The sequence below is a fragment of the Mustela nivalis genome (genome assembly GCF_964662115.1).
Source record: "Mustela nivalis genome assembly, chromosome: 5".
In the NCBI taxonomy this organism is placed as follows: Eukaryota; Metazoa; Chordata; class Mammalia; order Carnivora; family Mustelidae; genus Mustela; species Mustela nivalis.
The window spans coordinates 101204977-101277065 of record NC_139024.1 but is presented as its reverse complement, the minus strand read 5'-3'; the positions used below and the strand labels follow the sequence as shown (position 1 = coordinate 101277065).

Below are 72089 nucleotides of genomic sequence, written 5' to 3'. Positions count from 1 at the left end.
TCAGAGGAACTGAGGGTTTTGGAGGAGGAACAGATGGAAATGGAAATGGTGATGAGAAGCAGAGGGGTGACCCCTCTTTCCTCCAGGTTCTTTGGTGTGTGGGGTGTGGGAGACAAAGAGCCACTACTTGCACGGGACACAAAGGGAGCTATGGCTTTAAAAGATTTTTCTTTTAGGGGACCAGAAAGTGATGGGAATTTTCAGAAAAGAATTTGAGAGTGGAGGAGTTTTGCTTTTGATTGAGTTTGTATTTGATTCTATATTCTAGAGGTCACAGTAGACAGGGTGTGGGAAGAGAGCAGTTGGGTTAGGTTAAGAGAATACAGAACCATTGGGTGGAGATTGTGGTCTTGTTTTTCTCAGTCACAAAGTGACACAGGTTCAGGCCTAATGGTGGAATGTGGGAGCGTAGCAGTTTCTGCCATGAGCACACAGAACTTTGTGGAAACCACCTATGGCAGTATGAAAAGTGGTATTAATGGGGCATGTGGAATCTCTTGAAATGAGATTGAGATGTTATTACAAGGAACACAAGGAACTCTGAGGGAGCCCTGTTTACTCAAGCCAATGGTGATATGTACATCAGGAGAGAAGAAGAGTTACTGGGAGGAGATGAGCTCTGTTAGATCTCTTGGCAATATCTCCTCCTATCTCTTTCTCCTCAAAGAATATTATTTACAGTGTGGCTTTTGTTCTTTGTTTTTTAACTGTTCCCTATACTGTCTGTGTTCCTCAAGATTAAATTTTTCCTGTTTGTTTTAAATTCTGTTTGTTGGACCTGAGGCAAGAATACAAATGGAGATCCACATAATGTATCTCTGTAAACGTAAAAATTATAAGTAAAGCTAACAAAATGTCAATAAAATATGTTCAGTTATTTTACTTCAACAACTACACCTTCATAATAAACTGGAAATCCAGGATTAAATTTTTGGTGGTAATCATATTATAATATATAAATGTAGCAAATCAACATCTTGTACAATTTAAAGCTCACACAATGTTATATATCAACTATATCTGTTACATATCAACTATATATAAACTAAAGTTTAGAAATCTATGGGGAAAGGTAGCCAGGAAATCACCTTGAATACAGATCTCTACTAAGGCCCACTTTTTTCCAGAACTGTATGCCTATACTCAGGCATGTCTGGGGTCCCCATATTCAGGCTCCCTCCTTCTATCTCTTCAGTGACTATACCTCTAGTCTTCTACCTGAATGCTGTAAGGTTAGTCTCCAGATTACTCTAGCTTGGCAGGCAGGTCTGGACATCTATGTACTCCTCTGCCTAACTTTTATCATATTCTTCTGCTTTCAGCCCCACGTGAATTCCTCTGGGCACCGCTAACCTCTCATCTATTCTGCTTTGATCTGATTTGCTTCTGGGTCCCACAATCACTGCTGGCCCCGTTTTCACCTTTCAAAAATCTTGTCCATCTGCTTTCCAACTTCCAAATCTTTTCCCCGTCATCTCTTCTATGATTCTCTTTGTGCTAGCAAGTTTATGCTTAAAAAATATTTTCAATGTAATTCTAGTAGACTTTGGAAGATGATAAAAGAAGACTAATTTTAAATGAAATTATTAACCCTTGTGTTTCATTGGTGCTGGTCTTGTCATGGTGATGACTATAGTGAGCTCCTGCATTGGTGTGTATGATGACAATGATGACAGCATACTGTTTGGACAGAGAAATGTTTGGAGTCTATATTTCAACACAAGGCAAGTTTTCAAATGTTTTTCACCGACCTGGTTTGCTGACCAAATCATTTGGTTTATTTGAGTGCAGTAGACGAGTAAGAAGATGAAGAGGCAGATCTGGTTTGGGAGGATGTTTTATTCTCCAAACTACCTAGAGAGTGTAATGGATATTTATTTTGTGTATTGGCCCATTATATACCACCATTTTATGGCAATTAATTTGATTTTTCTGCTGGGAACTAGCCCTCCCCAACTCTCCATCTAAGTGTTTGGGAGGCCTGGCTCTGGGAGATACACATAGCCTGGCTTGTTCAGTGAGTACCTCTCTGGCCGTAGTGGGTGGTTCCGAGAGATCACCTGATTCAAATCAGTCTACTGAGATACAATCTAGAAATTTCATCGAAACTCTTCAGGAAGAAATGGTCTTTCTCATTGTGGTCATTTAGATGGCAGGATTTATGGTCAATGGTGTTACTGGCCATCCTGACCTCCTGACTATCCTGACCTAGGCAAATGCTTGTGCAAGAATCAAGGACAGGAGAGGAGAGATTGAGACTGAAGCCTAATGATGTTGCTTATTGCTAGAGCTCCTAGGTTTAAACTAGATTGTGTTGCGTTTCTGCTTTGTATAATCACAGAGGCCATAACCATAGAATAATATTTATAATGCTATAGATGTGGTATATGTGTGTGTGTGTGAGAGAGAGGGAGAGGGAAAAGAAAGAGAGAGAGAGAGAGAAATAAAAAGAAATCATGGACCCTTCTTACTTTCATAAATAGAAGTATGATGCCATTGCGCTTATAGAAATAAGTAAAGTTAAGTTGCTCATGTGAGTATGGACATTTTATGTGTGAAGAAAACAAGAAAGCAAGATACTAGAGGTATAACTCCTTGAAAAAGTTCTTTTCAAAGCCTTTGAGGATGATTTCATCTAATGCTAACAGCTCATAGGGGCACTTCAGAGGTTAAGACAAAGTGAACATTACATGATTCTACCAGATGTGGGATAAAAGAATAATTTTAGAATTTAAATAACTAAAAAGTGCCTCTGGTGTGCCTCTAATGTTTCAGTATATGCAAATTAGATTTTATATAATGTATCTCATAATATGGCCAACAATGGAATGAAATTGAACTTTAATTGAAAGCAGAGCTCGAGGAAAGCTGGGGTTGGGAAGCACAATTTTCAGTTCCAACAAAAGCCATTTACACTGCATATGAAAAATAGGCCATAATTTTAAATAAAATCAGAAATAAATCAATAGGAAGGAATCCATTCCAGAGAATGGAAGCAGATTGAGAGACACAGGATAAAATGCTATATATTTGGTAATTATTCAAATGTTAGTAAGAAAAATTATTATATACAATTTTTAAAATTGTCCATAGCAAAGTAGTTAATGGGGAAAGGAATGAAATAATGCTAGACTGAGAAGTACAACTAATATAAAATACTATTACAACACACATCATTTTGATGTGACTCTGTGTTCTTGTTACTTTTTAATTACATTTTTTAAGCTTTTGCATTAAATATCCGCCTAGAATCATAATCCTAGCAAACATAACACGGAGACCTAATTGTAGGACTCTAGAAAACTTCCGCTTCCCCCATACAATACCAAAGGCTGATTTAACAACAGTTTCTTTTATCCTGTAAGTCATGCTAGGCTTGCAGAAAATATTTTAAGACTTCCAAAAGGCAAAAAACAGTTTAAGGAGACATCCAAAGCAGACTCATATATGGCAATAGATGTTGGAATGATCACACTGAGAATTAAAAAAAAAAAGTATGATTAATATGCTGAGAGATCTAATGGGTAAAGTAGACAGCATGTAAGATCAGAGGGCAATGTAAGCTGAGATGTGGAAATTCTTTTTTTTATTATTAAAGATTTTATTTATTTATTTGAGAGAGAGCAAGAGAGCACATGTGTATGCATGCACAGGGGCAGAAGAAAGAATCTCAAGCGGACTGTGTCCTGAGCGGGGAGCTCGATGCTAGGCTCAGTCTCACAACTCTGAGATCATTATATGAACTGAAATCAAGAGTCAGATGCTGAAGCAACTGAGCCATCCAAGCACCTTGAGATATGTAAAGTCTAAGAATGACCAAAAAGAAATAACAGTGATAAAAGAACACTATAATAGGAGCAAAGGATATATTTAACAGCCTTATTACTAGACAGGACATAGCTGAGTAAAGAATCTCAGAGCTTGAGGCTATATCAACAGAATGCCTAAAAACCCAAAAGCAAAGAGAACAAGGACTGAGAAAAACAGAACAGCATATCCAAGTACTGTGGAACAACTTTACAAGGTATAACATGTGCGTGAAGGGAATGCCAGAAGGAGCAGAGAGAAAGAAACAGAATATTTGAAATAGTCATGACTGAGAATTTTCCCAAAAGGTCAGACACCAAACTATAGATACAGGAAACTCAAGGAATGTCAATCAGGATAAATACAAAATAAACAAACAAAAAGCCACAAGTAAATAACCCCCAAACTATAGCTAGACAGATTATTTTCAAGTTAAAGAAAATCAAAGATTAAGGAAAAATCCTGAAAAAAGCCAGGGGTAAGGGAATATTTTATCTATAGAGCAGCAAAGATAAAAATCACATCTAACTTCTCAGAAATGTTACAAACAAGAAGAGACTGGAGTGAAATATGTAAATTACTGAGAGAAAAAAACCCACCGATTTAAAATTATGTACCCTGTGGAATTATCCTTTAAGAATGAAAGAGAAATAAAGATTTCCTTGGACAAACAAAAATTGAGGGAATTTATTGCCATGGGCTTGCCTTGCAAGAAATGTTAAAAGTTCTTCAGAGAGAAGAAAAATAATATACATCAAAAACTTGGATCTACATAAAATAAGGAAGAGATTCAAAGAAGGAATAAGTGAATATAAACTAAAACCTTATTTTTCTTACTCTTAAGTAATCTAGCAGATAATAGATTTTTGTTTGTTTTGTTGTTGTTTTATTTCTAAATAATAGTGACAATGAAATCAGAAACTTGTTCTTTGAAAAGATCAATAAAATTGATATACCTCTAGTCAGCCTAACCAAGAAAAAAAGAGAGAGACAATACAAATTACTAATATCAGAAATGAAAGAGGGGACATAACTATAGATCCTATGCACATTAAAAGATAATAAAGGGAGGGTGTGTGCTTTGGTGAGTGCTGTGAAGTGTGTAAACCTGGTGATTCACAGACCTGTACCCCTGGGGATAAAAATATATGTTTATAAAATATAAAAAATTAAAAAAAAGATAATAAAGGAATACTATGAACAACTCTATGTCCACATTTTTGATAACCTAAATGAACCAAATCTTTAAACACAAGCTGCCAAAAGTCATACAAGTAGAAATAGACTATCTGAATAAAACTATATCTACTAAAGGAATTGAATCAATAGTTAATAATCTTCTAAAACAGAAAGCACTAGTCTTAGGTGGATTAACTGGTGAATTCTACCTAACACTGAAGGAAGAAATTATACCAATTCTCTACAATTTCTTTCAGAAGATATAAGCAGAGGAGATACTTCTTAACTCATTCCATGAGGCCAACATTACTCTCATATCAAAACCAGACAAAGGAATTACAAGAAAAGAAGACGATGGGCCAATATCTCTCATGAACATAGAAGCAAATATTCTCAGAAAATATTAGTAAATCAAACCCAGCAACATATATAAAGACTTGTATTCCAAAACCAAGTGGGGTTTATCCCAGGTATTAAAGGCTGGTTGAACATTCAAAAATCAGTTAATGTACTCCATCACATCAACAGACTAAAAAAAATCACGTTTATATCAATAGATTTAGGAAAGACATATGACAAAATTCAACACCCATTCATGATAAAAATACTCAGTTAACTGGGAATAGAAGGGAATTTTATCAACTTGATAAAGATTGTCAATAAAATACCTACAGTGACTATCACACTTAAGGTGAAAAACTCAAAGCTTTCTGTGCAAGACAGAGAATAAATCAAGGATGTCTGCTTTTACCATTGCTTTTCAATAGCACACTGAAATATTAGCTAATATAATAAGACAAGGAAAGGAAATAAAAGGTATACAGACTAGGAAAGAGGAAATGAACCTGTTTGTGATGACATGATTGTGGAGAAAATCTGACAGAATTGACAACAAAAATCCTGAAACTAAAAGTGATTATGGCAAGTTATACGGCTAGTATACAAAAGTTAATTACTTTCCTGTATACCAGCAATGAATAAGTAAAATTTAAAATTAAAAATACAGTACCATTTACACTAACAATCCAAAATGTAAGATACTTTGGTGTCTAACAAAATATGTACAAGATTTATATGAGAAAAACCATAAAAATTTGAATGAAGAAATCAGAGAACTAAATAAATGGGGAAATATATTGCACGTTCATGGATAGGAATTCTCAATATTAACAAGGTCTCCAATCTTTCCAACTTGATCTGTAGAATCAATATGTTGCCAATCAAAATTCTGTCAAATTATTATGTAGAGATCAATAAATTTATTCTAAAGTTCATATGGATGACAAAAAATTCAAAATAACCAACACAATATTGAGGGATAGGAACCAACCAAGTTGGAGGGCTGACACTACTGATTTCAAAACTTTGTAAAAAGCTATAGTGATCTAGATAGTATAGTATTGGTGAAAGAATAAAAAGGTAGATTAATGAAATAGGATAGAAAGCTCAGTGGGGTACTTGGGTGGCTCAGTCAGTTAAGTGTCTAACTCTTGATCTCAGGGTCATGAAATCAAGTCCCACATTGGGCTCCGTGCTCAGCTGCCAACACCAAATGCTTAAAAAAAAGTAGGAAAAAGAATAGAAAGCTCAGAAATAGACCCACATAAACATAGCCAACTGATCTTTTGCGAAGGAGCAATTGAAATACGATGGAGGAAAAAAATTGTCTTCTCAGAAGTTGGAGCTAGAACAACTGGAAGTCACATTAATCTAGACACTGAAGAGATACACTTCACCAACATTAACTCAAAATGGGCTGCAGACCTAAATATAAAATGCAAAACTATAAAACATTTAGAAGGTAACAGAAAATCCGGATGACCTTGGGTTTGGCAAAGACTATTTAGATACAATACCAAAGGTACAATCCATGAAAGAAATAATCAATAAACTGGATTTCATTAAAATTGCATATTTCTGATTTGCAAAAGACACTGTCAAATGAATGAAAAGACAAGTCACAGACTGGAAAAAAATATTCGCAAAAGACCCATTTGACAAAGGATTGTTATCCAAAATGTGAAAAGAACTCCTCAAACTCAACCATAAAAAAAAAAAAACCAAAAACTTATTTAACATGGGTCAAAGAAGATATGCAGATGGCAGAAAAGCACATAAAAAGATGACCTCACATTATATATCACCAGAGATGTGCAATTTAAAACAAGGAGATGCTATAACATATGTATTAGAATGTCCCAAATCCAGAACACTGCCAACACCAAATGCTTAGGAGGAGGTAGAGCAACAGGAACTCTTCTTATTCATTGCTAAAGCGCAAAATTATACAAACAGTTTGAAAGACAGTTTGATGGTTTTTTACAAACTTAAACATAGGCTTATTATACAGCAATCATGCTTTTTGGGATCTAGCCAAAGAAGATGAGAATTTATGTTCACACAAAAACCTGCACACAGATATTTATAGCAGCTTTATTCATTGCCAAAACTTGGTAGCAACCAAGATGTTTTTCAGTAGGTGATGGATAAATGAACTGTGGCACATCTAGACAATGGAATGTTATTCAGTGCTAGAAAGAAATGAGCTATCAGACCATAAAAAGACATGGAGGAAACTTCAGTATATATTACTAAGTGAAAGAAACCCATCTGAAAATTCTACATACTTTGTGATTACAACTATGGGACATTCTGGAAAAGGCAAACCTATGGAGACAGTAAAAAGATCAGTGTTTCCCAAGGGCTACTAGGGAGGAAAGGAGAACAGGCAGAGTACAGATAACTATTAGGGCAGAAAAACTACTGTTTTTGATACTATAATGGTGAATATATGTCATTTCACTCTGAAAATACTCTGTATGTTATTATAATGATATATATTATTATACATTCGTCCAAACCCTTAGGTTGTACAACAGCAAGAGTGAACTGTAGATCTGATAATGATGGGTTAATGTAGGTACACGGATTGTAAAAGGATACAATTCTTGTAGGGGATGCTGATCATACTGGAGGCTATCATATGTGGGGACTGGGAGTATATCTTTGTATCTTCTGCTGAATTTTGTTACGAACCTAAAACCCTTCTCAAAATGAAAGCCTCCTAAACAAATAAACAAACCTAGGACATTTGTGTAGTAACTACTCAAAACCTTAAAAATATATATCCTTTTCACCCAGAAATTCTATGTTCATGAATTTATCAAAAGCAAGTAGAGACTTCTGTCCTAGAATGTTAAATTTATTTATACAACAAAGTAAAAAGTCTACTATTTATCAATTGGTAACTGGAAATTGGTTGCATAAATTATGATATGTCCACAGTGCAACCTTTAAAATTATACTGTAAAAATGTCCACTGGTATAAAAAATACTTACGCCTTGCTTAATTTATTTAGCCAACAAATGTTTATTGCCACAGAAAGTAAGCATTTTCTTTAATAGGCATATTTCACGAATGAGATGAGCTATAATGTCACACAGAGGAAACAGATGATTAGTGTTAAAAGATTTTTACAACCTTTCTCAGAAGTGATTCAGCCTTCCCTATTTATTTAGTTAACTATCCATTTAATTGCTAAGTTCCCCAGGGGGTTTAAAACATGTTCGGAAACTCTTGGATACTTCCTCCAAGAAGGTGGATTCGTTTGTGTTCCCCATGAGTCTGGGCTGGTTCTAGTGACTTGTTTTAAAGCAATAGAATATGGTGGAAGCGAGGCTGCATGCTTCCAAGCTGCATGCTTCAAAATCATAAAAGATGGTATTATCCCCCTTGTCTCCTCTGCTCCCAGCTGTGCATAAGCACTGGGAACCCTAAGTTGACATATACGAAGTCCAGCTCACCCAAGGCTACTATGCGGAGAGGCACTATGAGGAGAGGACAGAGATCACAGAAAACAAAAGGTGCTCAAGGACACCCATCTGTCCGCTCAGTTCCTCCAGGTGAGGCCCAAGGCACACAGATGAGAGAACCTTCAGGTGGTGCCAGCCGCAGCCTTTGAGCTTTCTGGTGGACACAGAGTGGAGCAAAGACAGGCGGTCCCCATCAAATGCTGCCCAAATTGTGAGCTCCTAGATTTGTGAGCAAAATCAATGCTGCTGTTTTTAAAGCCACTAAGTTGGGAGGTGTTTGGTTTTGCAGACTTAGATAACTGAATGTATCCCCACCTGCCAGCCAGGTTAAAAACACGAGTACAACCAAAAACATACTGATAGGATAATATTTAGGTGGTGGAATTACACAGAGCTTTCGGCTCTTCCTTTGTTCTTTTCTATTATAGGCAGATTATCCAAAATTGGGAATAGAGTTATTCCTTCTATGGTTAGAGAGTAAATCAGTACATGAATAGCTGAATAAATAAGTAGGGAAGAACGAATCACTTCTGGAAGGGCCATGACAATTTTTTGGAACACTGATCATTGGCTCTGGGATGACACATTGTATCCCATCTCATTCCCATTATGTGCTTATTAAAATGCACATGTTCCGTGACCTTCTCAGTGCGCTGAGCCATCTGGCTTCACAGAGGCTGCGTTCATTCACAACTTAGGAAATATGACCCGGGAAAAGACAGACACAACTCCAGGTGGCTGCCCAGTGATTTGTATCCAGATTGTCTCTGGGTTCTAGGTATATCCTTCATATAACGACTCAGGAAGAAGACTCCACAAAGCTCAGAGGCATGGCTTGACACCAGCGTAGGCTGATCATTGGTGGAAAGTGAGCTCCCAGCATACCAATGGCAGGAGAAGATTGCTGGGAAGATAATAATTAGTGTTCCCTAGACACATTTCAGGTGCTCCTTGTATGGAGGGGAAACTGTGGGAATCGCTCGTCAGGCTTTGACTGTGTGCAGTGTTTGGTGGGTGATGACATTAGCTTTCTATTTTCACATCGAATGTGGCTGTCAAACATGCTGAGGAAGCTGTGCTTAGTAAAAAATAATTAACATTTTCATGCCCAGGGTAAGATGTCATGGACACCTAGGCCTCCATTTGGTCTAAAAACGTCAGGCAGTTAATGTGGTAACCTGGGAAAGTGTGTTGTGCCTTATTACTGTATTAGGATGAGAGCAAAGACCAGACAAACAAGAGTATAAAACTTATCTTTACTTTCAGAACCCGGGAATGTGTTCATTTTAATAATATTTGAGGCAAGGATGAGCTGGTTTCCCAGTCCAGCTATAAATAACTTGCTTTTTGGTCTTTGGACATCCTTAGGCCAGCTGTGCCCACCCTTTGGACATCACAGCAGTGGTTTTTCCCCCTTTTATTTCCTTATATTGTGAAAATGTTGGCTATAGTGTGACATCAAATGCCTTGGGGAATGAAAGCATTCACTTTCACTTATTTAGTGATTAGTATGTGCCAGGCATGAAGAGTTTTGCATGTATTAAATCTCTACTTGTCCTCATGATAGCCCTGTGAGGTATCATCCTCATTCTGTAGTTGAGAAAACTAAAGGAAAGAGAGAACCCTGCCCAAGATCAGCCAGCTAGTATATAGCAGAGCTGGGATTATACAGAGAAAATAATAAATACACTATCAGATTTTCAGCACTAATTACATAGCAGGCTCTGTGCTAAACGCTTTATGTGTATTAAGAAAAATTATCCCAAACTTGGAAATAAGGCAAAATGATGACCGCATGTCTTACTATGCTGGAATATTGTCTGACAGGACAATTCAAGCATTATCTAATTGTCTAGGAATACATCTTTGACTTTCTATTTACTCCTGATTCAGGCCCAGATGGCATTAGATGAAAATTTCTAGCAGATTGCAAATTACATTACAAATAATTTGTAAATGGTGGGGATGCAAATAATTTCTGTGGAAAAGATCCCTTAAGATCCTACAAGATAGTAACCAGTATTAGAAATAATGTAACCACCCTTTTCCAACACTTTTTCATTTCATTATGTATACCAACTTCTCCTGTTCTCCTTTGTGATTCTGCTGGCTTACTCGTGAATGAGAGAAATAGCTCTTTGTCTCAAGTTCACTGTAAGTTTGGAGGATAGTCATGTCTTTAACATCTTGAGAATTACACTGTTTAACACTCACAAAATCCAATGAAGTAGACGATGTTGTTTTCTCTGTTATACAAAGAGCCTGAGAATAGAAGAAGTCAAATAATCAGTCCAAGATTTTACCTTAATAAGGAAAGTTGCTGGGACATAGACCGAGGGTTGCCTGAATCCACAGACTGTGTTTGAATCAACGAATTGATCTTTCTGTCTGAGTCATTGAGGGCAGGACCTTGCTCTATATACTTATATAAAAGAGCCTATCGTAATAGACACTTGGCATATTTACATATCAAAATAAATTACAGAAATAATATCACACCTTATTGGAATAAGACAGGGTGTAATATTTCACAAAGCTAATAATCTGGGAAATCATCCCATTCCAGATACAGTATTTGTAAATACTGCTTTGAAACTCTCTTTTCTTCTAAAGGCTTAAAATATTGGAAATGTTAGAATTTTCTTTAAAATTATTTGGCATTGGGTAAGTTAGTCATATTCAGGATAATGTTTTTACTAAGATAATGTTCTTACTTAGTTCTTATTAATGGTAAGAACTATTTGGCCACTAACTCCCAGCTTGGAGTCCTTGCTCTTGATTTTGGATTAGCAACAATGTCTCTGTTAGAATATGAAGATACTTTCTCTTCTTTTTATTTCCCATGCTTGAATCTGCCCGGCTAGGTTGTTGTTCTTTCCTTACTGCTTTTGAGGGTGTAATTGGTTTTTAATTGTATTACTGTTCTCAGATTCCCTCTCCTAGAATCAGCTACAGTACTGATAAAAATTCAGTTTCTGAGTTTTACCTCAATTGTTTTGAATCAGAATGATTGGAGTCAGGAATCTGAATTTTTAAGAAATTTCTAGGTGACTCTGATAGAGACTCTGTAATTGGTTTGGTTAAAATTCAGAAGCTATGCCTTCTAGTCCTTTATTTTCTAGACAAATTACTGCTGAATTCTGGCTTTAAATTTTTTTGTTTATTTAAAACAGGAATAATGGCATTTGTCTTAAAGATAATAGTTGTAGTATGAATCTAAAGATGCTGACTGACCTTCCGTGAACGTTGGTAGAGACAAGGTCCAGAAATCTCTCAGGATTCTCAGGAAATCTCATTGGGGTTCAGGCTTGGGGCACCTCTGAAAGGCAGAACAGAATTGCTGGGTTTAGGACAAGAACCTGGCAGGAAGTGATGTAAGAACTATTATATAAACCCACTAGAGGGATTCAACAGAGTATTTTTGCTGGTTGGAGGAAAAAAATCAGCAGACTTAAATCTAGATCAATAAAGACAGTGCAATCTGAAGGATGGGAGAAAATGATGAAAAAGGAAAAGTCTCAGAAAAATGTGAGATAGCATTAGTTGCAAAATAATGTTAAATTATGGGATTGATGTAATGGGGATACTAAAAGGAAAGAAGAGAGAAGAGGCAGATAAAACGTGCATTGCTAGCAGACTTAGCTTACAAGAAATACTAAAGGAAATTCTTGATGCTAAAAAGAAGTTAAACCAGAAAGGAATTTGAATTCATATATTAAAAAAACACAGTGTGCTAGTAAAGGTAATTATGCAGGTAACTATAAAAGAAAGTAAAATTACATATTTCTTAACTGATTTAAAAATTGCATTGAATAATATCTATGAAATTATACTGGTGGACCTATAACACATAGGTGTAATATATTTGACAAGAACAGTACAAAGGAGCAGGGGAGGAAATGAAACTGTATTAGAGTAAGAAAATGAAATCAGATGGTAACTCAAATCCCTAGGAAGATACAAAAAAATCAGAAATGGTAAATAAGACAATTGATACAGAAAAACATCTGTATATAGGTTTTTTTCCTTTTATCTCTTAGATATGATTATATAAAATAATAACTATAGCACTATATTCTAAATCTTTATATCTTATAGAAAATGAGTTAATATAAATCTGAAGTAGATTCTAATAAGTTATTATGAACTTAGAGCAAACATGAGTAAAATCACTCAAAAATAATCCAAAAATTGTTAAAGGCTAAAATCATACACAAGAAAATGTCTATTTAATACACAGAAACACAGAACACAAATGAAAGATGCAAATAATGAAAAAACAGAAAAACACAATGACAGACATATAGAAACTATAAAGTAAAATGAGGGCACCTGGTTGGCTCAATCAGTTAAATATCTGCCTTTGACTCAGGTCATGATCTCAGGGTCCTGAGATTGTACCCCACGTCAGGCTCCCCTTTCCCTCTCTTCCCCATTCGTGCTCTCTCTCACTCTCTCTCTCAAATAAATAAATAAAATCTTTTAAAAAAAGAACTATAAAGTAAAATGAGACATCAATCCAGCAATATCAATAATAATATTAAGTGTGAAGGAATAAAATAATCCATTTAAAAGTGGTGACTGTCAGACTGATAGAAAACAAGATCCAAATATCTACCATCTATAAGATTCATGCTGTAGTTTCAAAGATGTAGCCAGGTTGAAATGAAAAGATGGTGTGCATTTTTTGGACCCCAAATCTGTGTTTTCCCACACCAGTTCAGTTCTCTCACATCAACTGGATGTACCACCCAGTCCTATTCTGAAACTATCTACCCGGTATTAACATCAGACTTCACAACTTAAAGGACTTAGTCCCACAAGCCTATCAGATGAAGAGATACATAGAGAGGGTCTAGAAAGGTCCTAAGCCTCTGTCCCCCATGGAGACAGAGTGCCACCCTCCTGGCACACGGATGTGCACACCAGCTCAGGCGCTCTCCATGCCCCATCAGTTAGGGTTTTTTAATGGAGGTTTCATTATGTAGATATGCCTGATTAAATCATTGGTCATCAGATAACTGAACTCAATCTCCAGCTCCTCTCCGCTCCCCAGAGGTTGGAGGTTAAGGTTTGAAAGTTCTAACACTCTCATCAATGGTTGTTTTCCTGCCAACTAGGCCTCATTCTGAAGCTATTTATGCCCCCCTCCCCACCTGAATCATTAACTACCTAAAGACAGTAAATTCCAAGGGTTTTAGGAGCTCTGTGCCAGGGACCTGGGATGAAGACCAAATATTTATTTTTTATTACACCACAGATGGAAAAACATATTCAATGTAAACAGCAACCATAAGAGAAATGGCGTATTTATAGTAAGATGAGAAAAAATAGACTTGAAGATGAAAAATATTGCTGGAGACAAAGAGCAACATTGTATAATCCCCTAATATCATCCAATGGGGAACTGGTGGATGGGAAGAAAAGGAGGATCAGAAGTTATAAGGCTTGCTTCCTCCTATAGGATAGGTTTGGGAGCTGTGGTGGGCCTTAATATGAGCAGGGCCCATTAGGGTAAAAAAGTTCCAGGTATATGAGCTGTGCCAGAAGAGATCAGGACAAGAAGACATTGTCTCTAATTCCTTTCTCACGGACCTCACAGTTTAACCTTTAACTTTGGTCATGGCCTCTCTACGAACCCTCAGTGGAAATGATTTTATGATCAGGTTGAGTCCTAGAAAAATGTACATTTTATATCTTATTAGGAGTAAGACTGAGAGAATATAAATTACTTGGCAGGATGGTGATTCAATTTAATGGTTGAATGGAATGTGTGCCTTGAAGGGGACTCAGTTAAGGGAAAGAAGTGATGAATAATTGTGAACAAATGGGAGAAAAGCACTTGGGAAAATGAAAGATGTTTTAATATAGCTTAGGAAGGGCAAAATTCTCCCATTCTTTTGCTATTTTAATGACCTAGTGATAATAAAAGCCAAGGATTCATCCATCTTTTCAAAAAGACAGTTTAATAGTGATCGGGCAGGTTTTGCGTAAAATCTCAGGTGGCCATCATAGCCCAAGGTGTTTTTGTTTAGCACTAACACATATGATAAAATTATCACTTTTATCTTTTACAAGTGAGTACAGTTCTTGCTTATTGGGATTATACCACTTACATTTATTTATGAATTAGATTCATTCCTGAATTTTTAAGAGAAGGCTTGTATAATGAACAATTTTCTTTTGATCTATTCCTAAATTTTTAAGAGAGGACTTATATAATGAAGAATTTTCTTTTGATCCATTTATAGCTTTGAAGAAGTATTCTTAATAAATCTGTTTTGGGTCTAATAAAATCAGGTCTAAATTTTAAAATATGCCAAATCTGTTTTTTTCTGTAAGAATAGAGAAAAACAGATCCTAAATTTGAGAGAACTGTAAGTTATAAAATCTCTTCATCCAAATGTATCCGTGCCCTTCTTGTCAGAGAATTATGCTATTTTAAAATAAAACTTTTATGCCTTTAATTGGGAATTGGAGCATTGACTTATTTCCATTGTGTAGATCTCAAAAAATAATTTCCATTAGAATCCATATACCCCCTCTTTTTAAAAGATTTTGTTTATTTATTTGAGGGAGAGAGAGAGCGCGCATGAGAGGAGAGAGGTCAGCGGGAGAAGCAGACTCCCTGCCGATCCCGATGTGGGACTCCATCCTGGGACTCCAGGATCACGATCTGAGCCGAAGGCAGTCGCTTAACCAACTGAGCCAGCCAGGCACCCCCCATATCCCCCTTTTGACAGGACAAAGCCTTACTCAGGGTCACAAGGCCTTGGCACTTGTGGGTTGCTATGTGAGATCAATGACTGATATTTAGAGGCTACATTGGCTTAGATTAATTAATTAAATTAATCAACAATTAAGTTTTAAATAATTAAATTGTTTCCATTTAAATTTTATCCTTTCTTATCTGGCCTTGCAGTGGAGAAGGGCTTATTTTTAGAAGCAGTTAATATATGTGTGCATCAACAATTTTGAGAAGCTCTGAGTAAATTTCACCTCATAAACCTCTTTGATATTTGCAAGGTAAAATCACTCTGAGAAAGAATGTTCATGCAGGGAAGCGCTTTGGGTCATACAGTCCACCCTCTCATTTTATGGATAAGGATGATGGGGGCATTTTGACTTCTACTTGTCCTTGAACTACCACTTAACTGGTCCCTAAACTCTGACATTTTTACTTTCTAAGTATTTCTCCAATTTATTTCTCCTTCTCTTTCCCTACTCCCATTTTTTATTTCTGACCCCATCAGATTTAGTTTGGACAACTCGCTTTACTGACTTCCTTTCATTTTCTTTTAAATCTGTTTTTCACACAACTTCCCGTTCAGTTATTTGAAAAGCAAATCTCGAAAAGATACTTAGTATGAGCAGTCATTAAGGATATGCAAACCGAAACCACAATAACACCACCTCACACCTGTAGGTTAGCTATGTGCACACACACACACACACACACACACACACACACACACACAAAACGGAAAATCGCAAGTGTTGCCAAGGATGTGGAGAGATTGGAACCCTCGTGTTTTTGTTGGTGGTTATGTGACATGGTGACGCTATATGGAAAACAGGTTGGTGGTTTCTTAAAAACTTAAGCATAGAGTTATCATGTGAGCCATTTGTTCCACTCCCAACTATGTATGCAAAAGAACTGAGAACAGGCACTCAAACAAACACTCGTACACAAAGGTTTATAGCAGCACTATTCGTATTAGTTAAGAGGAAACAACTCAGATGCGCATGGAAGGGTGAGCGGATAGACAAAAGGTGGCATATTCATGTAATGGAATGTTGTTCGACCATAAATGGAATTAAGTACTGATAGATGCCACAGCATGGATGAAGCTGGGAAGCCTGCTGAGCAAAAGAAGCCAAACGCAGAAGGTCACATATCCAGTGATTCCTTTTATACGATCTCTCCAGAACAAGTAAATCTATAGAGACAGAAAGCAGATGAGTGGTTGCCAGGAGCTCGGGCTTGGCTTGCTTTTGCTAGCTTTGAAGATGGAGGAAGGAGGTCATAAACTAAAGAATGTGGCCAGCTTCTAGAGGCGGGAAAGGCAAGGAAATGGATTCTCCACTAGAGCTTCCAGAACGGAACTCAGGCCTACCCATACCTTGCATTTAGCCCAGTGAGACCTGTGTCTCTGACCTGTGGAAGTGTAAGGTAATAAAATTGTGTTAAGTTGCTTAACAAAAAAAGAAGCAAACCTTGGCATACCACCTCTTCCCTCCGAGCTTCCCAGGAGCCTTCATGGCTATTAGGAGACAATACAAGCTGCACTGGGATTTGATTCCTGCCAAGCTCTCCATGATCCTCATACATCACTGCCTCCTCCTTTCAAGCACCCCTTGGCCTGCATATCATCTCCTGCAGGACTCAGCTCATACTGCTCCCCCACTCCCAGGTCCCTTTTTTGGCATTCCCCTTGCATCTCCGGCATGTCTCTGTCCTTGTCCTTGTCCTTTGTCGTTGCATCGGTTCGGTTTATGTGCTGACTCTGTGCAACTCGAGGTCAAGGCCTATCTTCAAGCCCCAAGACTTATACCGCACTCTCCCCAAATTCCTGCAGAGAGTAGGCCTGTGAGCGTTTGTTGAATGCATAAACAGACAAAATTATTTCCAGAGAGGCAAGTGACTTATAGGAAATTATTAACAGAGCAGGGGAGTGAGTCTCGTTCCCAGGCTGGTGTTGTTAGCAGCTGCCTGGTAAGACCCAGCAAGGAGAACTGGTCTGTCATTGCACCAGATCCTTCTATTCAGGATCTGTTGTTTGGGGACCAGGATAACTGAGTAAAATATTACTTTTTCTCTTTCTACTTTCCCTTTCCCATTTCCCCAAGTGTAACCTCGCCTTTTGATGTTCTTTTGGCGTAGAGAAAGTTTTTGTTATTGAGCGGGAAGCAGAAGTTGTCAGTGAGATAGTTCTCTTCCTGGCTTTTGTTTTTCTAAAGCCTCAGCTTGGACAAGTTTATGCTAAACTCTTTAGAGGACAATCAGAGGAGGAAAGATTTTTTTTTTCCTGCCTTAGATCAAGTCAGAAGGTCAAAAAAACGAGAAGTGGGTGCGTGGGTGGTGCCGAAGCGGAGATGTCTGCTTAGGAAGGCAGTGTGGGCCTGACCATGAGGCCATGGGAGAGAGGAGCTTGGGCGGAAGCTGATCACTAAAGGGCTTTTCCCCAGTTTTCAAGCATCACCTAGCGTTTTGGATTCTGGGGTGAACGCAAGCTGAGAAGGAGCTCTGGAGAGACGGACGCCACCCAGATTAGCACAAAAGGGGCTAAAAGTTGTATTTCGTTTAAGAAAAGTATTTTAAAATAGGTATTTCTCACATTGATACTCATTTAAAAATGGATACATGGAGTAAAGCATCAAGCTACAGGGAGGTGGTCTAAAAGATTCCCTTACTCTCTAAAATCTCAGTTCTGGCAACCTGCTTCGGTATCTGAGATGATCACATTTTAACTTTTTAAAAAATTTTATTGCAGTGAAGTTACTGGAAGAGGAACAGGGTATGCTGGAAGGACTCCTTCATAGGAAGCCAAAGACCCTGGCTGTTTCCCAAGAGTACTGGGTGAGACTGTGAAGGAGGTAGGTAGATTGCCTTCAGGGTTAACTTCTGGGGGGTGCTTCTGTGGCCCCCTTCTTCTGCTCCGTTTCAGAAGGATTGTCAAGTTTGTTCTACCCTTATCAAAATCTGCAAGGTAGATATGGACAGGTTTCAGGAAACCTGCTCTGCCTGTAGGAACGCAAGGGAGACATGAAAGTGATACCAAATCACTATCAGACATTGACTCCATAGCATGAAGCAGTTTATTGGATCATTCAGTCACCTACATATGAAGACAGGACTCCAAGGGAACAGATGTCAGAAGCAAGGTGTTGACTAACTGGGGGGAGGAGCAAGTTGCTGGAAAGGTTAGGAAGTTAGGACTGTGGGTGCCATTGAGGTGGGGACGGGGGACAGTGTGGGGACTTGTGTGACTGCACACCAGCTGTTGAGAACCGACATGGAAGCAGCGGGCCCCAAGTCAAGGATAAGGAGTGTCTTAACTTGGGCTGCCACAATGAAACATCCCAGGTAAAACTACAGATATTTATATTCTCAGAGTTCTGGAGTCCAAGATCAGGATGCCAGTGTAGCTGGGTTCTGATGAGAGCTCTCCTCCTGGCTTATGGCTGGTCCCCATCTCCATGGGCGGGGAGTGGGGGGTGGGAGGGTACACAGCCTTTTTGGGGTGCATATGCATAGAGAGAGAGTCAGAATGAAGAGCTATTTCTTTTCTTATAAAGCCCCCAAGCCTATTAGATTAGGCCCCCACCCTTATGACCTCATTTAAGCTTAATTAGTTCTTAACAGTCCCATCTCCAGATATACTCACATTGGGGGTTAGGGTCTCAATATATGGATTTTGTGTCAGCTGGAAAGGGAGAGCAGAGAGTTCGTTCTCTTGCAGGGAGAGAGAGGAGGGGTTTGGGGGAGCAGAGAGCCTACTCCTGATGATACTTGCTTCTTCCTAAAGTGGCCTTCTTTAAGACAACAACAAATTCATGTGATTTTTCTATAGAATTATGGGGCTGTGGGAACAATACAGTTCTTTTGTATGAAAGACAAGTGTACTTTGGAATAACCAGTGGTTAATTAGGAGGGAGGATGTGAGCATTCCTAGTTCCAGGGCTCTATAATTACACATGCAGGATTAAATCACCAACATATTAAACATTCAGTGGTGTCACTCTTCCAGGTCACGCATGGTAAAGTTCATCAGCTCTGACATCCCTAGTGGTGGTAAACTTGATCACTTATCAAATCAGGTGCTTTTGTTAGTCTCCTTTTTACACTTCTATATGCATGTCACCAGGAATAATTTGCAAGTAGGTCACAGATTCATATCTATTGCTGAAGCCAAATTACTAGCAGAGGGGACTGTGGGCAAGGAAAAGCTTTCATGCAGCCATTGTGGAAGGGTGTTGGTATCAGTGTCTGAAAATCACCTGTCACTTGAGATTTGATAAGCCCAGCCACTACAAGTGTGACTTCCAATTTAGAATCAGTGTGTCACTTTCAGGTTCTTTTAAATACAACTTGGGACTTTCTGTGGTGGTAATTGACCAAATATTCCTCATTTTGCTAGAAGGTAAGTCTTCCTTCTTTTGGAGATGATTCCAGGCCACATTGACTAAAGGGAAAGCTTTATTATAATTGCCCAAAGCAACTTTTATAGCTTATGTTGGGGGAAGGAGAATGTGACACCAAAAGTATAATAATATTCCTACTGTGAATTTTGTAGAAACGGAAGTGACCATGTTCATGCATCTTTGTAACTGAAGCCATGGGTTCATGTCATCCTCATATAAATATTTCAAGGATAAAGTGAAATGGCATCCCTGGGAATTTAATTGCTTCCCTTTGAAGTAACAGACATATCATTTCTCTTTTCCTCTCTATCAGGTAGGCTTATTTGAGTGGATGGAGAGATAGCTTGTTTCTGCTCGGGCAGAGCTCCACAGACCAGCTGTCAGGTAACCCCCTGATTCAAGTGTTTATTCCACTCATTCTTTTTTTCTCTTTTCTAACTAAATCACAATAGCTGGAGATGTAGAGTAAACATCATTTCATAAATATGACCACATTAAAAAAATATATATATATCCTATATATATCCTTGCTAAAAAATCAAAGTTAAAATAGAAATGGCAGGCTGGGCACAGTAATTGCAACTTGATTCTCAGAGAGTTAATGTCCCCAACGGTTGTCACTATTTTCATTAGTTATGTTCTCTAAAGTCACTGTGAACACTGAATGAGCAAATATGGAATCATTGCTTCTAGGGGGAATGCAGGAGTAGTTTCCTCTTAACTTTGGTCACAACATTTTTGTCAGCCAATCTATACGTGATGCTTTTTTTTTTTTTAAAGATTTTATTTATTTATTTATTTATTTGACAGAGATCACAAGTAGGCAGAGAGGCAGGCAGAGAGAGAGAAGAGGAGGAAGCAGGCTCCCTGCTGAGCAGAGAGCCGGATGAGGGGCTCGATCCCAGGACCACAGGATCATGACCTGAGCTGAAGGCAGCGGCTTTAACCCACTGAGCCACCCAGGCGCCCCTACGTGATGCTTTTTATGCATGTTTCTGTAAGATGCCTTATGTCATACAGCCAACAGCACCGTGAACACACGCCTGAAAGAGCTAATCAAGCATATGTATTTCTCAGTAAAACACATCCTAGCCTTCTTGCTCCTAGGAACACAATGGAGCACTTTAGCACCACGGTTGGGGATGGGGTGTATTTAAAATAGCCAAATAAGGGTGCCTGGCTAGCTTCACTGGAAGAGCATGTGAGTCTTGATCTCCAGGTTTTGACTTTGAGTCCCATGTTGGGTGTAGCCATCACTTAAATAAATTTTTAAAAACTTAAAAAAAAAAGAGAGAGAAATAAAATAGCCAAATAACCAATAAAAACTCAAACATGTGAAAAATATGGTGTGAAGTAGACTATGAAAAGACATTTTGTTTACAGAATGGGAGCTGAAACAAGAAGGCAGAGTATGACCTTGTTTGACCTATGCTGGGAACATGCGTGCAGGATGACTCAGATTTTTGCCTCTCTGTGCGTCTCTGTGAATGATCACGAAAGCACTGTGAATATTGATTTGGGAATTACAAATACATTTTAGTAAGTAGGTGAATTGACAAATATGAAACTCATGAATCATGAGGATCTACACTCTTTAATAAAAGAGCGTATTTAAATCAGTAAGAAAAAAAAACAGATTCCCAGTTGAAAAATGAATGGACAAAGGCAATGATTAGGCAGATCTCAGAATAAGAAATGACTCCTGAATTTGCACAAAGATGCTCAGTCTCCTCATATTAAGAAAATGCAAGTTAATTTAAAATTAGATTGAGATGTCATTTAAAACCTATCAGATTCATGAAGACAGAAAATTTTATTAAAGTGCTGTGCTGGTGAGGTTGTGAGGAAGTAGGTGCTCATATTTTGCCTGTAGGAGTGTAATATGATATGATATTAAATACTAAGTCGCATGCCCTTTCACTTAGCAGTTCCACCTCCAGGAATTCATTCTATAGATAAAATTGTTTTTACATAAAATGGCATATATACAATGTTATTTACTGCAACACTGTTTATAAAAGCATGAATCTTGAGAACGAGCTAAATGTCCATCAGTAAGTCTTTGTTAAAGAAATAATGATACACGAAGACTATGAAATATTATACAGCTTTATAAAAGAATGAGACAGCTCACTGAGATATAGTGAATTAAAAAGGTATGCAGTATGTTATCACTATGTGTGTGTGTGTGTGTGTTTCTACCATCCAAATGGCATTTAAGGTTGAGCATTCTTCTAACTTCCAGTTGATTTTATGTTAGCCAAGGTCGTCTATACTGTTATTTGATCACATTTGGGTACTTGAGGATACTGGAGCGCTCTTCCATCCCCTCCACCCCTATACTTAATAGTTTTTTAAATGAATTTAAATTTCTAGGGAGGAGAGTTGGTGGGGAGAAAGTAGGAAACTGAGGAGTACACATTATCCTGCCTTAGCCTACTTTTCTATATATTACCTAACTTCATCTATATCAAATCTATATTTAATTTTCTTCCTGCTGGTGGACACCACACACTCCTTCCCATAGGTCTTTGATTATAAACAATTTAGGTCATTCATCATCCGCCTCCAGCCTCAGAAGATTTCCATGTACCCCTCCATTTTTTTTTTTCTCGAACTATTTAAAATCTCCTGAGACCCCATCCTACTTCAGTGTCTCACATCAAATTTCCATGCCTTTTAACTTACTGAGAAAACTGAGGCCATAAAGTATATAATGTCTCAACTTGTTCTCCCTCTTTAAGAGATTTACCTATACATCTGCTCATCCTGATTTTCCCTGTTCTCCACGAAGGATGAGGGCCTTGATATTTAAGTTCAACCTTCTGGAGCCTGCCTTTCCTTGGCCCCTTGTAGGGTGAAACTCTCCCTCTTTACTGATTTAGTTCCGCCTGCAGATAAAGATTCTCATGTTTCTTCCATTAAAAAAAAAAAAAAATCCCTGGTGAATCACAGACCTGTACCCCTGGGGATAAAAATATATGTTTATAAAAAATAAAAAGTTAAAAAAAAAAATAAATAAATAAATAATAAATAAAATAAATTAGAAGAAAAAAAAAATCCCCCCTTACCTTCTTCAATCTCTAGTGACTGTCATATTTTACACTACTTTGTTTATTCCTCCAAGTCTCTATGTTCTGCCTCCATGTCCTCTCCTTCCTCTTCACTGGGGATTCCCAGGGAGTTGGTGTCCACAGTCCCACTCTGGAAATTACTCTGACGAAGGTTATAACTGTCTCCCCAAATGTTGCAGCCAATGCATAAATTTCAGTCACTATCCTACAGATCTTTTCTTAGAATCACTGATAACCAGTCAATTCTTTCCCCTTAAAAGCCTTGCTCTGGACACTTGAGTGACCTCCCTCTCCTGGCTTGTTCCCCCTTCCTGATGGCTCCTCGTCACTTGCCCCTCTCCCTTTTATCCATGAAACACTCCAGGTTCTGGGGAGAGCATCAGTCGCCGGCAGTATTTCTTGCCTTTTTTGTTTGTTTGTTTGTTTGTTTAATTCAATCACTTTTGTGGAGGTATAAGTTTTGTCCAATAAGTAATGTCCTCTTAAAGTACCCAATTTGATGAATTTTGACAAATGTACCCACTCATGGATCTGCTACTACAAACCAGACACAGAATAATTCCACCATACCCAAGTTTTCCTTTTCTGTTTATCCCTTCGTCTGCTTCCTGACTCCAGCAACCAATGAAATCTTTGTTTTGTTGGATTAGTTTGCCATTTCTAAACTTTATATAAATAGAAGCATACACTATGAACTCTTTTGTTTCTGGCTACTTTCACTCAGCATAATGTTTTGATTCATAATGTTTCTGAGTGTATCAGTAGTTGGTTTCTTTTTATCACTGAGAACTACTTTGTTGTGGTTCAAAATATTTTCTTGATCCATTCACGTTTTCCAAACCCTATTTTGATGTTTTTTTTTTTTTTTCACCAAATCTTGTTCTTAGGGCCACCTGGTAATAGTTTCATGCCCTTCAACCTAAGTTTCATTCATCTTTTGTTGTTTATATGCTAGGTGGATATATAGTTTCTTTATACACTACAAGAAAACCAACCTATGATTAAAAGTTTATAAAGGACATGTATATGTAAGTGAACTTATCTAGGATATTTTTTGAAGTTTTGAATTCTTAATGATTTCTTTCCAAAGAAATTGTATATAATCAAGGATATACTTTTCCTCCAGAGGTCATTTTTGTCTGTGGGCCATTTTGGCACTTTGACGGCAGCAGTGATAAGGTCTCTGGAGAAGTCTACGTTGAGTTGCGAGGTTGGAGCAAAAGTCTTCTCACAAGGCATTTTGTTGGTTCAAAGAAACACTACATAATATTTATAGGGATTTCAGTTATAAAAGTTGGTAAATGAAAGGTAGGGCTTTCTATCTGTTCCATTTTAGCTCTTTGAGACTCTCATTAATTTTTTTTTTTTTTTTAATGACAATCATCCTTTCTCACCCTGTTGTTGTTTCCTGAGCCACTTCATGTACTTCCATTGTTTTATTTACTACTCCATGTGAATAATTCTTAAATCTCCATCCCAAAAAATGCACCCTGCACTCTCATTCACATACTTGACATCTCTGCTTGGATCCAGTGTAGGAATGTGTCTGAGCTGAATGCAACACATTCACTACCCTCATTCCAATTCTGCTTGTTCTCTCCCTGCCTTTGAATTTTTCCATTTTCTCTCCCTACCACCTACCCCAAGCTGCTGTGGTTAAGCGTGGAGTCTTTCCAAGAATGTTTTGATTTTGCATTGGTCACAGTCCCAGCAGGAAACTGAGGGCATACCCATCTGACGTGACTAAGAGGTATGAAAACCGCTGTGTAAAGGGACCATTTACAACATGTGGGTTGGTTTAGGGAAACCAACAAGGGATGGATCAGTGTGCTGGGACTAGGACAGAACAGAGTGCCTCCCGTCCTGTCCTGAGAGGGCCTGGGGAAGGGGCAGCGTGCAGAACTGGAGTGAGTGGCCCTAGAGAGAAGATTGCCTGATGGAGGCTGTGGTCTTCTGTGGAGAAAAGAAGACAAGTAAAATTTCAGACCTCACTCTCTTCCTGTGTTTCTGTCTTTTGCCGGTGCCTCCTGCTGGCTGAACCCAGCTAGGAGCAAGCAGAGGGACTATCGGTGTAGTCCGCACGGCTCGGCCGTCTCCGTCAGGGAACAAAGTGGAGAGGCATGGAGGGTGGACCTGGAAAGCCAAATGGAAAATATTCCACACAGACTCTTTCTGCAGGGACTCAGCGTACAGATGTTACTATTTATATTAGGGTTTTGCTGACCTTGATGCAATTTCATACATGTTCCCCCTCTCATTCTCTGACATTCTTTCTATCCTGTTCCCTCTGGCACTGCCATTTCCTCACTTTTCTTCTACACTGGCTTTCTGCCTCCAGCTGAGCCCTACTTCCCAAGAGTTTTGGCAACATGTGAGACTCCTCAGCACGGGTTGGGTCTCCTACTCTCTGGGATGCAGCGACACTATGTAATGATCGAAGTTGGTTTTTTTCCCCTCAGCAAAGACTGGTTTCCTGGCAAACCTCCACCAGGAAAAATCATCTTCCCAAAGACTGAAGAATCTCCCCATGTTCTAGGTGCCAGAAATGGGGAGATAATTAAAAGAGAGCAGGCTGGGGACTTTGTTTAGGAGAAATTATTTCCTAATGTTGTCTAGATGTTACTAAACATCTTTTCTACAAACTTTCCAAGGTTTGGAGACAAGAAAACATAGTGTGTCTTATTTTGAGAACATCCACACAGAAGATCCTCCCTACTTACCATATTCCCTGGCTTTTTTACTTTAAGATGTTCTATTTTGTTCTTCTGAGGAGGGAAATAAGACTTGTTCTCTCAATTCTTTGAGGTTTGGTGTCTGTGAGTTGGTTTTGTTTGCTTGTTTGTTTGTCTTAGAGACGGAAGGAGGAAGTGCAGAGGAAGAGAGAGAATCTTAAGTAGGCTCCATGCTCTGCACAGAGCCCCACAGCAGAGCCTGACATGGGGCTCAATCTCAGGACCCTGAGCTGATATCAAAGTTGGCCGGTTAACCGACTGTGCCACCCAGGAGCCCCAATGTATTTGTGAGTTTTAAAAGACTGGTGAATAAGTAGGGAAAATTCTATATAACAGGAAAATATTTATCATGGACATATATGTTCCTTGGGAAATGTCACCTCTTCCATTCTGTAAGATCCTTGTGAATTTCTTTCATGAGGTTCACTGTCCTTGGCCACAGAAATGGACATTTCCCACAGCTGGGCCAATCATAGAGTCCCATTCCTTTAGCAACGTTCTTGGAGAGAGTTGTGTATGTGCTCCCCAAAAGATTGATAACAATCCCTGCCTGCACTGAGATACACACTTACAGAAGCTTTTTTTCAACTGGAATTGTTAAACTGAGATGGTATGAATTTGGGGCAGCTGTTTGCAGTCCAGTTCTTATATGCAAGCAATAGAAAACCATTCTGGATGATTTAAATAGAAATAGGTTCCTGGGTAACAGAATTCTATTCCAGAGGGAATGGCCAGGGAATCAGGTACTATGTTCAACAACCAGAAATATGGCCCTATCTTATGCCTCAGGATGGGTCCAGCGAAGACAGCATCACCGCTGTCTTTTGTGCTGTGGTAGAGCACAAAACTCTCCAGGTTCCAGAGCTGACACTGTGTGAACAGGACCCTGGGAACCACCACAGGGCAGCCACCACTGTCCCAGGAACATGAGCTTGTCAGGGAGACCTTGGAGTTTTTGCTCTCTCTCTCTCTCTCTTTTTTTTTCCTTTGCTCTTTCTTTGGTTTAGCAGCATCTAGATCCAAATTTAGGATAGCTGTGTTTGATTGGTGTCGTCTGGGTTACACGCCTGAACCCCAGCTGCAAAGCAGTTTGGGAAGACAAGCATTTGACATTTGCAGCTTCTGCAGTGGGAGAGCACGTGCCCCACCAAGACTTATGAGGTGGGAAATTCCCTAAACTGAGAGAGGAGTTCCAGATGCTGTGGAATAGAAAAAAGACCAAGACATTACAGTAAACACCTTGGTCAGTCATGGGAGAACAGGACTGCAGAAGTAAGCCAAGGTAGGGAAGGAAGAGAAGCCAAGAAATGAAGAAACAGACAAAACCCAGATGATAATATTGAAGCCTCCGAATCTAGATGTGCCTGAGACTTAAAAAAAAAAAAAAAAACAACAAAAAACAAAAATACAACAAAACCCTGGCCTATTTATGTAAGCTGATAAATTCTCCTTTTTGGCTCAAGTTAAAAACTCCCTTTTAGTTGAGCATCTGTCATTTGTAAACAGGAGACTTCTGCCTTTTATGGTGCTGCTTTCGTTATTAATGTTGAAATCATATTCTTGTTCTTTATCGGGGCATTTTTACTGAGTTTCTTCTGCCAATACTTGCTGAATACTCTTGGCGTGTTGGGACAGGGATAAACCAGAGTGCGGAGAGAGAGAATCCCCGTGCCCGTCAGCCAGCCTTATCAACTGGGCCTTATGCTGTCTCCATGCTCCCTCAGATAAAACTCCCCAGCTTAGGGGCGTCTGAGTGGCTCAAGTTGGTTAAGGGCCTGTGTTTGGCTCAGGTCATGATCCCAGGGCACTGGAATCGCGCCTCTCCTATGCCTCCCCGCTCGGAGGAGAGTCTGCTTTCTCCTCTCCGTCTGCCCCTCCCTCTGCTCGTGCTCAGTCTCTCTCAGATAAATAGAATCTTAAAAAAAAAAAAAAAAAAAATTCCCCAGGATTTCTCTAATTTTACATCCGTCTCCTGTATTTTAAAAAAATACTGTTTCCAGCTGAAGAGACTGAGAGCTAGTGTCCAGCTACAGGGACCGGGTGTCTACTTTGATTCTCTCGACGATCTGTGGCTTTGTACAGGGAATCCATCTGTAAGCACGTGACCGAGGGACGACTCTTCCTCTTCTGGAAGCTGGCATACCTGGGGCCCTGTGGAATTCGTTTTCTGGTGTAGAACACACACTGGGGACTTCTCGTGTGGGGGAATGAATAGTCTGGAGCTGTCCGCACAGTCCTCAGAACGAAACACTTGTAGTCTTCCTCTCTTCATCCTCTTAGCTATCTATCTCATGGGCTCACTCTGGTCACAAGGCGCTCACCTCAGCTTCACAGAGCAGGGGTTTGGGGATGGGTGCTGGACACTCCAGCCTGCCTGCCTGATCTCTCTCTTTCTCTGATGGTCCAGGGGCGCGCTAAGGCCCGTGGGGCTTTAGCCCAGCAGAAAACAGTCAGAGATCAGGAACTTAAGAAATGGAAAAAAGGGAAGTCTCCTGTCTTCCTGGCATCCAAAAAGGTGCTCATTGTTCCTGAATGGCCGAGAGACTCCTATGGAGAACGTAGTTCTCTGAGCTGACTTCTCTGGGAGGCTGGACTGGAGATTTTGCATGTCTCTAGAACTTTTGGGGTTTGTGAGAACTGGCCCCTCAACCTAGGGAACCATGATGAATTCCAGGCTGCCGGTGGGGTGGGGAGCAGAGCAGTAGAATGAGGCAAGGATGATCAGGGTGGGCGGGTAGGACTAGGTTGGAGCTTATCTCTTGTCACCTGGGAGTTCTTGAACAGATGGGGCGCTTGGACCCCGATGTGCCTGTGAGCTGAGAAGCCTTTCGTCCCCAGGAGGCAGCAGGTTGACCACAATGCCTCATCATCCAGCCAAGCTGATGCCAAACAACTCTTAAGCCGTGCCTCATCTTACACTATCTAGGTGTGCACATTTACACTCTAAATCCTCTTCGGCACTGGGATTTACAGGGAATCTACTGAGTAAATAGCAGATACCGAAGAACTCGGCGGTGAGATGTTTTTAACTTTTCAAACACGGTTGGCATTTCACCTCCCTTGAAGCTTCCAGACTCTGGAATAGAGCATGCTTGTGGGCTGGATCTCCCTCTGAACTGGAGGTTTTCGCAGACCTGAGTAACTGATGAGCAGAGCCGGGGGTCAGCGTGAGCTGGAGATCGCAGAGGAAGTGAAGGCTGGATTTTTAAACGACTGTTCAATGCTTTCAGGCATTTCCTTTTCCATTAAAAAAGAATTATACATTAACCTGATTTGGAATATGTAAATAAGCTGCCTCCTTCCTCTTATTTTCATCTGCTGCTCTGCAAAATCCATTCTTCCTCTGGAAATGGAAGGAACTGATGTAATTGTTCTGTGGGGAAGACAATGAGGGGCTGTGAGATCCTGGCCAAGTCCATTTCCTGCCAGCGCTGCTCCTTCGCTCCGTTTAATTATGAGCGATTGTTTGGGCTGCGATGTGAAGAAATATTAGAGAATGGAAAAAAAGAAGAACAGAGCTCAGAATATTCTGCTGCAACTGATTCATGTTTTGGCAAGAACTCAACTCGATTTTATGCTTCAGCCTTGCGACGGTATCACAGGGAGCAACCTTGCCATATAAGCACATAAAGTCCAATTCTACGGTTTATTTTGAAAAGGTCCAAGTAAAAGCATTTGAAAAATGTAGGAATAACATCAGCCATTGGGTAAAGTTCTGTGTTAACCATGTGCAGTGCCCTCATCCTGGGGACCGAAGTTATTTTAAACTGGACGTGATGAGCTCTTCCTACAGTTAGAGTTAGCCGCCGTGTCACATCTTACTGTTTAGTTTTCGTATATTTGACAAGTCTCATATTTTACAGAAAGGCTCTGATTAGTTCTCACTGTATGTGCTCAGGGAGGGACCTAAAGCCAGGGGAACTTGAACCCTGTGAGGAAGGCTGGGAACAGAGAGTTGGGTCTTTTTTTGTTTTTGTTTTTCCCCCAGATCTGGTTCTGAATCAGGCAGTTCTGAACAGAAGTAGCCTCAAGGGGCTGCTCCTGGGAGAGTGAAATCAGACTCCACAGGGGAAAAAGCAGGCATTTGTGGTTTCTGTCTTTTGATTACTAAAGTAAAAGATGAATATAGAAAGGCATAGAAAGAAATTGGAAATAGCCTAGGACCCCATAACCTATGGATACAATCCTGTGAGACTTGAAGTCATTTTCTAGACATATATTTACAATTAAGCATATATATTTGAATGCACCAGTGCCCCCTCCTTATCGGTGGTTTCACTTTCCGTGGTTCTCGCTACTGCTATGTCACAAGGCCCACGTCATTCACCTCACATCATCTCATCCCGGGGGCGTGTTATTCTCTCACATCATCACAAGAAGGCTGAGTGCAGAACCATCAAATATTTTGAGAGAGACCACATTCATATAGCTCTTCTCACAGTGTATTGTTACACTTGTTCTATTATCAGTTATTGTTGTTAATCTTTTAACTAATTTAGAATTAAGTGTTATCACAGGTACGTATGTATAGAAAAAGGTATCAGGGCACCTGGGTGGCTCAGTGGGTTAAGCCTCTGCCTTCAGCTCAGGCCATGATCCCACAGTCCTGGGATCAAGCCGTGCATTGGGCTCTCTGCTCAGCGGGGAACATGCTTCCTCCTCTCTCTCTGCCTGCCTCTCTGCCTACTTGTGATCTCTATCAAATAAATAAATAAAATCTTAAAAAAAGAAAATAAAAGAAAAAGATATTGTATATGGACATTTCAGGACTATCCATGGATTCAGGCATCCAATGAGGGTCTTGGAAGTATCCCCCGCAAGTGAGGGGGGTGCTCTAATTACAAACATTTGCCATAAATTGCTTTGTAATATACTTTTTCCTGAGCATTTTTCTTGCTTTTAATTCCAAGGGAACATATTTTTGTAACTGGCTAAGATCGCATTTAACAGTAGTACGATCACTGTGAATATTAGACGGTTTTCTGTGAGTTGATATTGTGGTTGTCTTAACTTGTGTTTCTTTGAGTATCAGTGAGGTGGAGCTTTATTTTCCAGATCTATAGCCATTTAGATAATTCTGGTGTCTTCCCGTATTTCTATTGGGTGGGAATTCATCCTAAAATGATTTGAAGGATCTCTCTCATTAAACCTACAACTCCTTTTATCAAACATTGCAAAAAGATTTCAGTTTTTTGCCTTCTTACTTTGTTCGAGATTTTCTTTTTAATGGAAAGATTTATATACTTATGCAGTCACATACACCAAGGTTTTTTTTTTTTTCTTTGTGTTTTCTTCTGCTGCTTTTATGCCCAGAAAAGCCTCTGGGCCCCAAGATCAAATACTTTTCACCAATGTTTCCCTCCAGTTCTTTCGTGGATGCAATTTTACATTTAACTCCCTCTTACATCTGGCATTTCTTTTGCTGTATGATGTGCAGGATGGTTTCTGATGGTACTTGCATTTGTCAAGTCTTCTTTTCTGTTTTGAATTCATTTGTCTCTTCTCATACCATTGCCACAGTGATTCCACTATTGTAACTTCATTATATGACTTCAGATGTGAGGGTAAGACTTCCTTCTTTTTCACTATTGCTTCAGAATTTGCTCGGCTATTTGTGCCAGTTTAGTTTTTTTGGATAAATCTTGGGCTCATTTTGTCCAATTGCCTTTGGAAAATGTTCCTGTTCAGGAACATAATGTTTCTATTTACTTAAATAGACTTTTATATTCTTCTGTGATATTTTGTTGTTTTCCTCGCTCAATCTTAACACAGGTAGTTTGTGGGGGAAAATTTTATCAATTTAGTGTTTAAAAAAATCAGCTTTGGATGAAAATAAAACACACTGGCTGATAACTTCCTGTTCTGCTTGTCACTCATGCATTATTGAGATATTCTGAGCACTTGTAGAAAAGAGAATTATTTTTAATATCTGAATAATATCAAATCCAAAGTTATAAAAGATTTCTCCCTTTATCAAATATGTTCAATAAGAGCAAATATTTAAAGCATTCTATAGGGCAGCTGGGTGGCTCAGTTGGTTGAGTGGCTGCCTTCGGCTCAGGTCATGATCCCGGAATTCCAGGATCAAGTCCCGCATCAGGCTCCCAGCTCCTTGGGGAGTCTGCTTCTCCCTCTGACCTTCTCCTCTCTCTCACTCATTCTCTCTCAAATAAATAAATAAAATCTTAAAAAAAAATAAAGCATTCTATAATTTGATATGTTTCTACTGGAAAATTTCAAAAGATTTTTACCTATGATCTTGTCAGAAAGTGAAAGCAATCATTCTGTTAGCTAATTAGTCCTTCTTTACAAAGTCATCAATGATTAAAATACCTTCTTTGCTTAATTGAATGTTTTCAACTGAACCAAGGGTCTACTGATTTTAATTAGTAAAGATGACCAGAGCAACTGTATTTCGATAATTAACTAAAGGTAGATATTCTGGATTCATACCTAGGACTTATTTGCAATGACTTCTAAGTATTTATTGGCGACGTAATCCACCTAGTTTGTTTCCAGAGAAAAAACTGTGATGCCCATGCTACAGATAGAGTCTCAGCAAGGAATATACTAGATTTATACTTGAGAAATCCTGTTGACATTTTTCTACAAAAATAGTCCCAGTTAAATGAAATGAATGGTATACCAGCACTTACTTGACAACTGCTGTGCAGGACTGAAAGTCAGAGACCACTGAGAGTTTCTCCTCCTTAGGACTAATGAGAACAGGAACAGGAAATGCCCCAAGTGACACTTGCTGACAGGGAATTAATGGTAGGAAGTGACCTCGAAGCTTGCTTGGCTCCCAAGAAATATAAACGGACTTTCCCTGGCAGCTAAAGGCAGATAATTCTGAAACAAGGGAAGTGTAAATTAATTTTAATGGGAGTGAGAAGAAGCGAGTGTGGAGTTAGGACCAGTTGCCAACTATACAATACCAACCGGAATTTGCATCAAACCACAAAGTAGTCACTGCCTTTCAGGTTCACTTTTGTACTCTTTACCAAGCTTCCCTTCAGCTACAGAGAAACCAAACTGTTCAATATTTTGTTTTCTCTACTGCAAAGAGTCAGGTTTTGTATTTCCTCATTAATCTAAAATCACTATGGGGAAAAAAAATGTCATTTTCTCTTTTTGAGATTATTCCAAATACCTACAACGTCTAGAGATGTAAAGCTTTAAAATTTTGTCTAGTCCATGAATCAAGATCATAGATCAACAAATGAAAGAATAACTTAAAAGGCTGAGGTTCTTCTAGAATGATTTATTTGTCTAATTTTTAGAATCATTTATATAATATGGACATGCAAATATGCTGCAAATACCATTCCTGGTTCCTGCCTTATTGAGTCAAAAGAGAGATTGTTGAATAATTCCTGAGTAGAGCATTGAGATTAGTACAAATTTGAGATGCTTGATTTTGCAGCATAGTTTTTTGAGCTAAAGCAATCATACTCAAATGCTTATGAGTATTTACGAGGAACTTTAAAAAATTATTTCACTTCCAAGTAATAGAAAACTGGATAAATGGGCTTAAACAATGAGTTTATTTATTATTTCGTGTAACAAGAAGTGCAGAAGTAGATACTCTAAAGCCAGCCAATTTATTGGTGCCATCATCTAGATTCTTTCTCTTGGCTCTGGTATTCTCAGGGTATTGTAAGAGACTGATTACCTCCCCTCTTCATCTCAAAACATCATTTCCAGACACAACATTGTCCTATAGAAAAATGTAACTTATTCTTATTCTTATTCTTATTTCTTTTCTTTCTTTCTTTCTCTCTCTCTCTTTTTTTTTTTTTTTGTCATTGTTTTTTTTAGAGGGAGGACATTTTTTCCAGAAGTCCCCAGAAGACTTCCCTTCCCATTTGATTGGCCAGATGTGGACCACATGCCCGCTCCTAAACTAATCACTGGCAATGGAAATAAAATAACCATTGTGAGTTTAGGCTAATTATATTTATACTCTGAATTAGATGGGGAAGGGATGAACAAACAAAATTAGGATTCTACCAGCAAGAATGAAGAAGGAGGCATTAGAGATTGGTTTCCCCATCTATCATACATATAATCAGTGAATAATGGCATTTTGAATCAGTTCTAAATATTTCTATATTGATTCAACTAAAAGGGAAAAGCTACTAAATTTTCATATTCCTGATGTGCCATTAAACTCTGTATTATTTATTTGTAAGGTCACAGAGACATCATATAATCTTGAAATTTTAAACTTCTCATGTCGATGTAACTTTGAGGAGATTATATTTTTGTTGAGTAGAAGAAAGTAGAGTGTATACAGATGTGTTCTAAATAAGAAAAAGAATACCCCAAAATCTTACAGGTGCTGTTAGTCTTCCATGGTTGACCAGTTCTCCGTCTCAACGCAGATTGGCCCAGTGAGAATGAAATCTCTTATAAGCCGTTGCTTCATCAGTTCCTAAAATCACTGTGCTTTTTCCTGCCATAAAACAATTTTCTACTCATGGTACTGTGGGAACACTCATCTGGAAGAAACCTGCATTTGTCCTGTTGAGAGGTGTTGGCTTGGAGTTCAAACCAAATCCCATCAACCTAATTGCTCCTGCCACACAGCCTCAGGAGTGAAGAATTCTCCCTTTGTTCACAGCCTGACAGAGGGGCAGAGTTCCACAAAAATATATAACTTGCAAGAAGAGAGAGAAATATGACTTCACAGAACATTCTCCTCCCAGTTAGTTGCTTTTTTGGCTCTCCTTGGTTATACATTTGGATGTTGCTGCATTAAAACACACACACACACACACACACACACATGATCTCAACCAGACACTCGTAAGATTTTCCTGTTGTAAGACTTGGCCATCGAAGCTAAAAGCCCGCTCGCACACAGGTCCGGTGCCTCTCCGATTTGTAGAGAGACATGTCATGGGAGAAATGTGAGCACCGCATAGGCTCAGCCTTGGCAAGGCTGTGCCATCACCAAGGTTTTGTCTGTTGAGCCACACCGTTTCACAATCGGGTTATGTTTGTACTTCCATGATCCTTCCTGCCACAGCTTTTGTATCTTCAGCCTTTTTTTTTTTTTTTTTTAATCCCTTTTCTTCTATCAAAATGTGATCTCAGAAAAGGAACCCAATAAGCTCAATAGTATACAGAGTAAATGCTATAAGGATAGAGACACATTTGTATTCATCCTTTCCTTAAATTTTCAAGTGAGACAAATCTCTAAATCAAAGGATGCATCTCTAATTGGGACATTTCAGTCTTTAGCAAAAGCCAGTAAGAAAGGTTCTCTTCTATTTTTCTTTTCTTTTTTTAGAGGGGCTGTTGGAATTCTTCCTGGGGACTTTAAAATCCCCCCCATGTGCTGAGGCAGCTTCCTATATTAAGAGAGGGATGTAGTGACATGAAAACAGGCCTCGAAAGAAATATTTGTTACAGAGGATGTAAAAGTTCAGAGTCAAATCCATCAGATGAATGAACGATTCAATTTGCTAAGCAGCTCACCGCCCTCTCCATCTGTGAGGCTTTGGCATACAAGGATTGTGAGAACATTTTACCACCACGTTGTAACTCATGGTTTGATGACCTTGGGTGGTGGTCTAGCTTTAGTGAACTGGATAGACTACTGGGAATAAATATGAGATTAGGAATATTTTAGAAGATCCTAAACATTATATTGTACCAATAGCCAAAGCATAAGGGAGGCGGCTTGCTTTAACACATCTCAAGCAATGAGCTAGCAAAACCATTAAAACAAGGGGGAGAAAAGAAGATCCAAGAACCAAGAAGTTAAAGGGTAAGAGTGGTTTTAATATTAAACGATTTGATTTTTATGTTAAATTATTCTTAGGAGCATAAAGAAGTTAGCATTGACCTTAGACTCAAGAGGCAGCTGAGGGGTACCAGTCTCATTATCTCCCTTGTCCAACCAGTAGGAAACAGAAAAAAAAATCCTACCTCTCAACTATCATGTGGACTTTTATATGGGGAACATTGGACTATTGATTTATTACTGGTGAGTCATTTTGGTCAGGTGTAGATAGCTACTTACAATTATTGGAGATTTGAGAAGGTTGGGGAAAGGTTTTGATGAGCTGTAATTGTTTTTTTCCTAATAAATTTGACACTTGACTGTTTAAGACTCCCGAGATTAAAGGAGCTACCTGAATCTATTTTAGTTATCTCAATAAATATGTTTTCTGGAATCATTACCTCTGAAACACAGCTCTAGAGAGAGAATATAAGCATCCCGGCATCCTCTCTTGGGCAAAGACTTTTACACAACACCATGGCACTTTTAGATAATTCAATTCTCCAGTGACTCAGAAACAAAAATGGAACCAAAAATACTTTCCTGAAACCTGTATAGTCCCCCTTGTGTAAGCCTGAAAAGTGCCCAGTCACAGCTGTGGTAAATGATTGTACAGTCTGTGAGAGAGAGCAGAACGCTTGAATTTCTGAATCTTTCTTTCTGGGCTCTTTAAAGAGTGAGATAACATCTAGCAAATTGGGTAGAGTAAGATCAGAGTTGCTCTTGCCATGTAATCGTTACTCTAGGCCAAGCAAATTGTAGCCCTGAAGCCATCCAAGGGAAAATGAAAGGCACCTACTTCAGCCGCCTGAGAACCAGGCAGGGCTCCTGATGGGAAAAACAGCGCCAGCACAAAGCCCTTTTCACCAGCTGCTTGCACGATTCTGATGGTTCGCTATGGATAGAGATAAGCTGGATTTGTGGGAGGGGTCTCCCACAGGCTCTAGCACACAATCCCCTCTCCTAGTCATACGGGAAAACTCATTCATCTTTTAACAACATCCAGGAGAAAATGACCCTTGAAGATGGTATCTCTGTAAAAGCATTGTGTGCTCGTTAAAGAAAGGACTTGTTTCCATGGTGGTGGGGGAATCATGGAGGCTTCTAATTCTTCTCTCTTTTCTGTAAGGTCGCTGCTTAGCTTTTCTCATTTACAGCCCCTGACGCTGCTACTTCTGCCAGGGTCCATTAGTACTCTCCCAATGGCTCCCTCCGCCAATGAGAAAGAATGTAACATTAATGAGGGTCTGGGACACCAAGGGACTTATCATCACCAACTCAAGGGACAGCTGAGAGAGATGCAAACTCTGGTAAAGATGTAGATATTGTTTTTTTTCCATTCTAATGAAGCCACACCACACTCACTATACTCATAATGCATTTATCTCGGCAGCCAGCCCATCGAGTGCTGGTTGATGACATCAGCCATCAAATCTGATGTTCAGTACAAATTCCGACTTAGTCTAGGTCAGCACAGTTCAAATTATCTGGCCTGTCTAGTAATTATTTTCCTACCGATATAAATATTGTTTCCAGTTGTCACCTATTAGCGAGATGGGCCCTGCTTTTAAATCAGACGTTCTCAGACTCCTGCGTTCTCATCCTGGGAAGGCAGAGTGTTCCTCCAGGAGTGTTTGAAAATGGGTGCAGGCATTTTGGATGGTCTCAATCAGATTTTAGTGGGCAGGGTTCAAGAAGGCAAAACACCCTAAAGCGTACAGGACTACCTCATGCAAAATGCGCAAGGTAAGTACAAACTGAGAAATACTGCTTGATCTCTACCTCTCAGACCCAGGTTGGATTCTCCTAGGATTCCTTTTTTCCATCTGAAGCAAATCTCCTGAAACAGGTGACCAAACTCAAGACGAGTCCCTTGGTGAACTGTGATACAGCAGAGACTCTGTGGAATGGAGTCAAATGACTTGTATTTCAGTCTGTCTCTAACACTTGCCAGCGATGTTACTGGTGCAGAATGTCTTAACCTGCACAAGCCTCAGTTTCTGGATCAGTAAAATGAGGGTTATAAAAACCTACCTCACACAGTTGTCAGCATTAAAATACTTGGTGACCATGTGATCACAAGATACCTGTTGTGTCTCTACCACCTGGTGCTTCTGCTGTCTGGGACACGGACTTAGGAAAAAGAGACTGAAGCCTTGTTCCCAGAAGGTCAAGGAAGTGAGTCCTTGGTCTCCCAAAGCACGCATTCATTTATTCGTTTAGGGATGACAATTTATCTCTCCTTTTAGGGTAACACATAACAGGGTCCAGCCATTCATATTTCATGAACAAATGTCCCAGAGAAGTTACTGAGCAGCCGCTGGTCTCCTTTGGCCTTTGGTCAGGCCTGGCCCTGATAGAGATTCAGAGTAGAAACATGTCAAAAGAAGTTGAAATGAGCTGTAATGGGCCCCTGGGACTCAAGGGGCAATGTAGGGCAGGGTGAGGGTCAAGCCTATTCTGTCTTGAGGAAGAATCAAAAAGCTTCCCCAGAAGCATTGATCTGGGAGCTTTATGCAACATACAAACCCCTGGACACTTGCACAGAAACCAGGGGAGGCTGCTGGGTCGTTTGTGAAGGGGCTAGGAAGCTGGGGGACTGAGAGGTAGGATATGGTGAAGGTGGATCCTTGCTTATAAAAGTCAGCAGGAATGGGAGAGGCAGGCCCCACATGGAAAGTAGAGAAAAGTGTCTTGATAGTAGATGATGGGAAGAAGAGCGTTCCTTCAAGGAAAGACCCTAGATGCGACGCCAGTGGAGTGAATGCCAAAGCTGGCCGTCGTCAAACACAGGGCCACGTGGGGGCACCTTGGTGGCTCAGTCAGTGAGCGTCTAACTCTTGGTTTGGGCTCAGGTCATGATGTCAGCGTCGTGGGATCAAGCCCTGTGTTGCTGTGGAGCCTGCTTAAAATGCTCTCTCCCTCTCTGTCCTCACACTCTGGCTAGCAAATGTGGTCTCTTTCTTTCTCTAAAAAAAAAAAAAAAAAAAGAAAGAAAGAAAGAAAAGAAAAGGAGAAGAAAAATACACAGGGGCACCTCAGTATTTTAAGAAAAATCACAGGGGCACCCAATATTTTAACCATTTAATCCTTTAGAAAGCTATTATTTATAAATTTATACTTATTTATAAAAACTTATGAATATGGGTTCTAATAATTGGTGTATTTATAGCTATGGGATCCTAAATTGTTGGCTTGATGAAATTGACAAAATCACTCTTAATCATTTTGTTTAAAATTACAAAATAATACATATTTATTACAAAATATTTAGAAAACAGAGATCAGCAAAATAAGAAAATTGAAGGCACTTGTAGTCCCACCATATGGAGATCATCACAACTGACATTTTGGTGAATTTCCTTGTTGTGTTATTGCTGTTATAATTTTTAAACTAAAAAACTGGGATCACACTTTACAAACATTTTTTTCTTTTTTCACTTGCAAGACTAGTTTTCTAGTTTGGCTGACTTTGCTACTTGGCAGTGGTTCCTCGTCTGGTAATATCAGATGGGGCCTCTGCTGGTGTGTGAGGTGGGGAACAGGTCAAGGGGACAGGCTGGCCAGGGTTTCCAGGGGCAAGCAGTCATTGTGTTCCATTAACCTGGAGACCTGATTCATATCCTCTCAGCGATCAGGAAGGTGGTTTTTCTTGCTGGGAGGCCAAATGGCCAGTGAGCCAAAGGAAAAGATGATGTCTGCTTGAAAACAATACCCAGTATCCTTGCAAATGACCCGGGAGCACTCTGAGTTTAGGTTCTTTGCATGGCTTCAGTAGAACTAAGACTTGTGGAATCTCCAAAAAGATATCAGTTGTCTTTGCGTTGTTTATGTTGTAGGAAAGCACACACAGACACACAGACACGACACAAAAATCACAGTCCTACAGATCTGCAACTGCTGTCAAATTTTTTATTTTTTGTGCTTTAGTCTGTTGTTCTTAATGTAGATGAATCCTGCCAGCCAGAGATGTACATTGTTAACACTTTGGTGTTGTTTTTTTAAAAAGTGTGATCAGCTTGTTTCACAGCGTCCTTTTCTCCCTGTGATAAGCTAGTGTGAGCATTTCCGGCAAATCGCTGGATGGATGAGCTACAGCATTCCAAACAGTTACCTCAGAGGCTGTTGATGTATCATAAATAATGAAAATATCCTTCCAAGGATCATTTAGCTTATTTCCAACTTTAGACTTGTTTTCACATAATGTTTATCATATTAAAAATAAAGTTAGGCAAATAATTGTGCAACATGCAGTCAAAATCATGACTAATCAATTCATGTATAAGAGCAGGAACTGGAAGAAACTCGGGAGATAGACAGACATTTGCCTGGCTCTGTTTTTGAGGGATGTAGTATAGTCTGACCTGTTGTTTTTACCCTGTGGGAACCGTGAGTCAGCAAAACCAAACTACCTGTCTGAATCACAGAACAGGCAAATAATAGAAACGACAGGTTTCTAACTTCCTGTCTTGTGTCCTTTGTCTCGCTAAGATTTAAGTTCATTTCCTCCCTCCCTCCCTGCCTTCCTTACTTCCCTTTTTTCTTTTCTTTTCTTTTCTCTTCTTTTTTTTTTCCTCTTCTCTTCTTTCCTCTCCTTCCTTCTCTCTCTCTCTCTCTCTCTCTTTTCCTTTCTTCTTTTTAAAAGGATTTTATTTATTTACCTGAGAGAGAGTGAGAGAGAGCACAAGGTGGGGGTAGCAGAGGGAGACACAGACTCCTCACAGAGCAGACTTCATTCCAGAACTCTGGGGTCTTGTCCTGAGCCAAAGGCAGGTGCTTAACTGACTGAGCCACCCAGGGAAACCCTAAGTTCATATTCTTAGAATTAAAAATTAAATAAGAAAAGAAGAGGTAGGGGTTGCTGCTAGTAATTTCAGCATTCTCTCCACCTAAAGCTTCTAGAAGTATGTATTTGTTATCCCAGTGTATTTCTATTTGTTTCCCAGGAATGGTGCCCTGATAAGGTACTGTGGCTTTTTGCTCTCCATTTTTATTTTAAACCCTTTCAATGCCTTTGGGTTCACCCTGCCAAGCTTTTTGCCAAGACATTTTTACCTGTTGCTATTGTGTGGTTTCATTCCCTGCTATTTTAGTTTCAATCTCTGTGAACTCTTGCCGCCACATTACCTCCGTTAGCTCTCAGGTTCACAACCCTTATTGTGACAGGGATTTCTTTCTTTCTTTTTTTTAATAAAAGGCCCTTGTCCTGTCTTTCATCAGTTTTGCAATAATACCATGCACGTCTCTAGTCTGTGGCATCTGTTCCCCCTGACGTTGCAATTTTGAATTCTGCTATTGTCACCTTCAAAGTGGTCCACATCAGCACAGCAGTGTGAAGCTGAAACAGATGCTGTCGCACTATGCAACCGGCTTTATTCCCTTTTCGTGCATGTAACACACACCCTCCCAGCCCTCCCCGGTCGCTTTTATTAGTCTCTGCTGTCTGCTTTCACATCACCATTGTATTTAGAGGGACTTCTAATTCCAGGAGCATGATTTAAAATCCTATGAAAAAGAATCAGTGCTACAATCCCACTGTCTGTCATTCTCTTTAGGATAATCAATAGGCTTTCTTTCTTTTGTGGTTATTTATTTGCAGTGCAAATAAAATTATTATTCAGCGGTGTTCCAGACACATCATATCTCACTAGTTTATTGTTCCTCCGTTTGCTCTGACTTTATACTTAAAGAGAGCCACAAATTAGATTAAGGAATACATTTCATTTCCTTTGATGTAAGACTCGGATGAGACTTGAGAGGCGCCAGCAATTCTCCTTTGTCTTGCTTTTCAGACTCACATAATAGAACATCAATCTTGCAAAGAATCCTTCTGCCCAAATCACCCAGTTTAATTTAATATGCTACTTGGTTAAAACTGGAAGTCTTTATCTTTCATTCTGCATTAATATGTCAATCCTAAGCACTACTAAAAAATGGGAGTATTACTTATAAGGAGAAATTTGGGGGTGTGCCTGGATAGATCTTTAAGGAAAATCAATGACAAATGTCCTAATAGCTCTTATTTTCGGGTTTAAAAAAAGTAACTTCAGTAATTAATATGATAAAAGACTTACAAGATATAAACAGAAAAATCAACACCCTAATTCCACGGTCCGACTTCGTGAACTAAAAAAATAAAACAAAACAAACGAAAACCCAAGGTAAGGTATTATGAGGTGCTTTGCTGCTCTCTGGTGGTTGATCATCTCAACAACACAGACCTGGCTCTGGTTCATTTTGCAAGCTTTGATGTGAAACCAGCACGTGGGTTGTGACTGGTCCAGACTACATGGAACAAAATCCCACAAGGGTGTAATCGGAGCTATTTGTGATAAGGTTACTGGATATTTTAATACATATATTGTAGTATACATTATGATATGATATTATATATTCATATCTTTGAACTAGCTTTTGGAAAACACCCATTACCAGAAAAGTTCTTCCACAGAATAATTTTGATGCAGAATGAGCTGACATATTCTAAGATAACCGTTGGCAGAAAGTTACATTTTGTATTTGAATTAATAATCAAAATATTATTAAATATTATGGAAGTTTTGAGAAAAATTATTTAGTGTGTTATAGGTAGAAACCTTAACACTGATAATTTGCTTCAGGCGAACATCTATTGAATGGAAGTCTTGTCATTTATATGAAAGACTATTTCACATTTTACTGTTTGTATGAAACAAAGTTTCCATTATACATACCCCTACAACTGTTTATCCATTGGCCCATAACAGGTATTTATATACAACGAAAATATTAACAAATGTGACTTCTTTTCCTAGAATATTTGGAGATTTTTAGATCTTTTCTTCTTTCATTTATATTCTTTCAATATCTTTCCTGACTTAGGGCCACGTTTGGGGAAATTCCACACTCAGAAACCATTCCTTTCTTTAATTCCTTTAAATTCCCATGAAATTTAATCAAAAGTACGAGAAGCTTAACAATGTGCAGGATTGTTATGGGTGTGCAAGCCAGTGGGTAAGTGTGGCTTGATTTCGAGTTCTGTCGCTCTGCCTGCCTCCTGATGTGTTGGGCTCTCTGCCACATGGACAAGATAACTAGAAAAAGAGTGTAAAGGAGGAGAGAATTGAAATTATACTCTGCAGTTGTTATTTGAGGATGTAAATTCACCAATGAAATCATAACTTAGAAGGGACTTTGATGTTTAAGCTATTTTATAGAATCATCTCTATGCACTTGATGTGGGGGATTTTTTTCATAAAATAAATTTGTTTATTCTCAAATATTGTCTCTCGATCGGGCCAGATTTGACAACTATAAAGTCCTAGAAACAACAACATCTACTGTTTGTTGATAACCAACTAGATGTGAACCATGCCATCAGCCTTCTCTGTTACTGTGTTTCCTCAAATCTAAAACAACTATGATGTATGCCATAATTTTATGTATCACTAAGGAAAAAAGTGTGCAATTAATTGTAGAATTTTTGTTGTATACCTGTTGAAAGGGCTGTTTGGGCTTAGCTAAATTTTTTTTTTCATCATATATCATCTTGTGCATATAGAAGGAAAATCTGAGCAAATTCAATTGGTTAAGGAATTCCTGAAGGATTTTTGTTGCTATTAGTGTTTGTTTTTTAGATTTTTTTGTTGGTTCATTTTGCATTCAGACTCTTTTGAATCACTTTTTGACTCAGGATTGTTGAGGTTGTTGTTTCTCTACGCAACACCTTCCTCTTTACCTATGAGAATGGAGGGGACACAGCATTTCTTCAGAGGGGCTCCCATGTACCTCTGGGGTTTCCCTCCACAGTGCTGACCCCTGATCTGCAAGGTTTGGTGTGGTGCTTTGTTGAAGTCTCAGCAGAAGGTTTTCAGACAACCACCCAAACCCATGCTCCTTCCTCAAGTTCTGAAGTGGTCTGTTCACTGACAGTTGGGGAGTCGCCCTTCATGCCACGAGGCCAAAAAGTTAGCATGTGGGTAGGTGAGGACAGCGGGATTGTGACTGCTCCCTGACTAGTGGAGAGTTGAGAGGCTGTAGATTGTCAGATACATTCTCATTCTGCAGATGCTCAAAGGTGGGGGAACTGCATGCTTTTTCAAATCAGTGAGGTATGGTGCATTACCCTTTAATCTTTGTTATTACCCTATGAAGGAAGTTGTTGTTTTTCTCTGATTTACAGATCAATCAGTGATACTACAGCCTTGAAAGAAAATTCAAGAATACAGAAAACAGACATCATAAGAAGTAAGGTTACTCCTTTCATCAGTAACTGAAAGGAATGAAAAATGATTGTATGGATTCACGTTACTTGGCTTCAGGTACCCTATTTGTAAAGAAACAGGTTTATTATGTCTGGCATGTTCAGAAAACCCAGGAAAGACTTCCCAGCAACCTGCAGGGTTTATGGTAAGTGGCCTTTGCTTGTGATTTCTGAGAAACAAATAAAGAGGCTTTCCATAACATTTTTTGCACCCATTTTTTGTATCCCAAACCCAAATCATGGATGCCGCCATGATTGTTTTGGGATAATGAAAATTGGGCTCTTGATGTTAGTTTTGTAAATGGGCGGCGAAGACTCCTCTGTGGAGAAATTTTAATCATCTACAGCAAAGACACAAAAGCTTCTTCAGAAGGAAGTGGCCCCCAGCGGGACTTGGTGGCCAAGGGATTCATCCTCCTGAAACAAGAATGTGTCAACATATTTCCCAAGGCGTGCTCCAAGGCACTGCTTGAGGAATTTAAGTTGCTAGTGAGCTGTCAACATGTGGCCACCAAGGGTACCTTTTATGAGGAAATCACATTGTTATTCCATAAGGCAGTCATTATTCTATTTTGGCTGCATTTCAGGCAGCACACCCCTCTATTGTTATTATGAAGACATTGGGTAGACAGGATCATTTTGTGCCCCCTGGGGGACATTTGGCAGTTTCTGCAGACATTTTTGACTTGCATGGCTGGTTGTACAACTGGCATCTAGAAGCCAGGGATGTTGTTAAATAACCTACATGTCACAGGACAGGTCCCCTCCCCCACAGAGAATTATCAGCCCACAAATGTCAATAGTGGTGAGGTTGAGATGCCCTGGTCTAGCCCCCATGGTTCTTCAGTTCCCACAAGTAGCATGTCTTCTGGGAAGCTTTTCTGGGTACATCTTCTATAAGCTGTAGAGTGTTTTGTGTCACTCCTTTCACAAAGCTTATCACTCTGTTCTGAAATCAACCACATTTTCGTACCTGTCTTCACATTGTACTTTAAGCTCCTTGAGTGTGGGGACTACGGTGTGGTTATATAATGTCCTTAGACCATGGCCTTGTGCCCAAGTATATGAAATTTTTCCAAGTGAGTAACTCTCAATCAGACTTGGTTTACACAAAATACAGAATCCCGGAAAAGCTGAAAAAGCCAACTTACGCAAGGACAGGGATATAGCTGGAGATCTGGAACAATAAACATTGGCAAGGCTCTTTCCCTGTTTCTTGTCTATGCTTTGCTTCCTATGCGACCTTTAATCCCTCACATGGGGCAATGAGGCCATGGATAGTTACTGAGAGTTTAGTCTTATGGCTGCCTTCCTTAAAGAGGAGGCACAAAAAAAGGGGGGGCTATTTTTTGTGTCTCTAGTCAAAAATGTCTGGGGTTTTCCTTATTTCTAGGTTTCCTTCATTGGGTACCTTGGGTCAGCTGTCCACCCTGAACTATTCAGTTGAGGATCAAGTCAAGAGCAGGGGCAGTTTCTAGAAAAAGAGGACTCCTGAGCAGACAAAACCTAGGTATCTACTATTCTGGAAATGGTAGACACTCAGCAATTATTTGTTCAGTGATTGACTACTGAAAAGCTCAGAGGAACATAATATGTGCTAACCTACTTACAATAACATCCAGGAACCTCTAATTTTGATATGAAATGAAATCTCTTTTTAAAAATTATTTTTATTAACATATAATGTATTATTTACCCCAGGGGTACAGGTCTGTGAATCATCAGGCTTTCACGTTTCACAGCATTCATCAGAGTACATACCCTCCCCAATGCCCATAACCCAACCACCCTCTCTCCAACCCCCCCAAACCCCCAGCAACCCTCTGTTTGTTTGTGAGATTAAGAGTCTCTTATGGTTTTTCTCCCTCCCGATCCAGTCCAGTTTCATTTTTTCCATCCCTATCCCCCAAATCCCCTGACCTGCCTCTCAAAATCCTCATATCAGAGAGATCATATGATAATTGTCTTTCCCTGATTGACTTATTTTGCTCAGCACAATACCCTCTAGTTCCATCCACATCAGTACAAATGGCAAGATTTCATTTCTTTTGATGGCTGCATAGTATTCCTGTGTGTGTGTGTGTGTGTGTGTGTGTGTGTGTGTGTGTGTATAAAATCTCTTCTTTAGCCATTCATCTGTTGACAGACATCTAGGTTCTTTCCTTAGTTTGGCTATTGTGGACATTGTTGCTGTAAACATTTGGGTGCACATGCCCGTTCAGATCACTACATTTGTATCTTTAGGGTAAATACCCAGTAGTGCAATTGCTAGGTTATAGGGTTGCTCTATTTTCAGTTTTTTGAGGAACCTCCATACTATTTTCCAGACTGGCTGCACCAGCTTCCATTCCCACCAACAGTGTAGGAGGATTCCCTTTTCTGTGCATCCTTGCCAACATCTGCTGTTTCCTCATTTGTTAATTTTAACCATTCTGACTGGTGTGAAGTGGTAGCTCATTGTGATTTTGATTTGTATTTTTCCCTGATGCTGAGTGATGTTGAGCACTTTTTCATGTGTCTGTTGGCCATGTTCATGTCTTCTCTGCAGAAATATCTGTTGAAATTGTCTGTCTTCTGCTCATTTCTTCATTGGATTATTTATTTGGGTGTTGAGTTTGGTAAGTTCTTTATAGGTTTTGGATACTAGCCCTTTATCTGATCCATCATTTGTGAATATCTTCTCCCATTCTGTCAGTTGTCTTTTGGTTTTGTTGACTGTTTCCTTTGCTGTGCTGACCCATTTTGAGTCTATTTTTGTGTGTGGTATAAGGAAATGTTCCAGTTTCATTTTTCTGCATGTGGCTGTCCAATTTTCCCAACACCATTTGTTGAAGAGACTGTCTTTTCTTCCATTGGACATTCTTTCCTGCTTTGTCAAAGATTAGTTGACCATAGAGTTGAGGGTCCATTTCTGGGCTCTCTATTCTGTTCCATTGATCTTTATGTCTGTTTTTGTGCCAGTACCATACTGTCTTGATGATTACATCTTTGTAATAAAGCTTGAAGTCTGGAATTGTGATGCCACCAACTTTGGTTTTCATTTTCAATGTTTCAATGTTTCTTTGGCTATTTGGGGTCTTTTCTGGTTTCGTATAAATTTTAGGATTATTTGTTCCATTTCCTTGAAAAAAATTGTTGGTATTTTGAGAGAGATTTCATTAAATGTATAGATTGCTTTAGGTAGCATAGACATTTTCACAATATTCTTCCAATCTATGAACATGGAATATTTCTGCATTTCTTTGTGTCTTCTTCAATTTCTTTCATGAGTACTTTATAGTTTTCTGAGTATGGATTCTTTGCTTCTTTGGTTAGGTTTATTCCTAGGTATCTTATAGTTTTGGGTGCAATTGTAAATAGGAGCAACTCCTTAATTTCTCTTTCTTCTGTCTTACTGTTGGTGTATAGAAATGCAACTGATTTCTGTGCATTGATTTTATATCCTGACATTTAATTGAATTCCTGTATGAGTTCTGGCAGTTTTGAAGTGGAGTCTTTTGGGTTTTCCAAGTAAAGTATCATATCATCTGCAAAGAGTGAGAGCTTGACTTCTTCTTTGCCGATTTTGATGCCTTTCATTTCTTTTTGTCGTTTGATTGCCGATGCTAGGGCTTCTGGTACTATGTTGAATAACAGTGGAGATAGTGGACATCCCTGCTGTGTTCCTGACCTTAGGGGGAAAATCTGTCAGTTTTTCCCCATTGAGAATGATATTCATTGTGGGTTTTTCATAGATGGCTTTGATGATATTGAGGTATGTGCCCTCTATCCCTACACTTTGAAGAGTTTTGATCAAGAAAGGATGCTGTACTTTGTCAAATACTTTTTCAGAATCTATTGAGAATATCATAGGGTTCTTGTTCTTTTTTTTATTAATGTATTGTATCATATTGATTGATCTGTGGATGTTGAACCAACCTTGCAGCTCAGGAATAAATCCCACTTGGTCATGGTGAATAATCCATTTAATGTACTGTTGGATCCTATTGGCTAGTATTTTGGTGAGAATTTTTGCATCTGTGTTCATCAAGGATATTGGTCTATAATTCTCCTTTTTGATGGGGTCTTTGCCTGGTTTTGGGATTAAGGTAATGCTGGCCTCATAAAATGAGTTTGGAAATTCTCCTTCCATTTCTATTTTTTGAAGTAGTTTCAAGAGAACAGGTATTAATTCTTTAAATGTTTGGTAGAAATCCCCTGTGAAGCCCTCTGGACCTGGGCTCTTGTTTGTTGGGAGATTTTTTTTTTTTTAAGATTTTATTTATTTATTTGTCAGAGAGAGTGAGCACAGGCAGACAGAGAGGCAGGCAGAAGCAGAGGGAGAAGCAGGTTCCCTGCTGAGCAAGGAGCCCGATGTGAGACTCGATCCCAGGATGCTGGGATCATGACCTGAGCCGAAGGCAGCTGCCCAACCAACTGAGCCACCCAGGCGTCCCGTTTGTTGGGAGATTTTTGATGACTGCTTCAATCTCTTTACTGGTTATGGGTCTGTTCAGGTTTTGGTTCAGTTTTGGTAGTTTATATATCTCTAGAAATACATTCATTTCTTCCAGATTGCCAAATTTGCTGCCATATAGTTGCTCATAATATGTTCTTATAATTGTTTGTATTTCTTTGTTGTTGGTCATGATCTCTCTCTTTCATTCCTGATTTTATTAATTTGGGTCCTTTCTCTTTTCTTTTTGGTAAGTCTGTCCAAGGGTTTATCAATATTATTAATTCTTTCAAAAAACCAGCTGTTAGTTTCATTGATTTGTTCTATAGCTTTTTTGGTTTCTATTTCATTGATTTCTGCTCTGATCTTTATTATTTCTCTTCTTCTGCTGGGTTTAGGCTTTCCTTGTTGTTCTTTCTCCAGCTCCTTTAAGTGTAGGGTTACATTGTATATTTGATAACTTTCTTGTTTCTTGAGAAAGTCTTGTATTGCTATGTAGTTTTCTATCGGGACCGCCTTTGCTGTGTCCCAAAGATTTTGATCCGTTGTGTTTTCATTTGCATTTGTTTCCATAAATTTTTTCAATTTTTCTTTGATTTCCTGGTTGACCTATTCATTCTTTAGTAGGATGCTCTTTAGCTTCCATGTATGTGAGTTCTTTCCAACTTTCCTCTTGTGATTGAGTTCTAGCTTCAGAGCATTGTGGTCTGAAAATATGCAGGGAATGATACCAATCTTTTGGTACTGGTTGAGACCTGATTTGTGACCCAGGATGTGATTTCTTCTGGAGAATGTTCCATGTGCACCAGAAAGAATGTGTATTCTGTTGCTTTGGGATGGAATGTTCTGAATATATCTGTGATGTCCCTCTAGTCCAGTGTGTCATTTAAAGCAAATATTTTCTTGTTGATCTTTTGCTTAGATGATCTGTCCAGTTCAGTGAGGGGGATGTTAAAGTCCCCTAGTATTATTGTATTATAGTCACAGTGTTTCTTTGATTTGTTATTAATTAGTTTATATAATTGGCTGCTCCCATGTTAGGGGCATAGATATTTAAAATTGTTAGCTCTTCTTGTTGAACAGATCCTTTAAGTATGATATAGCGTTCTTCCTCATCTCTTATTATAGTCTTGGCTTAAAATCTAATTGATCTGGTATGAGGATTGCCACCCTAGCTTTCTTTTGGTGTCCATTAGCATGGTAAATCATTTTCCACCCCCTCACTTTAAATCTGGAGGACTCTTTGGGTCTAAAATGAGTTTCTTATAGACAGTATATCAATTTTTTTTTAATCCATTCTGATACCCTGTGTCTTTTGATTGGGGGCTTTTAGCCCATTTACATTTAGAGTAACTATTGAAAGATATGAATTTAGTGTCATTGTATGGCCTGTAAGGTGACTGTTACTATATATTGTCTCTACTCCTTTCTGATCTACTACTTTTAGGCTCTCTCTTTGCTTAGAAGACCCCTTTCAATATTTCCTATAGGGCTGGTTTGGTGTTTGTAAATTCTTTTAATTTTTGCTTGTCCTGAAAGCTTTTTATCTCTTCTTCTATTTTCAATGACAGACTAGCTGGATATAATATTCTTGGATGCATATTTTTCTCATTTAGTGCTCTGAACACATCATGACAGTCCTTTCTGTCTTGCCAGGTCTGTGTGGATAGGTCTGCTGCCAATCTAATATTTCTACCATTGTATGTTATAGACCTGTTGTCCCATACTGTTTTCAGGATTTTCTTTGTCACCGAGACTTGTAACTTTTACTATTAGATGATGGGGAGTGGACCTATTTTTATTGATTTTGGGGGTGTTCTCTGTGCCTCCTAGATTTTGATGCTTGTTCCTTTAGCTATATTAGGGAAATTCTCTACTATAATAATGCTCAATATATCTTCTGACCCTCTCTCTCTTTCTTCTTCTTCTGGGATCCCAATTATTCTAATATTGTTTTATTTATTGTATCACTTATGTCTTGAATTCTCCCCTCGTGGTCTAGTAGTTGTTTGTCTCTTTTTTGCTCAGCTTCTTTATTCTCTGTCATTTCGTCTTCTATATCACTAATTCTCTCTTCTGCCTCATTTATCCTAGCAGTAAGAACCTCTATTTCGTTTGCACCTCATTAATAGCTTTTTTGATTTCAACTTTGTTAGATTTTAGTTCTGTTATTTCTCCAGAAAGGTATTTTATTTCTCCAGAAAGAGATTCTCTAATATCTTCCATGCCTTTTTTGAGCCCAGCTAGCGCCTTGAGAATTGCCATACTGAACTCTAGTTCTGACAGATGACCAATGTCCATATTGATTATGTCCCTAGTTGTTGGTATTGCCTCTTGTTCTTTTTTTGTGGTAAGTTGTTTCCCCTTGTCATTTTATCCAGATAAGAATATATGAACAAGAGAATAAAATACTAAAAGGGATGAAAAGGCCCCAGAAAAATATATGATAACCATATCAGAAGAGACCCGAAACCGAAGGGAGAAGAACGGGGAGGGGGGGGGGATATATATATATTAAGGCCCTGATTCTTTCCCTTATCTTAAAGTAATTAATTGGTTTCCCATCAGTGTCTAAGGTAATAAATGGGGACTGCTTTTTATTATCATGGACTTAACATGTTAGATATGTTTTATTTATTGTATTTATTATTCTTAGCACTCAGTTTAGGTTGTTCTTTAGGTGGCCAGTAAGAATCTATACACGTTAGGTCCTGAACCATTTTTTAGTCTTGCCTTATAAGTACAGGGACTGATTTTAATCCCTTAATTTTTTAAATGAGCTTTTAATTGACATAGAATATATACACAGAAAAATGCATAATTCCTGAGTGTAATAGCTCAAATTTTCATGAGGCGAAGGCACCTGTGAGCCTAGTGCCCACACTAAGAGCCAGGAAATGAGCAGCGTGTCTTGGCCCGTCCTGGTCTTTCCCCCTTCAAAGACATTCACTGCCTGACTCTTAGCTCCAGAGATTCATTTTGCCTGTTTTTGACTTTGTGTAATGAAATCATACAGTATGTTCTCTCTTTTTTTTTCTTCTAAAGGTTTTATATATTTGATAGAAAGAGACACAGCGAGACAGGGAACATAAGCAGGTGGAGTGGGAGAGGGAGAAGCAGGTTTCTGGCTAAGCAGCCCAATGTGGGGCTCGATCCCAGGACCCGGGGATCATGATCTGAGCTGGGGTCAGATGCCCAACAACTGAGCCACCCAGGTGCCCCTACAGTATGTTCTTTTGTATCTGTTGTCTTTTGTTCAACTTTTGTGAAAAGCATCCATGTTCTTTTGCATGGTGATTGTTTCTTCATTCTCTGTCATCGATGTTGAGCCTCTTGAATTGATTCTCTACCTTTTCAATTCTTTTTCTCTTGAACATTAAAAATTTTTATGTTCTACTTTTAATTTTTTAAATGAGCTTATAATTTTTTAAATGAGCTTTTAAATGAGGTATATTTTCTCAGACTTGTGTTCAGGTTTTCTTCTGTTCCCTGCATTGTCTCTCTCTTTTTAAAAAAATTTATTCTTTTTCAGTGTTCCAAAATTCATTGTTTATGTACCACACCCAGTGCTCCATGCAATACGTGCTTTCCTTAATACCCACCACCAGGCTCACCCAACATTGTCTCTTTTTGTTCAGGGTTCCTTTTTTTCTGATTGTGTTGGTCTTTGCCTTTTATTTAATAGCTTTACTGAGATGATTTGTGACTGGTTAGTCATATTTATTTACTTATTTAAGATTTTATTTATTTATTTATTTATTTGTCAGAGAGAGAGAGAGAGAGAGTGAGCATGCACAAGCAGGCAGAGAGGCAGGCAGAGGTGGAGAGAGAAGCAGGCTCCCTGCCAAGTAAGGAGCCCAATGCGGGACTCATCCCAGGACCCTAGGATCTTGACCTGAGCCAAAGGCAACAGCTTAACTGACTGAGTCACCCAGGCATCCCTGGTTATTCATATTTAGATGTGAAGACTAAATAGCCATTTGGAAGCAACTGTGGGATAACTGATGGAAAACCACAGTTTTACTTGGGAGAACTCCAAATGTCATGGTTCTGATTACCTTAATTGCTTCATAAGAAGCCACTCCAACCTCAAGGGCAAAAACCAGCATCAATCACATATTGTTACTATCTCTGGTGATTTGGGGGATTGAGTGGTCTCAAATAGGTGGTTCTCATCTGCGGGCTTTCATAAGGTTGCTGTCCAAGTGTGTGAATCTGAGGTCTTCTGGAAGCTTCTGCACTCATATATCTGGCTCCTGGGCCAGGAAGACTCCAACAGTTGGAGGCTAGAGCTTCTGGGACTCTCAGGGCATTTATCTTACTGTGGTCTCTCTAGTGTGGCAGCTACAGAGTAGCTGGATATTTTACATGGCAGCTCAGAATTCCAAAGGCATGTGTCTCAAGATAGTGTGAGATGAGAGCCATAGGAATGGCCTCTTTTAACCTAGCCCAGGAAGTCATGCAGTATCTCTCCTAGAGCATTGTAGTCACTATAACTGAGGCCCTAAGACAGTCCATAGTCCCAGAGAAGGAAATTACACTCTGCTTCTTGATGGGATAGATGCTAAATAATTTGTAGACCTGTTTCATAATCACTGATGTTAATATCTGCAAGTCTTTTCCTTAGGATTCTTGGGTTCTTCCTAAGATGAATTATCTAGGCTACTGGTGAGGAAGAGAGGTGGGACGATGCTCAGTAAGCCCCTCTGTCAGTATTCTTAGAACAGGGTGCAGGAAGGAGATTTCAGTTTGCTGGTGGGGGTGCTCCTGGTTCAACATGCAGATTTTCATCTCACCCTCCCTTCACCAACTGTATTTTTTTTCTTACCCCCCAGTTTCTTAATTCAGATTCCTTAGGAGCTCTGGTCTCCTACTGGGGAGAGCCAGGGAATCTTACTGCCCCTTGTAAACCCTTTCAACCCATCCTCGTTTTCAGATATATACCTGTCTACCTTTGTGATACATGGTGTCTGCCATACTTGAGTTTTTTTCGGGTTCCTAGATAGCTTCTCTCTGCCTCTCTGGATTTACTTTCTATCCCTTTCTGCTCTCTTGGGGACTTTGAGACACTGACTATCTAGAGTACATTAGGGAGCTCCTTTCCACTGCCTTCTAGCATCAGTAATGGTGCTATGGTGAGCCACATTAGAGCTTGATACAAGAGGAAAAATCAGCAATATTGGTCCTGTCTTTATTTAAAATTCTGATATTTTGTTCATTGTGGAATTTTTTTGCATCCATTCTGACTCTTTTAGACCTTGTGTTAAAATATCATTTATCTTGTTACTGAGTCTTTTGGTCCCCCTCTCTCCTTTAAATTTTGCACCCAAAGCAAGTGTTTCATTTACTTCATGCGAATCCCATTACTCCTATTCAGAATACTTGGTGGCAAGACTCTATGTCCTGTTAAAATCATTTGGAGAATATTGATTTTTTCCCCCTTTATTTTTTTTAGCAGGTGACCAGCCTGTGGGGTTCAGTTCCGTCTCACCTTCTTTCAGTGTTGCAGACTTCAAAGTCTTTGCTATGCTGTGGGGTCTGCATCTGGCCACACAGGGTTTGTTTGGGCCTGGGTCATGACCTGTGTTGTAGCTCAGTTCTCAAGGCCTTTGCTCTGTTCCTGCGGGTATAGAAAATGCATGTGCCAGTGAGGGAGATCTCAGGACTCGTGTCAGTTCATACATAGAATTAGGGGACAGCTTTCTGAGATTTTAGCCATCCTCCCCAACTCTAAGTCCTGGTTGTTGATTCCTTTCTCTAGAATGATGAGGTTTCCTCTGAGTTTCAGCCTCCTGTGCACTTGCAAGTGAATGTTCCTGCCCTCAGAAGAACCTGCAAGAAGCAAGAGAAAGGGAAAAATAATGTGTATTTCCCCCATTCTCTTTTCATAATAAGGAGTCCTCTTCTTGTATCTCTCCTAGCACTGATCACCGTATGGCAAAAATACTTACATTTATTACTTTCTTCTGCAGGGGTCTCCAGGGGCTACAATAAAGAACCCAAAGGGAATTTAGCAGAGCTACCAAAGTCACAGAGAGCATAAACTCTTTACATCAAATTGGGCATCTAATTAGAGATTCTTTTTTTTTAAAATTTATTTTTAAATTATTTTTTATAAACATATAATATATTTTTATCCCCAGGGGTACAGGTCTGTGTGAATCTCCAGGTTTACACACTTCACAGCACTCACCATAGCACATATCCTCCCCAATGTCCATAACCCCACCCTCCTTCTCCCAACCCCCCTCCTCTATCTTTGGAGAACAGTGTGGAGATTCCTCAAGAAATTAAAAATAGAACTTCCCTATGACCCTGCCACTGCACTACTGGGTATTTACCCTAAAGATACAGATGTCGTGAAAAGAAGGGCCATCTGTACCCCAATGTTTATAGCAGCAATGGTCACGGTCGCCAAACTGTGGAAAGAACCAAGATGCCCTTCAGCAGATGAATAGATAAGGAAGATGTGGTCCATATACACTATGGAGTATTATGCCTCCATCAGAAAGGATGAATACCCAACTTTTGTAGCAACATGGATGGGACTGAAAGAGATTATGCTGAGTGAAATAAGTCAAGCAGAGAGAGTCAATTATCATGTGGTTTCACTTATTTGTGGAACATAATTAGATATTCTAATGTGTAAAATCCAAAGTCCTTGCTAGGTTGTCAGCTTTGTGCCTGGCAAGACGGTGTTCTAACCCAGGGCACAGACAGGGCGGGTGCAAAGTGGGTATTCAATAAATACCGACTAAGTGGTCCAGTGACAGGCTTCACATAACTATTCAAAGTTTGACTACAGAAAATTGTATTTCCAAGGTTTTAAAATAATGAATGAGCCAATATCACATTAGGTAAGTGTCTCTGCTGTCCAAGACAGAAGCCTGGGGCCTCTGTGGCTGGGTTACTGCAGGAACAGATTGCCCTGAGGCTGGAGTATGTCCTTGGGTGTGGGGATTCAGCAGTAACTCCCATCCTGGCCCTGCTGTGTCCCTTTCTAATCCATAGCCCCAGGGCAACAACTTGTGGTAAGCGGACCCAACTGGTCATGCATCTGAGAACACAGTTCTGGTATATCCCCAGCAATATTTATATCCTCTACTGCTAGATTACTAATTAAATTAAGTAATCTGGAAGAGAGCTATGAGAACTTCAAGTTCTTTGACACTGGCTCAGAAAACCAACTAAAATGAAAAACTACAGATATTCTTGGATGATATTTCTCTGAAATATATTTTAGTTTGCCATTTGTTTATTCATTTAGTGACCCATTGTTTAATGCTTATTTTGTGAGAGACAACATATAATACATGTGGATGGATGAAGAGAAGCTCTTATTTAAAAAGCTAAAGAGATGGGACACCTGGGTGGCTCAGTGACTTAAGCATCATTGGACTCTTAAATTTGGCTCAGGTCGTGATCTCAGGGTCATGAGGCCCATGTTGGGCTTGGGTTGGACGTGGGGCCTACTTAAGAGTCTTCCTGGGACGCCTGGGTGGCTCAGTTGGTTAAGCAGCTGCCTTCAGCTCAGGTCATCATCCCAGCGTCATGGGATCGAGTCCCACATCGGGCTCCTTGCTCCGCAGGGAGCCTGCTTCTCCCTCTGACTCTGCCTGTGCTCACTCTCGCTCGCTCTCTCTCTGACAGATAAATAAATAAAATCTTTAAAAAAAAAAAAAAAAGAAAAGAGTCTTCCTATCCCTCTGCCCTACCCCCCTTGCACGCAGTCTCAAAAAATAAATAAGGAAATAAATAGAAAAGCTGAAAAGGCCTTGCTCTGCTCTCTCCTCTCCCTACCAGTTGACATTCTCCTGGAGGACAAAACATCTAAGCACTGATTAGATGTTACAAGTGCTCCAGGAGTTTGCCAGTCCTCCCCCAGTCATCCCTGCCTGTCCTTCTCATTGCTCTTTCTACCTGGCCAAGCTCTCATCTCAGGGAGTCCCATCCCTGCTGAGCTGGTGGCAGGTCATGTGACCCTCAGCACACACTCCACACCCCAGGTTTGGAGTGGACCCAAAGTGCATACTTGATCCTCACTGGCCAGTTAGATTCCTTCTCCTGATAATTTTGAACTGGGAGCCATTTTTGAATTGGCTAGGCTTTCATGCCAGTGTGGACTCAGATGAGAAACCACCATCTTAAGCAGACCTTTGGGACTATGTGACTAAGGAAGTATATTGATGTAGACTGTGGAAAGAAACGGTGAGTGTAAAGAGGATCTGACCAAAGAATCCATGTCAGCATGTGAGAAACATGGAGACAGAATCCTGCTTGGCTCCTAATGGTGTCCCAGGAACCCCAAGGCCAGCTGTATCGCTGCCCTTGGAGTCCAGAAGATGCCCTGATTCCTTACGATAAAACTGAAGAGGATTTCTGGATTGTTTTCTTTTAACAAAATGCTTCTTGATTAAAATTTAAAAAATGAAATGAGATACAAGCTAAATATACATAATAATGGCAAAGAGGAAATAGCAAATAATTCTGTCTGGTTAATTCAAAAGATAGGTATATTATTTCATGTCTCCACTAAATTATTGCTATACTCCTCATCTCCACATGTCTAAGAATAAAAGTTAAAATTGATGTCCTGAAATTTTAATTATTTTATTTCTGATTGATGATTTTTAGAAGTTTATTACTTTGGTGATAGCCTTAGCATCTCTAATTTCTTTGTTCAAAAACCACTTGCTGGCAAGGATGCAGCTTGAGATAATTATGGCTTTGTGTGCCGAGTGTGTTTTTTAAAGTTTATTTTGATTTATGGTGACTCAACCCCTCAGTCTATGTGGTTAACTTTTTTGGATGGGGTAGAGGTCTTCATGGATTCCCAAAATCTGTCTGCAAAAAGCGTGAAACTTAAGGAACTCTAGTTGGTTTCTTACCTCAATTCATTTTGCTGTCTCTGGGGTATTTGGTATGAAGGTGTCCAATAAGAAAGCATCTGTCTCATTTAACTGGTAATTACTAGTGTAGTGGATTATTTTCAAGGATCGTTTTCTTAGTGCCCTAGATAAGGATTAAAAGAATGCCTTTTAAATTTCTCTTCATCAGAATCAATTCTCCATTTTTTTCTCTGCTTTAGGAACATATCCCCCCTGAGGAACATTCCGCAAAGTGAAAGTCTATTTTCCTCTTTGAGTGACAGGGACAGGTGTAGCATCTTTATCTTCTGACATAACCAGTCTAAACTTTCACATTGATTTTTTATCTCCTGTCTTGCTCTACCTGCTGCAAATTGAGTGAAAACTCCCAATCCTTTTGTCTCTCGGTGTTTCATAGATGACATGAGAATTTTTAAATCCTGGCAAGAAAGTTCACATCAATAGCAACAACAACAAACAACAAAAGAAAAGTCCACAACAGGAGAAACTATAGGGTTGTAAAAAGTCACTTTCCTGCCTTTCCAAAGGACAGCAGTTTCCCTGTTTTCCAGTCTCAAAGTGTCTAGAGGGAGACTGGCCCGGTCTGAATTATAAAGAACAAATTGTTTTTCTCTGCCTCCCTCACTTTTTGTTTTTCTTCTTTCTCTCTCTTTTTTAAAGATTTTATTTATTTGTTTGAGAGAGAGAGCATGAACAGGGGGAGCTGAGCAGGAAGCCTGGACGATGAGGCGTTCTAACCCAGGACTCCAAGTTCTGAGCTAGAGGCAGACACTTAACTGACTAAGCCACCCAGGCACCCCCTCTTTCAAATTTCTGACTGAGTTTCTTGGTTATTTTCAGTGCTCAACTCTTTCTGGTCTCCTATCAAGTTGTCCTTCCCTACTGGCCTCTCTTACTACCCTAGTGTCCTACTCAGCTCACCTGCCCAGACTATGAGCCAACCTCTCCCTCCTTATCTTCATTCTTCCTCAGACCTTACTTTGGCTGGAAGAATTTCCCATGACTGAGGCAATGGCTCCTGTGCATGGTCATGTGAAAAGTGTCTGTGGAAGCAGGATTGCGGGTGTTGGGGAAAATGAAATATTAATAAGGGAGATGGAAGGTGGGGTGTGCCCTGGGCTGGACCTCACATCTCTTCTCAGAACTCTCACAGAGTGTCCTTCCACACCTTGCCCCTCACACTTGGGTGCCTTAGGTCCCTAGTGCAATATCACTGCCTTCTCTTCTAGACTCAGATTATGAGAAGAGATCAGGTTTCTCCACCTGCCCTTCTTATATGCTAAAAGCACATGACCCTAAGTAAATAGTTAGTAAATATTTGTTCAATAAATGAAGAGAATCCTCTCTTGTTACTCCAGTCATGATGTGCAAGTGACTGTTGATTCATCCTCTATATAGTGCTATGGCGCTGGTCCCAACCACTCCTTTGTGGAGTCATGTGGACCATAGTAAGTGAATGCATGGATAAATGAAAAAAATGAAAAGAATGTGGGGATGATATTTTGAAAATATTAAACTGATTTTTTAAAAAATTCCCTTAATCGATAATATCCCTCATCTCTCCACACATGGAATGGATGGGTTTTGTTATTTCCGGGAAATAATAGGTACTCCCAGTCCCGAGCAAAGAAGTCATTTGTTGGCTTTGGTTCTCAGAGCTGACATCCTTTTTTTTTTTTTTAATTAATCATTTTTTAAAATTTATTTTCAGCATAACAGTATTCATTATTTTTGCACCACACCTAGTGCTCCATGCAATCCGTGCCCTCTCTAATACCCACCACCTGGTACCCCAACCTCCCACCCCTGCCACTACTTCAAACCCCTCAGATTGTTTTTCAGGGTCCATAGTCTTCATGGTTCAGAGCTGACATTCTTGAGTCTTTAGCAACACAATGTCTTACCATCAAAAAGAGATTTTCTAAATCCCAAAAGTTTCTCTTTACCTATCAAGAGTTAAGCCTTGCTGACTCAAATCAAAGGTTTATTGTCACCAGTGGGTTCTGATCCTGGTCACTTATCAGAATCACTTGGGGCACCTTAAAAAAATACTAATGCCTATATTCTATTTCTAGAGACTCAATTTAGTTATTTGGTTTAAGATAAAGTTCAGGTATTGCTGTTTTTCAAAAACATTTCTTAATGATTTTAATGTGCAGTACTAGTTGAGAACACTTCTGTAAACCATAGTTTTTGAAGGCAGATGAAATGACTATGGGAAGACCCCACACAAAGGAGAGGGAGAAGTGGGAGAATAGGACAAAGAGGTCAGACAGGAATGATTTGACTCCCTCGTGAGCACTGAACTCTGGCATGTGGGTGGGCAAGGGTTGGCAAGGAAAATCCAGAAAGGTTGGGAAATACCTGGTATGGGAGTTAGTCCTAACTTCTCACCATGTTTCACAGGAGAATACCAAGCCCTGTAGGTAGGTCTTATGTTAATCATGGTGCTGAGCATGGGCTGCTCAGGTGGTATTTTAGGAATATCTGAGGGATCTAAGTTGGTGGCCAAAAGTCCCCTGGAGCCCATCATCCTCCAGTGGGGTGTGGCAAAGGCAGTTGAGAATTTTGGGAACCCAAGAAGGATGCAGATGTAGTGTCAGATCTGGTTGAGATGGGGAGACTGCTGAGTATTAGAATCTCTGGCAGAAGGTGCTGGTGGGGACCAGTGAGTGCTACAGCGAGTGGCATCCTAATACACAAGGGACTTGACTTTCAGTGGGCAACAGACAGCAAAGACCTTGAGGGTGGTTTTTGTCTGAAACCCCACCTTCTGCTGCCTTGAAGGTAGGAACATCTTCCCCTCCATCCAGATGTGAATCTGGGAAGTTAGAAATAGCCCTCATTGGGGGTTGGAAACTTGAGTTGAATTAATATTCACTCCAAGTCAATTTGGACCAACATACATTGTTTTCAGCGAGAAGATATCGGGTTATATTTAATTATCAAACATATGTTGTTCTTCTGCTACCAGAGAAAGTAGGAACAACAGGGAAAGATGAAAATGTTTATAGATAATATTATGTGTTATTATGTGTCTTGTATGTCTGGGTGGTTGTATCTACATTTTTGAGATGACACCAAAAATATAAAGTATGAGCTCAGGTATTGACCAAGTAGATCTAATAAGTTTTCAGTAGTATTTCACATAAAGTTCAATGGAATAGTACTCAGCAATAACAAGGAAACTGCCAATACATGTAATAATATGAAAGAAATGCAAAAATGATGATCAAAAGGAGGCAGACCCCAAAGAGTACATATTAATCCATTAATATGAATTTGAGGAATGGGAAACACAGTTGATGGTGATGGAAGTCAGAATAGTCATAATAGTGGTTATTGACCAGAAAGACATGAGGGAAATTTTGGGGTGATGGGTATGTTCTCCATTTTGATCTGGGTGGTAGACTTAAAGATGTATACATAAGTAAAATGCCATTGAGTTGTCCACATAAGAGTTGTATATTTTATTGTATGTAAATTGTAAATTTAAAAGTATTAAAAAAAGAGGAGCAAATGAAGAAAACAGTCCTACTCATTTTTCATCCAAATACTTGAGCTAAATTGTCAGAATGCAAAGCCAAGTGTTGAAAAGTGAATGGTGCCATATAAAAATATATGTGGTGCTTAAATTTGCCAGAGATTGAGTCAGTCAGGCTCCTGGAATACTAGAGAGAGGACAGAAGGTTTAGACATGAGCAATGAAGAAAATGTGTTTTTACCAAAAAGCCCCTGGCCTTCCTCTGACAGTTTCTTTTTCTCCTTTGGAAATTTTTAGATGCATTATGTTACCACAGCATTCTTCCAAAACTCTCCTTCTGGAATTGATTTGTCTAGAGACCGACTGGCTTCTTTAAAATCAAAAGTAAGCTGTCAACACATCCTAATGGCATTTTTTTTGGAGGGAAGATTGGTGGTGAAATGGCCTGAAGATGCAGGGATCATGCATGTGTTCAGAGTCCTTAGGAAGGTTCCTTGTTTTCATTGTGGTGTAGTGGGGAGATTCTGTGTTGGTTTCGACATCAAAAAGATGTGAGGTCAGCACCCAGCCTCACCATTTCCCATCTGGGTGATCTTGGGAAAGTGGCTTAATGTTTTAGAACCTTTGTTTCTTCACCTGTGAAAAGGAGATAATAGCTCCTTCACAGATTGTGCAATGAAGATTAAATTTGATCATATATCAGTGATTGGCATAAGATAGGCTCCCAACAAATGAGTACTCATTGTTATGAAAGAATTGCCAAGTCACCTACCCAGACATCATCCTCATCAATAATGGACCTTAGTTCATACACTTGTGTTCTTTTCCAATTCTCTTCCTCTTTCTAATCTCAACTCAAATGTTATCTGCCTTAATTCATATTCTGCCTTTTTGTCTCCTTTGTTGTTACCTTATAAAGTACTTAAAGGAAGAGTCTCTCTTCTGTTCACCCATACACTTCACAGAGGGGCCAGCACAGTGATTTACATAGGAAAACACCTAATGTTTGTTAACCTGAAAAATTCTTTTAAAATACAAATATTTGGGGCACCTGGGTGGCTCAGTGGGTTAAAGCCTCTGCCTTCAGCTTGGGTCATGATCTCAGGCTCTCTGCTCAGCGGGGAGCCTGCTTCCTCCTCTCTCTCTGCCTGCCTCTCTGCCTACTTATGATCTCTGTCTGTCAAGTAGATAAATAAAAAAAAATACAAATGTTTTAGCAGAGAAAATACATACTATTGATGTATCTGTAGTATTTTACATAGTAACCTCTATCAGTTTATCATATCAACTGCTTTATGAACTCCCAGAATGCATTTCCTCAGGTTAGGAAGAGGATATTACAACAAGTAGTTAATGGTACAAGATGGTAGTGTCTAGGCACTTTTAAGAGTTTGGCTGATAGGGACCCCTGGGTGGCTCAGTTGGTTAAGCAGCTGCCTTCGGCTCAGGTCAGAATCCCAGTGTCCTGGGATCGAGTCCCACATTGGGCTCCTTGCTCAGCAGGGAGCCTGCTTCTCCCTCTGCCTCTGCCTGCCTGTGCTTGCTTTCTCGCTCTCCCTCTCTCTGACAAATAAATAAATAGAATCTTAAAAAGAAAAAGAAAAATAAGACCATGTTTAAAAAAAAAAAAAGTTTGGCTGATAATAAACCTGTGTAATAATTATCTATTGCTGGGTACCAATCTCCCTGAAACTCAGTGACATAACACAATGATAAATTATTTATTATGTCTCACAGGCAATGAGAGTCAAGAATTTAGGAGCAGTATGGCTGAGTGGTTCCAACTTGAGGTTCCCCATGAAATTGCAGGTAGGTGTCAAATGGGGCAACAGTCATTTGAAAGCTTGACTGGGGCTGAAGGTTCTACTTCAAGGTGGTCATGGCTGTCAAGTTTGTCCTGGATGTTGGCAGTAGACCTCAGTTCCTCTCCATGTGGGCCTCTCGTAATGTCCTCACTGCATGGCCACTGACTGTCCAGAATGCATAATTTAAGAAACCAAGCAGAACTTGCAACGCCTTTGTGGCCCAGGCTTGGAAGTTAGGCAATGTGACTTCTGCCATCTTTTATTGGTCACAAAACCTACCCTGATTCAGTGTGAAAGCAGACCAGGCAAGGGCATGAATATCATGAATTGAGGAATGTTGGCGCCATTTTGGAAGTAAGTACCTTATTCTGGCACTAGAGATTAGGTCAAACTCATTCCACTTGCTTCCTGCGTGATGGTGGGTTGTACTACTTTTGACTCCAATCACAGGACTGCTGTGTTGTGCAGCTATGGAGGTGTTGTTGGCATTTGATCTGTGTTTGCTCTTGAGTTGGAAAACAAAGCAGCCCACTAGAAGGACCTTAGAAAGCCAGCTTTGGAGAGACTTTTTGGACTGGAATAAGGGGACTAGAAATTTAAAAAAGCAAAGGATGACATCAGAAAATACCTGCTTATGGAGCAAGCTTCCTGAGGGAGGATTTTGTCCTACTTGTTCACAACTGTATCCCCAAATTCAGAGCAGTGCCTGACATATGACCGATGCTCAAAATATATACATGTGATAAAGGCATGAGTTTGAAATCTGTTTAATAATCAATCTCTAAGGGTCCTGCGTGGCTCAGTGGGTTAAGTGTCTAACTCTTTGATTTTGGCTCAGGTCATGATCTCAGGGTCATGAGATCGAGCCGTATGTTGGGCTCCATGTTCAGCGGGAAGTCGGCTTGAGATTCTCTCTGCCCTCTCTGTCTGTCTCCCACCTCTCCACCCCCTGCACTCTCTCTCTTTTTCTCTATCAAATAAATAGATCTTTAAAAAGTAACCGATCTCTAGTACAACTTATTATAAACAAACTGTAGGGGCCTTAGTTTATTATGTAAATATACATATGATAAGACATTCTTAATTATTAATGTTCAGAAAAGGTCATTTTATAGTTTGATGAGTATTACTTAAATTTTTACTTAAATAGCAAAAAAATTCAGTTTTTTTTTAAGATTTTATTTATTTGACAGAGAGAGATCGCACGTGGGCAGATAGGCAAGCAGAGAGAGAGAGAGGAGGAAGCAGGCTCCCTGCGGAGCAGAGAGCCCAGTGTGGCTTGATCCCAGGACCCCGAGATCATGACCTGAGCTGAAGACAGAGGCTTAACCCACTGAGCCACCCAGATGCCCCTAAAAAGTTCAGTTTTATAAAATTACTGTAAATGGTCTTTTCTTCTGAAACATCTCTCTTCTTTTTATTTGTATATCATTGGGAAAGGAAATAGGGAAATAAGGAAATTGTAATTCTATTGGAAACATTAATTCCAGAAATCAAGTATTTTATATTTGATTATAATAGTGAATAGTGAATTCAGTTTTTCTGTCTCAATGACCACAGGAAAAATAATTTTTGATTGAATCTCTGTGATATTGAGAAATATATTTTATTTGAATAACTAGCCACAAAAATAGAATGTAGGAAAACTCTGAAGGCAAATTGAACTCTGGAATTGGAATTGCTCTTCACAATAAAAACTGGCTGAAATCAACGGTCAAATACCATTATCTACCATACTCTGAACTTCCCACTGGTTTACCATCAGTTGTTATTGTGAAGGTGATTTGTTCCTAAAATAGAAGGAGGCATCTGAGACAGGCTGAAGTAACCTCCAGCCCCATTCCAGTCAATGTGTAAAGAGCCATGGGCAAAAGCAGATAAATAAGGCTCCCCAAACCAGAAAAAGCATGTCAAAGAGTTAAGTTTCAACATTTAAGTTGTGATGGACGCTGACAGTTTTTGCTTCCATATGCAAGAAAAAAATGCAATTTTTAAAAGTTGACATGAATTATTATTAGGGTTTCTGGAGGTTATTATAATGACAGGTAGGAAGGTAGGGGGTAGCTCTTCAGGCAATGGGATGAGAGTGGCAAGCCTTAACGTGGGCTGGTGAACAGCTGCTCTGTAAGGCAGAAAGCAAAATATATTGTGGGTCTTTTCAAACATCAGGTGTTGACGTTTAGTTGCTTATCAGAAGGTCTGCCTTGTCTTTCTGAGTGGCCCCTGTGGTGGATTACTTTTTTTTTTTTTTAAGATTTTATTTATTTATTTGACAGACAGAGATCACAAGTAGGGAGAGAGGCAGGCAGAGAGAGATGGAGAAGCAGGCTCCCTGCTGAGCAGAGAGCCTGATGTGGGGCTCGATCCCAGGACCCTGGGATCATGACCTGAGCCAAAGGCAGAGGATTTAACCCACTGAGCCACCCAGGCACCCCTTAAAGGAAATCCTTCCTGTCAGCCCTGGGGTTGTTTCATAGGTGAGTCCATAGGAATTTGGGGATATCACTTTCCTGGAACTATTTTGAAAAACATCTCAAAGTTCTGTTTATAAACTGGCAATGGAGTTCTTCCTTTAGCAGCTTCCACCTTAAAATTTCATTTGACTTGATCAGCTATGAGTCGTTAGCCTTGAGTCCTACAGTGCTGAGCTAAAGGAGAGTCTCTTCCCGCTGGGGTCCCAGGAAAGTTCTGGTTAGACACGTTCTGCAAGATTCCCATCTCTCCAAAGGGCTGAGAACTGAAAATGGAAGACCCCAGCAGCATAAAACTTTCGGTGTGGTATGTTGGCAAAATTAGGCATGTGCAAGAAAGGAGGTTCTGTCTTTGCTTCCACTAGTCTTGTTAATTTGCACAGTGACTTGAGCTTTTTTAGGTTTCTGTGTCTCCATTTCTCTTTCCATTAAAAGGAGATAATATTGATTTTAAATGTCTGTTTTCCAGTTCCAGTATGTACTAGTCAAGCCACTTTGGGTAAAAAACATTTGAGTGTTTTCCCATCTGTAAAATAGAATTAGAAAGGACGTATAAGCTGGAGGGTAAAATTCTAATATACATGGAGGCATGTTCTACGGTGCAAAGTAAGGTGCACGCATTGGTTTTGTCTTGTCAGTGTATCTAGGTGGTCAGCACAAGTTCGTTCCCTCTTCCCAGGGGATTCCTTTGCTCACTCCCGGGAAGCTGGAGTTAACTGCAGTGCACATGTCTGAACTTCCTCCTGGGTCAATGGGATTAGTGCAAGAAGAAATAATGTGGTCGTTAGAAGGAGCTGAAGAGAAATGACGAATGCTTAGGTGGTCTAGATGGAAGTCAATTAAGCTGTAATGATAATCTAGGATGTTAATGGCATGGTTTTCTAAGACAAACTATGTATATGCCTGTCTGGAATCAAACATTTATTTTTCCCCAAGTTTGCCTGCTCCTGACTTATCCTCTCCTTCCCCATGGTACAGCAAAAACCCTGATACTCCTTTTCTCATTTTCAAACCCTAGAACCACAGATTAGAATGTAAATGCAGAACTTCTAAGCCAGAGTCCAGCAGAACTTGATTTAGCATTGAATATGTAGTCGTTTACTGTTTGGAACTCAGTCATAGAGTATTTGGAATGGGAAGGGAAAATGACCATTTTAAAACTGAATGACTGTTAATGACACTTCAAGGGAAGAAATGATCATTAAAGTGAGTGTGAACTAATTTTAATTAATCAGTTAACTTAGAGTATGAAGTGGGAGGGACAGAGTGAGAGAGAGAATCCCAAGCAGACTCCGTGCTGAGTATGGACTCCAACACGGGGCTTAGTCTCATGACCCTGAAATCATGACCTGAGCCGAAATCAAGAGGTGGATGCTTAACCAACTGAGCCACCCAGGCACCCCGGAGACTAATTTTGTATTAGTGTGGACTAAATAGAACTTAAAAAAAAAAATTCCAGTATAATTAACATACACTATATTTGTTTCAGGTGTACAGTATAGTGACTCAAGAATTCTAGGGGGCACCTGGGTGGCTCAGAGGGTTAAGCCTCTGCCTTCGTGGTCTCAGGGTCCTGGGATAGAGCCCCGCATCGGGCTCTCTGCTCAGCAGGGAGCCTGCTTCCCTGTCTCTCTCTGCCTGCCTCTCTGCCTGCTTGTGATCTCTGTCTGTCAAATACATAAATAAAATGTTTAAAAAAAAAAAGAATTCTATACGTTATTCAGTGCTCATCACATGTGTGCTTGTAATCCCCTTCATCTTTTTCACCTATCTACCCCCCCGCCCCGTGACCATCAGTGTGTTCTCTATACTTAAGAGTCTGTTTTTTTGTTTGTCACTTTTCTGTTTCTTTGTTTTGTTTTTTAAATTCCACATATATTTGTCTTTCTCTGACTTATTTAATTTAACATTATACCCTCTGGATCCATCTATGTTGTTGCAAATGGTAAGATTTCATTCATTTTTATAGCTGAATAATATTCTAATGTATATATATGGCATCTTCTTTATCCACTCATCTCTTGGTGGAAACTTAGGCTGCTTCCATAATTTGGCTATTGTAAATAATGCTGCAATAAGTGTTGAGGTGCAAATATCTTTTCAAATTAGTGTTTTCATATTCTTTGAGTAATACTCAGTAGTGGAATTACTGGATCACATGGTGATTGTATATTTAATTTTTTTGAGGAAACTCCATACTGTTTTCCATGGTGACTACACAGTTTGCATTCCCCCTTAAAGTGTATGAGGGTTCCTTTTTCTCCACATCCTGGTCAACACTTGTTGTTTCTTATGTTTTTGATTTTAGCCATTCTGACAGATGTGAGGTGACATCTTACTGTGCTTTGATTTGCATTTCCCCGATGATGAGTGATGTAGATCTTTCCATATGTCTGTTGGCCATCTGTATGTCTTCTTTGGAGAGATATCTTTTCATGTCTTCTGCTCATTTTTAATTGCATTATTATTTTTGTTTTTGTTTTGAGTTGTCAAAGTTCTTTTTGTATTTTGGATACTGACACTTTATTGGACATGTCAGTTGCAAGTATCTTTTTAGATGGGACTTTGCAACTTTAATAAGTGCAAATAACCCCAAATTAATGGGATATCTCCAAAATGAAGTTAAAGGGATTTGCTGTAGCATATTATGAAGGCAGCACACAGAGAAAAGGAAAACCCTTTCATGTTTGTATTCCGCTGAACTTAGACACATCAGTTGGCTGGTTACATGTGCATTTATCGTCACTATATTCCACAGACATTAAACCTGAGGCCCTACAGACCCAAGATCACATGGCAGGGAGTGGAATGTGTGATTCCAGAGCTGAGGCCCTGACCAGCTCTGGTTAGGTGGTTGGTGGTTGAGAGCAAGAATTAAGAATCACAAAGGTAAAGGCTCTCCGTGTGGTATAACACTTTCATATAAGCCAAGCATAGTTTATGGGCAGGACTCCTTACAGAGATTATTTGCTTTCAGAGGAAAAATCCTTTCATCCTCCAGCCTTGCAGGGTGGATATGAAGGCTCGAGGATCTTGGAAAATCTCAAGCCTTCATTAAAAGTAGTAGTTGTGATTGCTATTATTTTTGTTATTATGTCGTGGAACCCTTGAGAAACCCACTGTGAATAACGAAGAGGATGACTGTGCGGGAAACTTTTAAAACTCAGGTTATACAATATTGTCATGTCTACTCACCATAGTTACATGGGTAGGTGGAGAAAAAGATCCAGGAAAAGTGAGTTTGTAGAGCATGTTTGAAAGAGAGAAAGAAATGAGACGATAATTTGGAGGAATAAACTAAGGTCTAGCTAGGAACAGTTCCATGAAACAAGGGTGGGAAAGGAGAATTCATGGGGACTTAAATGTGGAAAAAGACTAGAAAGTATTTACTTAGTCCAAACAAAGCAGCTGAGGCCGTACTGGTTTTGCTGAAATAACTGGATGGAAAATGATCTACCCATTGTTTTGGATGAGACAGTACCAAAGAGCTGGTGTGATACATCTCTTTCTCCCACTACACTGACCAAAATTTTGGCATGGAGTGGACACAACTTAAATCAGAGGGCAGGGAGAGGTGCCAGGGGGATCGCCTTACAGATATTGTTATTGGTTCTAGCTAACAATAATGGCAGTAACTTGAATTTGTGCAATTCCTTAAAAAGTATTTTCACATAAGTGATCTCATTTGTTTGAGACTGATCTCAGTTTGTGTTTTTTTTGTAATTTACTGCCATATAGCCTTAAGGAAAAGTGGTTACTGGGAAAAATAACTGGTCTTGGAAATGTATTCAGTCCCTTAGGCTGGCGGCTCCCCATCCCCCCGGGCTCTGGGGGGTAAAGTCTTTAATATCAGAATATTTTCTTCTCATTTGTTTTTTCTTACTCCATTTTAATTATTTAACATCTCATAAAGTGAATGTATCCATATAGACTAATTAGATAATGAAAATTGGAAACTTAAAAAAAAAAGATTTTATTTAATTATTTGAAAGAAAGAGAGAGAGAGAGGTGGGGAGGGGCAGAGGAAAAAGAGAATCTCAGGCAGACTCCTCACTGAGTACAGAGCCCAATTTGGGGCTCGATCCTAGGACCCTGACATCACCACCTGAGCTTAAAGTGGAAACTTAAAAAAAAAAAAGATTTTATTTATTTATTTGAGAGAAAGAAAAAGAGGTGGGGAAGGGCAGAGGAAAAAGAAAATCTCAGGCAGACTCCTTACTGAGTGCAGAGTCCAGTTGGGGATTTGACCCTAGGACCCTGAGATCACCACTGTTCTTGAAGTTGGGTGCTTAACCAACTACACCACACAGGTACCCCTCTGGAAACTTGTCACATCTTCCCTCATAACTAGAGAGGCAGTATAGAGGTTCAAACTCTTTAGGTTTCAACCCAACTTTTACTTCCTTTCTAGATGTGTGAATTTGGACAAGTTACTTAGCTGCCCTGTGCCTCAATGTTCTTATCTTTTTTTTTTTTTAAGATTTTATTTATTTATTCAACAAAAAGAGATAGAGACAGCAAGAGAGGGAACACAAGGAGGGGGAGCAGGAGAGGGAGAAGCAGTCTTCCCGCTGAGCAGGGAGTCCGATGGGGGGACTCGATCCCAGGACGCTGAGATCATGACCTCATGCCAAGGCAGAACCTTAATGGACCGAGCCACCCAGGCGCCCTTCAACGTTCTTATCTTAAAATGATGTGAATTAAAATGAATTCGTAGGGATTCCAGTGGCTCTCAAACTTTGGCAGCATCAAAATCCCCTGGAGGGCCAATCAGTAGGTGGGTGACAGGACAGAGAATTTTCAGTTCTACTAAGTCCTCAGGTGCGGCTGATGCACTCTGAGAATTCTAGTATATTCCATGAGCTGATTTCGTGATCAAAGTGTTTATCAAAGCACCTGGCACGTATTCAATAAATGTTAGGTGTTATTATTCCTATTGTCCTCCTCATCCTCATCCCCATCATTGTCATCGTTACCACTGTCATCAAATATATGAGAGTGCCATGAATCAATAACAAGGCAGTCCCAAAACTCTCCCAGTTAAAATAATAAAATTTACACACAATGGAGGCATTTTTCAGCATTCCTGAGCAATTACTAAGGAAGAAACTAAACCAGTATCTATGGCAGGCCTCCCTGTGGGCAGCTCCGCCTGGCTTATCCCTGCAGCTGTGGAAATAAACCAAGACCAATCATGAGAAAAGCAAAGTCTGTTTATTCACCACTTGTGTTTTGGCAGACTCAGAGGCAAAAAGGAAAAAAGAAAGTCTTCAGGTCTGCTGGGATTGGCTGTTGGCAGGGGAAAGCTGGAGGCTGCCTCAGTAGAAGTGGGGCATTTTGGGTGATTGGTTAGGGTGGGTATTTGGCTTTTTCTTGTTGGTCCTAAGCATGAAGCTGTCAGTTATTAATCAAATCCTGATAGTTTGGGGCTGATTACCACAGAGTTATTGTTCAGCTCCCTGGATTGTCACCAGAGATAGCAATCTGGCTCCCTGCACTTTTGACTTATAGGTGGGCTGGTTTCCGGGGTTGTTTATTGCAGATAAGGAGATTGGTTTCCTGTGTAGATCAGGGCATGTTGTGGGTCAAAGTTCAGTTTTTACTTATGGTCTGGCTATTGTCTATTTTTACATTCTGTCTCTCACAGTGCAGGGACAACCTGCAGGGAGAGGAGGTTCTGGCTGCATTGACTAGTGATCTAACCCATGTGGTACTTAGGATCTTTATTACAGCTCACACACTGGCTCACTTCTACATCAGTTACTTGGAAGCCTGGTTAGTGTTGGTCTCTTAGCATATTAGCAAATCAAGGCTTGGCAAAACCAAGGAATAGATTCTATAATTTACTAAATTATCAGCTAATATCACTTAACAAGCTTCTTGTTGGCCATGCAGCCATTCTTTCATGGGCAAGAACTCAACTTCATCGTAATTTATGACTAACTTGTGCCTCTCTTACTCACAGCACCTTTAAGCCACTGCACAAGGGTCTAGAAATAATAATGACAATTGTAACTCAAAATTATTGTGTTTTGTGTGTCAGACTAAAGTGTACAAAAGCGCTTTCCATATGTCATTTCACTTAATCTCATAGTGATGCTGTAAGGCAGGAAATGATTCAATTGCTTATTTCCAACAAGTGTGTGGGGATGGGTTTCCCCCACACCAACAGATAATTCTAGGGATACCGGCTGGTGCCTAACAATTTCACTCAATTCTGACTCTATCTACTCCATGATAATGTCATATCCCACAGGGTAAGAGGTCAGTCCTACAAGACTTCCTCCCTCCCCACCCGCAAGCTTCAGATGTCAGTCACAAGCCCAGGCCGTTACCCATACTTCTGACTGGCTATAAATCTGAGGTTCCCATGACTCTATTCATTTGCTGAAGTATCTCACAGAACTCAGAAACATTTTACTTACTAGATCACTGGTTTATTAAAAAGGGTGTAACTCAGGAACAGCCGGATGGAAGAGAGGCATAAGCTGAAGTAAGGGGAAGGGGCAGAGATCTCTCATGTCCTTTATACACACACTGCTCCCCAGTAACTCTGTGTCTTCATCATCCTGAAAGTGCTCCAAACACCCTCATTTTGAGTCTTTTTTTTTTTTTAAAGATTTTATTTATTTATTTATTTGACAGAGAAAGAGAGATCACAAGTAGGCAGAGAAGCACCAGCAGAGAGGGGGAAGCAGGCTCCCTGCTGAGCAGAGAGCCCAATATGGGGCTTGATTCCAGGACCCTGAGATCATGACCTGAGCAGAAGGCAGGGGCTTAACCCGCTGAGCCACCCAGGTGCCCTCATTTTGAGTTTTTATGGAGGCCTAATTACACAGGCATGATTGATTAAATCATTAACCATTGTCAATTGACTCAGTCTCCGGCCCCTTTATACTCCCTGAACCTTAGAGGGGTGAGGTTGAAAGTTCTGACCCTTTAATTTCTAATCACATGGTTGGTTCTCCTAGCAACCAGCCCCCTCCTTAGGTGCTTTCCAAAAGCTAACTCATTAATGTTACAAAAGACACCTATAGGGGCACCTGGGTAGCTCAGTGGGTTAAGCCTCTACCTTGGACTCAGGTCATGTGATCTTAGAGTCCTGGGGTTGAGCCCCATATCGGGCTCTCTGCTCAGCGGGGAGCCTGCTTCCTCCTCTCTCTCCGCCTGCCTCACTGCCTACTTGTGATCTCTGTCTGTCAAATAAATAAATAATATAAA

At 39.7% G+C, this 72089-nt stretch overlaps 1 long non-coding RNA gene across 1 annotated transcript; it reads left to right on the top strand.

Annotated features, from left to right (window-relative positions):
• The first annotated feature begins 18314 nt into the window (after positions 1 to 18314).
• LOC309865091 lies at positions 18315 to 62401 on the top strand. The gene is made up of 5 exons (XR_014311946.1): positions 18315 to 18400; positions 20262 to 20328; positions 43705 to 43931; positions 60890 to 60976; positions 62330 to 62401. It is a non-coding gene; the product is annotated as an uncharacterized lncRNA (long non-coding RNA).
• The last annotated feature ends 9688 nt before the right edge of the window (positions 62402 to 72089 follow it).